Below are 72,089 nucleotides of genomic sequence, written 5' to 3' on the forward strand. Positions count from 1 at the left end.
AAGTAGTGTATAATGGAGTAAGAAGACTATCTTAAATAGAACATGAGCCACATTTTGGCGAGGATACTGTAAATATGATAGGCTATTACTGAGAACGTCTTGTGACACTTTAAGTGTGTTACAGCCTACTAGTGGTTTCAGCAAATTTAATAATAGTATCAAAAAAGTGACTTTAGATTAGGATATCCTGGTTATGGGTCTAAGGGGCACAGTGGTGCACAGGTGTTGATTGTATGGAATCTGCATTTTCTCAAATGAATGGGTTTTCCTACCACCTCCAGAAGGTTTGCATGAAACATTTATTTGTGATTCAAAATTTGTACCCATGTGGTGTGTGTGTGAGTGGGCATTGCATTGGCCTGGAGACCCATTCATGGCTTGCTCATAAATTTTGAACAATAATGCCAAGAAAGGCTTTTTCTAGATCAAGCAGTTTAGGGATGTTATAGTTATGAGTCCATTTAATTTCTCATATACTATACAAATTAAAATCAATTGAACAGAAGAACAAAAATAAGAAATATTGATAATTGAACTTGGCATCTCAAAGTATTTGCAAGGAGCAACACAATAACTTATTTGGTGTATTAAGCTTAATGATCCATTTGGAACCAGTGCATCACAATTTAATCATCATCATAGTCTTGTGACAATGCATGTTGGAAAAACAAGATTATCTGATTTCCCCATATGCTCTAAAACAATTAACAAGGCAGGGGCAGGGGTATTCTATATCAAAAGTATGATGTTCTACAATAATTAACGGATTGCTGAAATAGATAAATAATAAGAAAACACATATAAACAAAATGGAAGTTTTAGAAAGTCCATAATAAAAATAACACCAGCATTAACCAAACCACATATGAAAAAATGGACACAATATTTAAATAAAAAGGTTAAAAATTCCAAATGTAGTTCTTTAAAATGGTTGGTAATTTATGAAAAAGTTAGTCCTTTCTATGTTTTAACAAAAAAGGAAATGTCAATGAGATGGTGAAGTGTATTTACATTAGTATGAAAAGTCAACCACAATTTTTTTTTGAATTAAAGAAAGGTCATGTGCAATAGTGATTAAATACTTTTTTAAGTATGCAGGCAATGTTTTCTATGCTCGTGATCTCTATTATCACAGCATTTATAGTTGCATAACATTTGTTGCCAATAGAAACATAAACCAAGAGTTTTCTAATGGATGCAGTAATTTTTCAAGTGATAGAGCAAGTACTTATACTTCACCAAAGAAGACTGTTCACTTTTAGACAATGCATTATAATAGTTTGACTGAAGTCAGTTGAATAGGAAATGAGCGGCTGTGTTGAGCAAATGGCTTATTCTCATTAAAACATTTTCTATATTCATATCATCTTATAATTAATGGGTTACTCATACAATATGAAAACCCATTTGGGACATGGAGATAAATGCAGTGATCAGGGTTTATGATAGCAATTGTACTGGCTTCTGGTGTTTTCTTTATTGTTTCTTGTTTGTTTTTTTTAATTACAAAAAACATGCCATTTAACAATTCCTACAGTAAGAGTCATCCCAATTTGCTTTAAAAGTAGAGATATGCTACAATTTTTTACTTTTTTACAGTTTGGTGCAATGGCAGGTTAAGTGACTTGCTGAAGAACATTCAGTGGGTCATAGGTATGGGCTGAATTGGCAGCCTTGGGGTTAAAGTCCAATCTTAGCCACAAGATTATATTGCAAAGCTCTGCAGTGGTCAACCTTTCCTCTTTCCTATGTCTAATGTATTTTGGAAGGATTATTTGGTGTTTCTTTTTTCTACTTTGTTCCCCTGTCATTCATTCAGGTAATTAAATATTTAATATTTATTGAAAAAGGCTAACAAAAATCTGTTACAATAGTTAGCATACTGTATATCAATAATCAATATACATATACTCTATAGTTGTATGTCTAGCTCAGAGGCATAATGAAATATAAACCTTAATGCTTGTTTTTATATTTCAAAGCAGGCCCAGATTGAGACTGCTTAGGTTTTTGGGGTGGTGGTGGCATTAAGATGAGTAGGCACCTTTTCATTTAACTATACAACAGCACACTAACATCTAAATCATTACTTGTTCTAGACTGGGTGGATTTTGTTCTTCCACGAAAAGAAAGCTCATTCACACAGAGAACTGTACTATTTCCCCAATGCTTTTAATGCAGTATAATTTTTTTTGACCTGTGTTTCTCCCTATAAACACAATATAGTTTCACCAGTTTTTTCTCTGTATTTAATTTCTGCCTTTTCTTTGCTACATTTAAATGTAGATGCATGCTTTTGGAATCCCCTTTCCTTTTCCATTGGGCTTTCCAATTCATATATCCTGTGTTATTGAACACCACACCTTTGTCAGTCATGCCAGAAACAAGTTCCTACAGAGAAAACAAAAGCATTCATCTAGTTTGACCGAGTATTCCAACCATGGCCGTGACTGGTACCAGCTCGGATCAAAAGCACAAGACGCTTGACTAAACATTTGTTTTGGAAAGGCTTTTTGTATTGGTTGTGATGGTTCACTGTTATTCAGAACACTTAGATCATTTTGAGCCATAAAAACTACACCGCAACCTGCACTGTGTTGGTGTGAAATGGGCAGGGATGGTGTGGCATTACTACTTGAACTGCCCACTTGATCTGTAGGCATCAGTCCTGAAGCCTGGATATTAGAGCTAACAGCACCAGTGCCCAATTTGCTGGTAACAATCTTTAATTTGGAAACTCAAAAAATTGCCGCATGGTGTTTATGGCTTCTTTAAGGGAGGCCTAGCACTGACTCTAACCTGGTAATTTTGTATAAACTGAGTGCTAATATCAACTTTGGTAAATGTGTAATTTTAAATACTTAAATATTAAATAGTGTCCCAGTGAACTAGCAAGCTAGCAATAACATTAAAACTTAAAGTAAATATTCTTATTCAACCCAACACATTAAAATGAACTACAGCAACAATAACAGAAGTTTTAACAAAAAATAACTATTAAGAATGCACAGATATCCTCCTCCAAATAACAGGAGCCCACAAATGCTCTGCAAAATGATGTTGGAGGGTCAAGGCAGCAGTGTTATTTATTCTCTTCAGTCAGCAAAGCAGAAATTAGGAAACTGTGACAAGAACAGAGGAAATAAATGTGATTGGCATTTTCAAATGGTGCACAATACAGTTAACCAATTGGGTGAGGAGACCAAAAATTTGTGTGGACATTGCTCAGCCCTGCCTCTTTCTAGATCAGGCCATGTTTCAAAGGAAACAAATGATAAATAATCCAAACACTCTACAGGTTTACCAACTGACACTGTTTTTGAATATTTGCTGTTTTTGCCCCCAAAAAAGCTGAGCTGTGTTCTGTGGTATTCCTTCATTACTAAATACCCTTCATTTCTTTCACATTAATCTATGGTAGAGGTTTACATACTGTATAATTTAAAGTGTTATCCTTGACAATTACAATGTTTAACTTCCATTATATATTTTTTCCTTAACTCTTAACCTAACCCAAAGGATTTTACTGTATTTCTTCAATTTCTTTCTGTCTGATGACTCATTAAAACTAATTCTAAATATCTCTCAAATCATCTAGACAAATTCTTTGATTTTTAAACCTATTATGTAAATGCAGTATCTGTTACTATTTGATTAAATATTTGAACATGCAATATAAGTACACACAGCAATAAAGAACAATTTGTTCCAAGAAGTATTTGAACTAATATTAAGTTGTGTGTTGCTCCAGTAAATGTTGTGGACAGATTATCAACATATAATTTGCTTCATTATGTCTCTCAGTGCATGTTACATTTATCTGTGTGTTACCCTTCCTTATATGTATTTATTATTTTGAACACAAGGTGTCAGTAAAAGTGAAAGTGAAAGCATTTTTCATAAGAAACACAAGAGGGAACTGTCACAGCAGTAACACTGATATCAAAGGAATACCATGCTGTACCTGCGATTTAGTTTAAGCATAAAATAAAACTTTTTATTCCATCTGTTCGTTTTATAGAACTAATTTTGTCAACCTTTTACAAACTGACTTTATCAGTAAGCGAGGGTTGAATATAACCTAGTCTCACGGAGTCAGACAGTTTTCTCAAACAAGAATACATGTCTGGGGACAACCCATTAAAAAGTTTGTAGTGAATACCAGCAAAATCAGCTGCAAAGGCTACACCAATGGAGCTTCTTCCTAAAACAACCTCACCCATTTCTTCCAATCCGTGCACATTAAATCGTCAGTGTTTCCAGGAAAGACCAAAAGAAACTGAGCAAAAGACTTGATGCTTAGAGAAAATAAAAGGCTAAAATGTATGTTATCGATCCAGGCTCTTAGTAGCAGAAGGTAACTGAAGCATAATGATTAATTTGTATATTATAATGAGCACTGCAACTGAAGAGACAGACACATACATACATACACACACCCACACACACACACACACTCCACACATCACCCACTGCATGATGGCATTGAGAGTGATTCCCAGCATTGACATTGGTGCATTCATGGAGCTAATGCTCTTTGCTGGACACACCTTATTATTTTTTTTTTGTTTTTTGTTTATACATAGATATCTGGTCAGTCAAAATTAGTGTAAACAGGAGCTTTGGCCCATCTCAGCAGCTCAAAATGGGAGTGATGCATCAGTTAAGAAAAACAAATGAAACAATGAAAAAAAGGGAAACATTATGTTCTTAGAATTATCAAAGAATTATGGAGCTTCAGCAGTCACAGAAGATAAGTCAGACACTTAAAGAAGTTACTACAGGAAATGCAGAAAAAGCTGTTTGCCAAAATCAGCTATGCTAGCCATAGTATGTGAGTCACAGATCTGAGGATGTTGCTGCAGCACGGAAACAATTAGCCATTTACCGGAGTCCTAGCTATTCATTAAAACCTCAAAACATTTATATAATATTTTCTTTTATTTCCTGACAGGTACCTGGTAGTTTACACATTAATCTGATTAAGGTAAAAAAAAAAAAAAACTTATGTGAGCAAACAGTTTAAATGTTTAAACTGGGAAGAAAAACAACAATAGATTTAGTCTACCAAGTTGCATACTAATAACTCCCTGGAAAATACTCATTATAACTCGAAACAGCTTGTTAGTGTATAATCTGCTTTTTCACAATTGTTGCCTACAGTCATTATTTCAATGAAAATAACTTTGAATATTTATTCCATTTTTTCTTACAGGGTAAAGAGGCTGTCCCACATGTGAAGGGTGAAAGACAAAAGCCAGCCCTAGACATGATGCCATTAGGAAGTACTCATTAGCACAAAGCTCACCCATACCGAGACAATTTTAGGTTTGCCAGTTTACCTAACTGCATCTTTGAAAGAGTATGCAGAATCTATGTATATTTCTTGAGTAGAAGTGTAATAACAAGTTCTTTTAGACAAAACACCACCTCACCCTTTTTGTCTTTCATGTTGGAGATTTTCAAATTGTTTTTCTCTCGAGATGTTTCAAAATTAGAAAACTGTAATGTGTTCTTTTGAGTGTTTTCAGTCTAGGTATTACTAAAGCTTTTTGACCTTATTGCCAGCATCTTCACTATTTTATCCATAGCATTACAACTAAAATGACACTCAATATGATATGTATTGTATAGTCAAAAAAATCTACTAATTTGGCAAGATATTAAATCTTTTGTTATTATTGAATATTTGGAAGATGCCTTTACCAAATGCAACTTACTAGACCAGGATACATTACAATTCTTTATATACTTATACTATATTATTATTATTACAGTTGTAACATTTTGAGTAGGTGAGAAGGATTGACCTGAAACACTTGTAGTTTGAAGACCAGTAGTCTAGTCAGACTTATATGCTTTCTATAGTGTTTCTCTGTAAATTTCCTTGTAAACAAGAGAAGAGAACAATTATAAAGGTTTGGGGAATCCACCCCATATATTGTCTCTACCAACACAATATGGTCACGAGTCATCATAAAAGACTGAGTAATATGAGACTGATCTGATGAGTGGTGGATTCATTCTTTTACTTTCTTGGCAAGAAGAGGTGAGATAGGAAGGGAAGTGAGGTCAGTAGAGTGGGCGTGGTCTGAAGCCTGAAGTGGGTGTTTTTTTTTTAAGTGGTCTTACCTTCTGAGGGTCTGTGGAAAAGGGAGAAAAGGCATTAGTGCTTTTCATCAACCCCAGTCTTTATTGCTTACCCTCAGCTAAGCCCTTAGACTGCCTGTCATGGACACATGTGTGACACCCTGAATAGCCATAAGATGTGACCTGCTTTATGTTGACCTACTGTTGGGCTTAAAACACTTGCAAACGGAGTTATGTGAGGGATGAGAAACTAGAATGCTTAGTCATATTGCATGTTGAATTTACTCTTTAACTCTCTACTGTGACAAATGTATAAAAGTTGTGGTTGTACACCATTTTTTAACATGAAACTTTCATCAAGAAAGTGTGTATATCTTTTTAACTTTTTTAAAGTTCTGCCTTTTCCATTCGCTGCCCCCTGTCTTCAGTCCACAATCTTAGGGCATCTGCAGCAGTTATTAGGTATTATTTTACTTTATACTAATTAGGTATGCATTGAAAAGAGTGTGGGGCAAAATACAATATTTTAAAAAAGTGATGGGACAAATCTCGTATACTTCTTGTTATGTCTTTTCTGTAAAACATTTCAGTATGTTGCTAATGTCCATTTGTTTTACTGTTCTAAAATTATAAATTTTTGCTGTTAAAATCTTTTACATGAGGCTTCATCCCTTAAATCCCTTTAAATGGAAGTTACCAATAGGTTATATTACTAAAATGCATTTTATTTAATCATTGGTTTACTGTTTTAAACATGAACAATACATTTGTCTGTAGAAATGTAATGGAAATAGAACCTAATCAGTTTTTTTTATATTTTGAGCATACCAGTTCCTTTGCTTGTGAATGACAACTTTAATATGAACCCTTCAATCAATTAATGGTCAATTTGTCAAGCAGTGAAGACATGAGTGCTTGCCAATTATTGATCTACTTTTACAGTTAGCCTGAAATAGTGTTCATATCAACACTTCGTATGCAGAACACAACAGCCTTAAATCTTAAAATGGCTGTTACTGGGTCAGTATCACCTTCCCTTGATAAAAATATACAAAAATTACATGAGATAGTGCCAATGCTTAACTGTACCAGGACTGAAAAATACTGCAATTGGAGAAGTGAAACATAAATAATAAAGATGCTTGGCTATGGGGTTGAGAAACTCCTAATGCTAGCCCCCCATTTCCATTTCCATTATTGTAATACTTAAACAAGGTACAGAACATTGCCTTTTGTACCAGTAGGGCAATGTTTGCCTGTTTCTCTACATTCACTGAGTCCTAATAATATGCATAAAAAGAATTAGAATTAGTTGCTGAGAGGTGCAGGGCAGAGGCAAATAGCACCTCAAATGCTGTAAAACCCAAATACACACCATTCATCAAGCCAGGTGGGAACATACATGACACCAGCTTTCCTCCTTACCCTGGACATAGCATGGAAAATCTGCTCAGACCTTGTCAGGCAGTTGATTTTTTCAAGAGAGATCACAACAATCACTCTCATGCCAAACACTGTGATGTGCTAACCAGCTGCAAAGACAGTTCTCATCATCAAATTAACCATACCCTGGGTAGAAGGCATGTCAGTGATGCATAAATGGAAAAGGCTGAAGTACTTAGTTATGGCAGAAGAGTGCCAAGAGGAAGGATGAAATGCAGCCATTCACTCTATGAAAGTTGGGTGCAAGGATTTGTCAGTACAGAAAACATCCAACTTCTTTTAAAGGCTAGCTAGCTAGCCACAGTTACAAAGGGTTGCATGAGAATAACAGAGGCAGAGAAAGCAATCTACTGGTTGACATTACAGAAGAAGGAGTTTATTTGTCAACACCCAATCAATGGCAACTACAGGGAGTGGTGTGGTGTCATACATCCCCACTGAGCCATTGACTCCCTACCAGGAAATGTACTAAACAGGAGGGCAAAACAGTGGATCCTACCCAAGGATGCTGTTGCTGATCCATGGGCACTAGCAGAGGTGTGGCAGGCAGGAATGGCAACACAGGAACAAGAGCTACCTGTATAATGAGCTGAAGAGTAAGGTGACAATGAAAACAATCAAAGTGCAACATTGAAAATTATCAACATAAATTCCAGCCATTTATTTATTTTTAAAATAGATGTTTTGAATTAAAGATTCAGTAAGAAACCAATCCAAGATGAATATGCGCCACAGAATCCAAACACTAGACAGGACCTCAGTTCTTCCTAACAAACTGAGACTCACTCACACTTAGTAACTTATTGCTAGACCAGTTTAGAGTTGACAATGAACCTAGCATCCACATGTTTGCATTCTGGAAAGTAACACCAGTGTACAAAAGAAAGTCATGTATACATGGGGAAAATGTGAAAAGTCACCGCAGATGAACATTGAACTAGGATTTAGATCTGCATCTGTGAGACAGTATAAATTAATATCACATTATTTGACTTTTTGTGGTGAAGTACTGTATGTCATATTCGCCAGCCACAGTTGCTGATCTCAATGCTGATTTCATTGCTTCACCATGTCAAATTACACGACTGAAAATCATAACGCAGTTCCGCTTACCCTGTTTTGTGACGACCAATTATATGCTGCTTCATGGAGCTGGTGCTATACAAAGGGTTAGCAGCTATGCTGAGTTCTGCAGCAATCTATGCCCTTTATTTCTTTTTTTCATTCAGTCATTGTATGTAAAATAAAAGGCATCAGACATGTGCCTATTTTCTGTCTGTGAGTTAGTCCGCAGTATTAGCTCTTTTATTTTCATTTTTCATTCTGTTCTATTAGTCTAATAAAACTCATTACTCATTGTTGCATTCTATGCATTGTACTTCCAGAGGAGCATTCTTTGGTTGTCAGTTCTCCTTCACACAAAACATGCCCCTCAAATCAACAACAAAATCAAACCTGTTTGATTTTATCATAGCGAATCACAGACTAGTTGATCTCAGTTGCAGGCTATGCAGCCAACTGCTTCTGACTCACTAATATTATATAAATAATGTGACATAGGCTATATTTAATCACTGCACCACTATGATGCACCTGGAGATGTGTGTGCTATGTTTTCTGCTATGTTGATATGCATTTTTAAAAGTTTGTGGACATTTGTTTATTTTTTTTTTACTTTGCTTATGTATTGTGTGACAGTGAGGCTCTTGTCCACCTCTTCAACCCTCAGGTACCACTCCAGACACCGGATAAAAGTCCAAGACTTTTTTATTAATTAACAATAACATGCACAAAGCACCCTCCACACTACTCATAAACTCAATAAACAACAATACTGCTCTCTCCTCCTCGCCCAGACACTTCACCCCTCTACCTCCCAGCTCAGCTCAGTCTCAGGGCTTCCCCACAATCCTTTTATACACCCTGACCCGGAGGTGTTCCTGCCCAATCAGTCCACAGTTCCTTATCCCTTCCGGGTCAGGGTAAGCAGTCCTTTTCTTCAACCCGGGAGCATGTCGTTCCTTCCTGTCACGTGAACGTGACGTACTCCCGGCTTATAGGGCACATAAGAGCCCACGAGCCCCCTTACAGCGACTCCCGGTGCCCCCAAGGTATCCAGCAGGGCTGGTGTATAAACACTACATAGTCCATGAGGCCCTGCTGGAACTCGGGGCACGATCCTGCTGTCGGGAGAGCTCCTCCTGGGGGTGAGGGCCGGAGCACGAAGCCGGCAATCCTCCACAATTGTTAGAGCTTCAATATATTTTACTATTTTTTAAGTATGTATATACTGTATGTATGTATGCATGCACAGTATATATGCATGTGTATTTGATCTTTGCATAAGATGAGCAAAAGCAAAACAATTTAGTAGGAAAAATAATTATCTAGGTGAACCCAGAGGCTTCAACATGAGTACTCTAAAGTTAATGTAACTGCAGACAGATTTGTGCACCTTCTCTTCTTTTCTGTGCTTCAGTATAGTCAGTTACTGTGGAAGAACTGAAGAACACACTCACACAATATATCTATTTTATTTAAAGGAAGATTATGCTCTAGCTTTGATGAAAAATATTCAGTATTCCCTGAAACCTCAACTTGCCTCTATTTACATATGAAAAAGTTTGGGAACCCATCTCAGCCTGCATAATAATTTAGTCTACTTTCAACAAAAAAGATAACAGAGGTATGTCTTTCATTTCCTAGGAACATCTGAGTACTGGGGTGTTTTCTGAACAAAGATTTTTAGGGAAGCAGTGAAATTAAATCAAATGTAAAAAACTGGCTGTGCAAAAATTAGGTACGTTTGTAATTTGGCTGATTTGAATGCATGTAACTGCTCAATACTGATTACTTGCAACACCAAATTGGTTGGATTAGCTCGTTAAGCCTTGAACGTCATAGACAGGTGTGTCCAATCATGAGAAAAGGTATTTAAGGTGGTCAATTGTAAGTTGTGCTTCCCTTTGACTCTCCTTTGAAGAGTGGCAGCATTGGATTCTCAAAGCAACTCTCAAAAGATCTGAATACAAAGATTGTTCAGTATCATGGCTTAGGGGAAGGCTACAAAAAGCTATTTTAGAGGTTTAAACTGTCAGTTTCAATTGTAAGGAATGTAATCAGGAAATGGAAGGCCACAGGCACAGTTGCTGTTAAACCCAGGTCTGGCAGGCCAAGAAAAATACAAGAGCGGCATATGCGCAGGATTGTGAGAATGGTTACAGACAACCCACAGATCACCTCCAAAGACCTGCAAGAACATCTTGCTGCAGATGGTGTATCTGTACATCATTCTAAGCCTCAGCACAATTTGCACAAAGAACATCTGTATGGCAGGGTGATGAGAAAAAGCCCTTTCTGCACTTACGACACAAACAGTCGCTTGTTGTATGCAAATGCTCATTTAGACAAACCAGATTCATTTTGGAACAAAGTGCTTTGGACTGATGAGACAAAAATTGAGTTATTTGATCATAACAAAAAGCATTTTGCATGGCGGAAGAAGAACACTGCTTTCCAAGAAAAACACCTGTTACCTACTGTCAAATTTGGTGGAGGTTCCATCATACTGTGGGGCTGTGTGGCTAGTTCAGGGACTGGGGCCCTTGTTAAAGTCGAGGATCAGATGAATTCAACCCAATATCAACAAATTCTTCAGGATAATTTTCAAGCATCAGTCACAAAGTTGAAGTTACGCAGGGGTTGGATATTCCAACAAAACAATGCCCCAAAACACAGTTCCAAATCTACAAAGGCATTCATTCAGAGGGAGAAGTACAATGTTCTGGAATGGCTGTCACAGTCTCCTGACTTGAATATCATCGAAAATCTATGGGATGATTTGAAGCAGGCTGTCCATGCTCGGCAGCCATCAAATTTAACTGAACTGAAGAGATTTTGTATGGAAGAATAGTCAAAAATACCTCCATTCAGAATTCAGATACTCATCAAAGGCTATAGGAGGCGTCTAGAGGCTGTTATATTTGCAAAAGGAGGCTCAACCTAGTATTGATGTAATATCTCTGTCGGGGTGCCAAAATTTATGTACCTGTCTAATTTTGTTATGATGAATATTGCATATTTTCTGTTAATCCAATAAACTTAATGTCACTGCAGAAATACTACTGTTTCCATAAGGTATGTCATAAACTAAAAGGAAGTTGCAGCTTTGAAAGTTTAGCCAATGATAGGCAAAATTCCAAAGAATTAAGAGGGGTTCCCAAACGTTTTCATATGACTGTAGATACATCACATGAACCTGTGTTTTCTTTCTATAAGCCATACGCCATTTTCCCAGAGTGTGAAATCAAATTATAACCATTATATATTTAATCCTTTTTTGTCATTCCTCTATTTCCTACTTTTCCGTAGGGGTATCACTATCATTCAGTTCACATTTCTGTGCATATGTACATGGTGGCTGCAAGCCTAGAGGGAGATAAGGAGAAAAAGGGAATGAATAACAACAACATTTATTTTTATAGAACGCTTTCATACAAATGATGTAGCTCAAAGTGCTTTACAAGATGAAGAAAGAAAAAAGAAAAACATATAAAAATTAGGCAGTACTAATTAACAAAGAATAAAGTAAGGTCCGATGGCCTGGGAGGACAGAAAAAACAAAAAACAAAACTCCAGAGGGCTGGAGAAAAAAGCACAATCTGCAAGGGTCCCAAGGTCATGAGACCACCCATCCTCCACTAGGCATTCAACCTAACATAAATGATCTAAATCAGTCCTTATGTTTTTCAGGCTTCACGTGGAAAAATTAGATGATGATGGTCATGTGGACCGTTGGCCTTCAATCCATCAATGTAGGGACTGCATGGTGCTTTGATGGGGTGTTGGTGGCACAGATCGCCACGACAGAAAACCAGAAAGAGAACAGTAGAGAAAGTAGCGGTAAGTACGGATTTTGGAGCCATTAAAAAAATGATAACTAAATGAATATACAGAATATCAGGGTTACACTAAAATAAAGCTATGAGAAAGCCTATTTTAGTTTAGAACATAAACAAAACCAGAAAGGGGTATGCAGGTGCAAACAGCCATAGCAAGCTGTAAACAAAATGGTTAAAGGCATGCAAAAATGCCAGAAAATTATATATCATGATAGTGGACAGTCATATCCTGTCTGCTCTTCTGTTTTTTGTTGCTTTTCAGAAGGATACGCTTGCATTGAAACACTGCACTCTCATACCTTAATGCAAAAAACAGTTTGACTTATTTACCAGTCCTTTGAGAGATTTGGAAGAACTGGTAAATAACCCATATAAAAAACAAAAACAAGCCAAATGAAAATTTATCAAGGACAAAATTTAAAAAAGAAAAATATAATTAATCACCACGCACAATAACACATTTCTTGTGCTCCAGAACATATTCATACCATGGTACTGTACTTTCAGTTCCTGACATGTCCTTTAAATTCAGAGGTCTGAAATTTCCTATAAATACTACACTTGCCTTTGTGATGTTCAACAGTATACCACTGGGATGGTCACTTAAGGTAGAAAATATCCTCTTTAATAAAACCCCTGTGTGCATCAAGGTGTCCGTGTGTGTGTGTCTTCTGGTGAAGTGCGCATGCGCGGGGCCACACGGCACGTGTTCAGTCTCTTCCTGTGCATTCCCTGTGTGTGCAGAGAGAGAGAGAGACATGCAGGCCCGCCCGAGAGACAGACACGCACGCATGCAGGCAGGCAGGCCCGCGCGAGAGACAGACAGACACGCACGTACGCACGCACGCACCCACGCACGCATGCACGAGAGACAGACACGCACGCATGCAGGCAGGCCCGTGCGAGATACACTCACACACACACACACAGGCAGGCCCGCATGGGGACAGACACGCACTCACACACACGCACGCAGGCCTGCGACAGCGATAGACACGCACACACACACATGCACGCAGGCCCGCCACAGAGACAGACACGCACGCACGCACTCACACACGCCCATGACAGAGACAGACACGCACGCCCGCACGCACGCACACACACACACACACACAAACATGCAGGCCCGCGACAGAGACAGACACACATACACAGGCGCACGCGTGCATTGTTGCAATGTTACTTTTCTTGGTTGTTTATTAGATTACGGATTTTTCAAATGTTCATTTTTTTCCCTGTACTTAAAACTCATTAAAAAAGGTGTTTTTAGCGAGTGGGTCGTAAGGCTATAGCCCGAACTCTTGCAGTGTTAGTTTTCTCTGTTGTTCAAGTTTTTCTTAGTGTTAGTCAATGTTTTTACATTTAGTTTACTATTACGCTGTGCATTCAATGGTATAATTAACTATATTTGTGCTTAAAATTAAAAAAAAATATATATCTACATACAGTTCATACGGTCTGGAACGGATTAATTGTATTTACATACAGTCCTATGGGGGAAATTACTTCGGTTCCACCAAGGTTCCACTGTATTACTGTCCGCCAAAATTACAGGCATGTTATGGAAATACAAACCAGTATTACTGAGAGAGAAAATTAAAGGCACACAATACAGTGACGTATATTACAGCTACATACAAGGTCCCTTGCAATTTAATATAGACTGTTCCTACTAATGTTTATGCACTACTGTTCTAGCGCCCGTTATTGTAACGGGCTTAATGTCTAGTTAAACAATAAAGTTCTTGCTGCTCTAATGTGGTACCGTATGAATTTCAATAGTTTGAAATGAAACAAAAATCATTGAATAGCACTCTGCTTTTCAAAATGTTCTGTCCACAGATGCAGTATATTGATATACATGTATGTATGTATGCGTGTATATTTATATTTGTGTCTGTATGAGTGTGTGTGTTTAAATATTGTAACATGTCAGGTATTTGAAATCCCAGGATGCTCTGTTCAAATCTTTTGAGATTCAGTTGAAACTGCTCCTATTACTTGTTTTATGGTTTCTGATAATAAAGATGTCCCATGGAAGTATTGGATGGAGTCAGGCTTGCTTTCTGATGTATGTGTCCTGATGATTAGGGATAAAGAAGGCAGTGATAGATTGAATATTGCATGTTTTTCAAAGTACCCGGCATGCTAATTAATACTGTTCTTGACATAGTAAATTCATCATTAGATATGGGACCAGACTGCCTTAAGACTGCTGTTGTTAAACCCCTGCTCAAGAAATATAATCTATTTCTAGCCTACCTTTCTTAAGTAAAATCCTAGAAAAGGCAGTGATTATGCAGCTAAATGATCACTTGAATAAACATTCTGTTCTTGACAAGTTTCAGTCAGGTTTTAGAACAAATCACAGTTTAGAAACTGCACTCGTTAAATGCAGGTAAATGCAGACAGAGGCCATTTATCTGTTCTCATCTTTCTAGATTTGAGTGCCTCATTTGATACCATTGATCACAATATTCTTAAATTACCTTAGTCAGTGGGTGGGCCCCTCTGATAATGTCTTAAATTGGTTTGAGACTTAAGTGGAGAATTCTTTGTTAGCTGTGGTATAATACTTCAAAGATACATGATATTCTATATGGTGTTCCACAAGGATCTATCCTGGGTCCACTGCTTTTTTCAAACTACATTTTTCCATTAGGTCAGATTATCTCAAGGCATAACATGAGCTACCACAGCTATGCTGACGACACCCAACTGTATTTATCAACAGCGCCTGATGACCAAGACACTCTTGATTCACTGACACAATGTCTTACTTGTGTTTCTGAGTGGATGAGTTGTATAATAAGGAGAAAACAGAAATCTTACTGATTGGCAAAAATGGATATAATGAGGATATTAGAAATAAACTTGATCCATTAGGCTTAAAAGTCAAGACAGAGGTAAAGAATTTAGGGGTAATTATTGACTATATACTATATAATATATACTCCGGTCCTCTTCAATCTATATACATCAGACTTCCAATACGACTTGGAGTCCTGCCACATGCAAAAGTTCGCTGATGACACTGCTATTGTGGGCTGCAACAGGAGTGGGCAGGAGGAGGAGTACAGGAAGCTAATCAAAAACTTTGTTAAATGGTGCGACTCAAACCACACACCTTAACACCAGCAAGACCAAGGAGCTGATGGTGGATTTTAGGAGGCCTAGGCCCCTCATGGACCCTGTGATCATCAGAGGTGACTGTGTGCAGAGGGTGCAGATCTATAAATATCTGGGAGTGCAGCTAGATGACAAATTGGACTGGACTGCCAATACTGATGCTCTGTGTAAGAAAGGTCAGAGCAGACTATACTTTCTTAGAAGGTTGGCGTCCTTCAACATCTGCAATAAAATGCTGCAGATGTTCTACCAGACGGTTGTGGCGAGTGCCCTCTTCTACACGTTGGTGTGCTGGGGAGGCAGCATAAAGATGAAAGACGCCTCACGCCTGGACAAACTTGTTAAGAAGGCAGGCTCTATTGTAGGAGTAACGTTGGACAGTTTAACATCTGTGGCAGAGCGACGGGCACTAAGCAAACTCCTGTCAATCATGAAGAATCCACTGCATCCACTTAACAGTGTCATTTCCAGGCAGAGGAGTAGTTTCAGTGACAGACTTTTGTCACTGTCCTGCTCCACTGACAGACTGAGGAGATCGTTCCTCGAACACACTATTCGACTCTTGAATTCCACCCTTGGGAGTAAATGCTAACATTACTCAAAGTTATTGTCTGCTTTTTTATTTTTTTTTTCATTTTTCAATTTTATTACTTTTTAATTTAACATTGTTTTTGTATCAGTATACTGCTGCTGGATTATGTGAACTTCCCCTTGGGATTAATAAAGTATCTATCTATCTATCTATATCTATCTATCTATCTATCTATCTATCTATCTATCTATCTATCTATCTATCTATCTATCTAAATTTTAAATGACATATTAATCAGATCACAAGGACAGCATTTTTCAAGATGTTGAAAAATTAGTTTGTGCTTTTGTTTTTAGTCGACTAGTATTACTGTAACATATTCCTCTCAGGACTACTCAAAAAAGATATCAATCGATTGCAACTAGTGCGGAATGAAGCTGTCAGAATCCTAACTAGGAAAAGAAAATCCTAACACATCGCTCCAGTTTTGTTGTCACTACACTGGTTATTTTTGCCATTTAGAATTGACTTTAAAATACTGCTTATGGATTACAAAGCCTTAAATAATCTCGCTCCATCCTATATCTTGGAATGCCTTTCATCTTACACTCCAAGTCATAACCTTACATCTTCAAATTAGTGTGTGCTTATAATTCATAGAGCTAAACTTAAAAGACATGGTGAGACAGCCTTCTGCTGTTATGCACCTAAAATCTGGAATAGTTTACCAATAGAAATTCGCCAGGCTCATACAGTGGAGCACTTTAAAAAACTGCTAAAAACCCATTATTTTAATATGGCTTTCTTATAGTTTCATTTTAGTGTAACCCTGATATTCTGTATATGCATTTAATTATCATTTTTTTAATGGTTCCACAATCCATACTAACCCCTACTTTTTCTGCTGTTCTTTTTCTGGTGTTTCTGTGGTGAAGATCTGCGCCACCACCACCTGATCAAGGCACCATGCAGTTCCTACATTGATGGATTGAAGGCCAGATGTCCATATGGCCATTATCATCTAATTCATGAGGACTGATTTAGATAATTTATGTTAGGTAGAATGCCCAGTGGGAACAGGGTGGTCTTGTGGCCATTGAACCCTGCAGATTTTGTTTTTTTTTTTTCTCCAGCCGCTGGAGATTTTTTTTTTTTTTTGCTGTTTTTTCTGTCCTCCTGGCCATGGGACCATACTTTATTCTTTGTTACTTAGTATTGCCTAATCTTATTTTTATATTTTTCTTTTTTCTTCCTTCATCTTGTAACACACTTTGAGATACAACATTTGTTAAAAACATGCTATATAAATACATGTTATTGTTGTAATATTTGTTATACTAGCTGTGATTCAGTGCTACCAAAATAAGAAAACAAATTCTTTAGTAACTGAGTTTGTCTATTTGCCACAATATGATGATTTGACTGGAAAGAAAGAACTGGACAGGTGACAATATACTGGAACAATTCCTTACATATAAGGGAATTCTTCTAAAAGTTAATTCTCAATTTTGACATTGGAAATATTGGAAGTTTTTCATGTGTACCGCTAGTTTTTGTATGGAGCCAATACTTATATGATGCAATAACAGTACTTCTCACAACCTCAGGTAACTGAATGAATCAATGAATCAAGGATGATAAATGGACACTGCTTCTGTTACTCTGAGGTACCAAAAGCAAACATGTTAACAAACAAACATCCCTGTTTATCAAATTAGTCTTGATAACTGTTATGTTCAGGCTTTTCACAGCTTGTAAACAAACCATTTTATGAAGTTAGTGTACTGATCTTGACTGACTTTCACTATTTACCAGAGAGAAATCAAATGAATAAACAAGCAAGGTAAGACAACTTAAAAAAATCTTGATGTTTCTGTCTGTAAAACTAGAGTGAATCCATGGTGGAGAGGTAGCAACTAACAATCTTAAAATAGTGAATACTGCTCTTTGTGGCCACTTGTTCTTGGTGTCAATGCAACAGGTCTGTAGTCAATGAGCCTTTGTCAAAGGTATTATATAATAAGGGTATTATTGTTAGGGTGGATGACCTGGCCTGTGTGGGGTCAAAAACATGCATTTATGGTATCAGTGGTTCCACTTTACTTTAACGTATTTTAATATTTCCCTAACATGAACCAAACCTGGTGTCCAAAATAACACTATTAAGCAATTGTAAACAAAATATATAATAATGAATCAAAATATCAAGATTTAGAAAAAAACAAATGCATGAAAATAAAGTGAGAAAAGAAAGGGAAAAGAGAAGCTGAAGATAAATAAATAGGCTACTTTAGAAAAGCTAAACTAGAAAAATAAAATTAAAAAAAACTCTAATACTGAAACAGTAAGTAAAGAAATAATTAGGAAGAATGCTAAAATAAAAATAAAAGAACAAAGGCCTGACAGTTAATTAAAAACTTTAACAAACTTAAATATTAAGCAAAAAATTACAATCCTTCATCCATCCATTTTCAAACCCGCTGAATCCAAATACAGGGTCACGGGGGTCTGCTGGAGCCAATCCCAGCCAACACAGGGCACAAGGCAGGAACCAATCCTGGGCAGGGTGCCAACCCACCGCAGGACACACACACACAAACACACACTAGGGCCAATTTAGAATCGCCAATCCACCTAACCTGCATGTGTTTGGATTGTGGGAGGAAACCCACGCAGACACAGGGAGAACATGCAAACTCCATGCAGGGAGGACCCGGGAAGCGAACCCGGGTCTCCTAACTGCGAGGCAGCAGCGCTACCACTGCGCCACTGTGCCGCCCTAAATTTACAATCCTCAATTCCAAAACTAAATTCAATACCCAGAAAATAATACTAAATTGAAAAAAGACTGCAAACACGTAGAGATGTTCAAAGGAAGCCAAAGTGCACATTTGTAAAAGCAAACTAATGCAATATGAAAGTGGTATGGCTTGCAGAAGGCTTATTTTGGACTCTCCAGTGACTTCTGATTCAATTAGCATAATGCCTGTGAGCCTTAATCAACAATGGCAAGGGTGAGTAAGAAGAGATAACAAAATTTAGATGAATCTAAACTAATACATTATAAAAGATTCGCTTTGATGGTATAATAATTAAATGTAAAAATGTGTTACGGCATGGGTCCTAGCAGTCTTATTTTTTACCATATGATCAACAAAGGAGGAATTTAACAAACACTTTTACTTGTGTACATTTTTGGGTATAAAAAAACAATTACAGTATATTCTCAGAGACATTCTACTTTTCAGACCTAAAGTAAATGCATTGTAAAGTGTACCATGCTCATCTACTATTACTACTAAATCCAAAGAAACAAAGCGAAAATCTTACTACAAGATATAGAACACTGTGACCTAAATATGTACCTGCTATAATTTATTATCTGTTTATATTCTTTTTCATTTTTCAAAATGCATTTGTACCAGTTTGGTTGTTGTCAATGCATGATGGCATATCTTTTCAATGAGTAATTAAACCTGACAGCTTCATCATCAGATCTACCGTATACTAAAACAGTAAGGTTCTATTGTGGTCTATCAGAGCAGTCCAATTGGTTCATTTGACTTTGGTGTGATTGGTCAATTTGGCTTTAGTAACGCGACAAAAAAGGCAGTGAGAGTGTGAGACACATGAGGTGAAGTAAAATAGGCAGCTGAGAGAGTCACCTTCAAAGATGGAAAGTATCCAACCAGACAGGGGGCAAGAAAGGTACCTCAACAATAATAACAGTCAAAAAAGCAGGCTTGAGAATGGGAGCGCAGGTGAAGAGATGTTCACACACATGTGAATAAAGAGAAAAGGAGCTGAAAAGTATTTGAATGGGAAAGAGATAGTAAATATATTTATTTGATCTGTCTTTGATGGGTACCGTGGGTAGTACAATAATAATTTGTCATGTTTATTTGGCACAATCTGTAAGGAGAATATCATGGTGCAATATTATATATACAGTATTAGGTTTGTTTAACATTTTGCTGTGTATGGTAATAAATATTGCTGGAACATTAATGTGAATAATGTTTCCATTTTATAAATTAAAAAAAAAATAGTACTTATTCCTGTAAAATTCTTTGCTTCAGAAGTTTGACCACCTTTTCTTTAATTATAAACTAACATTAGTCAGCAACTTACAAGTTGTACCTTACATTACTACTGATACAGTATAATCCTATACACATAGCAACTGTACATAATTTTTCTTAAATGGGATAATAATTATGTGGTTTCCCTTAAGGTGATACAATCAACTATCATTGATACTTGATCCTAAAATGTACAATGCTCAGCCTTTCAAACATTCAGCTACTCCTTGCTAAGTTTATCTGTTGCACAGTCTCAATTTTCCTTATTAATATAATTACACTTGAAGAAAATATCCAATTCAGTATAATGAAACTGGCATTTGATGCCAAACTTTGTTGTTCAGTTCACAATTATGAAGCACCTAATGCATTTCCAAAAGAAGCATATTGAGGTGTTCCTAGATAGGAATGTTACAAATTTAATATGATGACATGTACTTTATGTGTGATGTAAGAATATATTTTTCACATAAAGTGAATGGAATAAAATGTAAAGATTCCATTTGAAGTTTTCATTCAAAAAAGAGCAACGAGTAGTATTGGACATTATAGTTTTTATTCATTCCATATGGAGGTGCACTAATACCATAAGAATAGAAGAGGTTGCATTCGATACTGAGAGGAATTCACATGCAGCAGGTTTACACTCCACAATTGTTAAAACATTGATACAGGTGAAGTTTTTTTGTAAAACATTACCTCAATTTGCTGGGGGGGATTCAGATCATTGGTTTTCTTTTAGGAAATTAAGATCAGATTAAAACTGGGAGGTGGATTATTTAAAAAAAATGAAACAACAGGTGTGTTAACCTGTGTAATTTTCTGCAAATTTTAATAAGAGAGCAGACACGCAGACACTCTGGATGATTTTAAGAAGATGAACTTGTAGCTGATAATACATATATAATACTAATACATATAAGGGTGGTTTGTTAAGAGTAATTTGTTTTTTAACTTGATGTCATTATTTTGTATATATAGCAACAGCCTCCACAATCCTGAACAGGGTTTTCATTATTGATAATGGATGAATAAGAACGAGTTGTTCAGGACTTCACCCTTACAACAGTGAGCAAAGTTCCATAGGCTGAAAAGTCTGTTTGGTATGCCTGTGCCAAACAGAATGACCTGTAAATAACCAAGGAGCAGGTGGATATTTAAAACATCCGAGTTTAAATATATGCATTTAGGAAAAAAAAATTATTGGTTGCAACACCAAATTTGAAGAACTAGAAATCCATATCCACTTCAGGATCATGTATCATCTTCTTTTAAATGGATTGTAATTTTTAGCAGTAGTTGATAACTTCAAGTTACTCTGTACTTATAGTTATTTAAAATTATTTTTTATAACCTTCTATATGCAGGCTTAAGTATATACTTTAATTACACATGCAGATTAATTCAGATATATCAGTTAATTAGCAACGTGTTAACATGATGTAATTAGCACTAATTATTGCTCATACGACATCACTAATGAGCTGATCTACTTTTAGAAATGAAGATGTAGCAGTGTCATGTGCCCTGTTCTTGTGGTAAGACCATCACTTGTATCTAATTTTGACTGTAGTTACTCTCAAGCAGACAGACGCAAAGCTCTTGATCCTGATGATTTTCTTTGACTGGCTGCAGTATTTCTCCAAAGTTGTATAAATATGTTGGAAACTACTTATGATGTATATACATAAAGTTAGAATGTTGATATTTGGAGGTCAGGAGCAGCAGTACCAAGTGTGTGCTACCAAGCATGGCCAGCACAGAAAATGAATCTGCTGCCTTGACAGTGTGCAAAAGAGAGAAACATGACACTTAATGTTGTTGCCTTTTTAGTATGCAAATATGACATGTCCATGACATACACATTTTTCTATTTGTTGTTTACGTGCAGACAATGAATAAATTAGCCTTTTAGTATCTGTATTCTTCCGGCATTCATGGTAGAGGATTGACAATTCTTAAAGGAAAGAAGGCCCAAGAAAAACAAGAAAAAACACTCAGAAACATTTTTGGAAAACAAATATGAAAAGAAAATATTCATTCTAGTGCAGAGTTTAAAGTGCTGCTGAACTGAAAATGAAACAATGATAACTTTGGCTTTCTTTACTATTTATAACTTTTTTTTCTTTAAATCATTGGATAAAATAGATTTCACATTTGTATAACCTAGTCATTTTTGTGTATGGCTGAATTTGTTCCTTTATTTTAAATTTGAATGAACTTTTAAGGGTCATATAGTGAGGTGGTATTGGAGATTCATTCTTAGCTACCACCTCACACAGCCTTGTTATTCATATCTAACTGCATGCTAATTAAAATTCCTTAAACATTTTTGCAATACCAATCACTAACAGAGCAAAAAGTCAAAATTTCTTTATCCTGCATATGCTTATGCATTTCTAAGGTGATTAAAATTCTATATTAAATGTACGTAATATACAGTAAAGTATATGTGAGTCTTTCATTAATTATGGCATGCAATTAAAAGATGTATTTTCTGTATCTTTTGTAATTCTTGCTGGATTCCTATTAATAGTATTGTTGTTTTTATTGTTATTAGTATCCATGCATCCAGCATCAAATTTATTTATTATATCTAGTTCAAGGTCGCAGAAATGAGAGTTTATCCCAGCACCAAAAGCATCTACAGTCTCCAGTTGGCCTAACACACATCTTTGAGATGGAAAACTAGAATAGGTGGAAAAAAGCAATCTATGCTAACAATGACCAGTGGAGCTGCGAACCAACAACTGTATAATTGTGTCACATCTCCTATTATCAATTACATTAATAATAATCATATTATTTTTTCTTTCAGAGCATTTTATTCAGAGCAGAAAATTCCAATAAATCCACAGCAGTTATGCTACTTTGTAAAATTTTAATCCGTTTGATGTTTTCTGTGACAGTTGTTGTATATCACATTATTTAGTAGTAATATTATATGAGCATGGAACACTTTGCAGAAAACAGAAAAGTATACATTTAAAGAGCAAAGACAGCAGGCTTTAGTGGAAAAGGCTCCCAAAATGACAGGTTATTTTAACAAGTCAACTTCATATAGAAGATGTCTTGACAGTCTGATACCTACAGAAGACACAACCGATGAATTAGCAACAAAAGCAGCTTCTCTCAAAGTTTCACTTTAAATGCAAATTAACTAGGGGCAAAAGTGTAAGATCTGTTCTCCTTGAAGATATCTCTTTTCTGCAAGCTGTTCTTCATCTATTGAGTGTCATGAAATCACATGACTATATGTAGTTTGCAAGGTGGAATATAGTTTGTTTTGATTAGGCATGGGCTCAACAATGTCTGTGTTTCAATTTCATTTGTGATATCATTCTTATTCACATGATTTTGTAACCATCTAATTATATAATTTTCACCCACTTTTGTATTGTTTTATTAAATGGGATACGGGCAGGGAGCACAGAGATATTATAGAACCCAGTCACCTGGTTGGGTTAATCCAGCCCTGTTGCAAGTATGTCTGAACAAATAAATTTCTCTTCTTGGTTGTTTTTTAGGATCAGTTATTTAATAAATATTTTAAACAAAAAATGCAAATTAACATCTCTATATATAATCTTCATTTGGATCTTGATCTTTGTTTATCCGTGAATGAATTACAAGAAGAAGCACTAGATGGCAGTAGAGAGACAGCTAAAACATAGGCATTGCATTAAGAATCTCCTCCAGGCTTATACTACTGTAGACTGTAGTACGCCAGTAACACCTCAAAACAGACATTCAAACTAAACAAATTATTGTGCTTTAAATTAACTAAAGAGATCTTCATTAAATCTTGATCTTTGTTTGTCCGCGAATTCCACGTATGCGTAGACCACCTTCCAGTTTAGTACGTTGTTGTTACTCACGGATGTCAACACTGTGCCGGAGTAACGAAAGGGGCGGTTGACAGCGTTACGCTGGTTAGCTCCTGAGGCCTGGTTAGAGAATGAGATTGCCGAAGATAAAAGGTACGTGCCTACGTAACATACGCATGAAAGAAAGACAGTGGTTAAAATGAATGACAACGTAACAGCACGTTCCGGAAATTATTACTGTTGCGTAGTGCTGCGTGTCTCACAGTTGTACCATGGCTTGCTCACATGTCAGTGAAGTGATCCCTATTTATACTTTGAAGAGCCTGGATACCTATGTGTCCCCCTTTTATAACCATTGCTCCGTGTATATTGCCTTACTCTTTGGATTGCCACAAAGCAACCTGCGAGATTGGAGAAAGGTTGAGAAGACATCGTGAGAGGAAACAATAGCGTCGTGAAAACGAGATGGACTGTGAACGGACAGAAGCAGAAATGCTCCTACACCACCACATAATTACTATTCGGACAGTGATTCCGAGTAGGCCGTTCCTATCGAATCAATGTCCAAGGGTTTTATTTTGTAATTTTGTTTCCCTTATAAAAAATCATAATGCTGTGCGACGAAGGGCCCAGTTCACGACTGGCAGCCACGTTTAAACAGGGAGCCCTTCACAGACAACTTTAGCACGCGCAACATAGTTGGGCGCACATGGTTAGTTATACATAATATAGTTATATAATGAAATAACTACCCTCCCTTCGAGTCTACCTCCCAACCCTTATTCCCAACCCTTCACGCTAATACATTTAAGAGGAGTTCAAAAGCTGCTCATGAGTCCTGCAGATAAACCAATTGAATTGGTTTGAAAATGTCATGAGGAGGTCTCCTGGTTTTACAGAAGGTTTACCAGGCATGTGCCACTGGAAGACCCATTGCAGTTCCTGGACATGCTGGAAGAATTACATGTTTCATGGGAATGTTTGAAAATTCATAGGAAGTATCTATTAACTGTCTACCTTGTCAGTTTTTCTACCACTAACCTTACCATGATAAACAGCAAGAAATCAAAGTCAAATGACCATTGAAAGTATAATTACATATTGATACTGTACCTAAACTAGCAAGAAAACATTTTCATTTTCTGTCCAATCTGTAGCAATCAGGGTGAGCTGATTGGCTGTGAATTACTGAAAGTTACCATCAGTGAGGTCCTAAAGTATTAACGTAAGAAGCCGTGATGAGAGACCATACAACAAAGCAGAGAATCATCTCATCAACACCCCAATTCCACCAAAAATGATTAATATATATATACTGTATATATATATATATATGTATATATATATATACTGCATATATATATATATATATATATATATATGATGTAAACCGGCAGCTCATCCCGCCGACCCACATAGAATAGGCAGAGGCACGTGTTCACACTCACAAATATTTATTTTTCTTCAGCTGTGTGACACGTCTTCCCGATGCCACACAGCCCAAACACAGTCCAAAGCACAAACACAAAGAAGTCAAACACAAACCCACACTTTCCTGCTCCACCACTCCTCCCAGGCAACCTCGTCCTCTTCCTCCCGATTCTGGCCTCGATTGCTGGGAGGCAGGCCCTTTATGCCCCACCCGAAGTGATCCAGGTGCCTGACCAGCTGGTCTTAATTGCACCTCCGGGTGGGGCTGACCAGTGTGGTGGCTGGAACTCTGCAGCACCCTAGCGGCCACCCCATCTCCCAACCGGGCTGCTGTGGTGGACTCCATGTCCCATGGAGCCACGGGGAGATTGAGGAGGAATCCAGTGCCAGGAGACTGCCCCAAGCGCCCGGGAAGGTATTGCAAAGTCCATGATGGCTCCCCGGACGTATGCATCAGAGCGTCCCGGCGGGCATGGGACCCGGCTGTCCGTCACAATATATATATATATATATATATATATATATATAGTGATGCACAGCCGGCAGCTCATCCCGGCCGACACATTAAGGTCGATAGATGGCATCTTCCCTGCAGCATGAAGGTTCCCCAGATTCCTGCAGGGCATCATGGGGGATGGAGTTAGACTTCACAGCCCTGCTGGGTGCCATGGGTGCCATCGTGTGATGCTGCAGGGAGATGCAGGGATTTTTATTTTCCCTATAGCCCAGAAGTGCTCCCAAGTCATGGGGACGTAACAACAGAAGTACTTCTGGGATGAAGGAAAATATAAGTCTTCATCTGACTTGGAAGTGCTATGAAATCACATGGACAGAAGGACAGAAGCACTTCTGGGTCAAGGACTATATAAATGACTATGAGACAACCCAGCAAGCTGAGCTGGATTTGGGTGGTAGAGTGATGGAGCTGCTGGGAGGAGAGGAGTATTGATTTATTGTTATTTATTATTTGTATTGGATTATTGATTATTGTGGCGTGTGTGGTGTCTACTGTGGCACAATATCAAAAGAAAAGAAGAAATTAAAATTATTTGTAGCACTTTTACTTGGTGTCTTGGATGTTTGTCTGCAGGGTTTGAGGAGCAACAGCGCCCCCTAGTGTCACTAACTATATATATATATATATATATATATATATATATATATATATATATATATATATATATATATACTAAAATACCAGCCAGAGGCAAAGTACTGCATTAAAATTTTTATTAAGAAGAAAATTAAACCTTTTTAAACTGAGGGAAAATATGCCAATAATTATTTGTTAAGGATCTCTATGTATACCATGTTGTCAGTTCTGCACTTCGGTTGTAACATGACCAAGCTGTGCGCTGAGCTTACTCTTGAGCATGTAACTTACAGTTGGCCACGTGAACAGTAATCTTGTCTCAAATCTCACAGCTTGGATTGCTGCTGTCATAATCGGTTTGAGTCTCATGGTTTGTTTCAATTACGACAGTATTTGCAGGATTTGTTGTGTTGAAGTGACATTCGGCATCTGTCAAGCGTTGTAAGCACACAACCGGTTTCATTGATAAAATCACATCCAGCTTTTGAGAGTTTAAACATTCATAAACATCAAAGTGTCCACTACTGAAATCGTCACCTGTGAATCTAAGATGTTTAAGAGGCAATGGCGGTTGTCGAAAGGTGTAAAATATTTGGCCATTTCGGTACACTTGAAAGCGACAACTGAACAATTCAGCGGCAGCCATCAACTCACATGCAGAACCATAGGTGAAGGGCTTAAGCATTTCACTCTTCTAGTGCTCCTGTGTAGTATAATTATCTCCTGTACCGTCATCAGTCCACACCTTGAACCTGTCCCAGTCATTCAATACATAAGACAGAATGTTCCTCCGGATATCAAGAGTGAGCCTGATATGGTCGTGCAATATGTAACAAAGAGAATGGAAAAGGTAGGTGGTATCTCCGGGCATGGAAACCACTCAGTAAGTGACAGTTGTTTGATTGATAGTGATCATCTCGATAGACATGTTAATGGGGGTACGGTTGGAATGATAAAGGAAATGGGTACCTGAGCAATGTAAAGTAAGTGTAAAATACTTATACAATAGCTATAATTGTAATAAACAAACAATAAAACAGCGGAGAAGCCGTGGATTAAACAAAAAGGCTGTAGTTATCAGTAGGGAGACGTGAATCCCGTGGCAAAGTAAGGAAGGGGATGTAAAGACCGGAGCGATGGACGGCCTTATATAGGCAGGCAGCCAACATCGTGGGAGGCGTTGGGATGGGGGAACCAACGCCACCTCACATGTTGACCGAGGTGCAGGCTATGGACGTATATATGTACGTAAGTAGGATTCAGTTAGCGTTGGGAACCCGTGTACCAAATTTCTTGAAGATGGGCCCATAAGTAACAAAGACTGTTGAAAAGTTCAATATGGCGGCCGACAGTGGCATCATACCACCGAAATAAGTGCGTACATTGGTTTCAGTTAGTGCAGGGAAGCCGCCTACCAAATTTTGAGAAGATGGGGCCATAAATAAGAAAGTTCAACATGGCGGACGTTGTTGACCGTTACGACCATTACGCGTAGAATTTCTAAATGAAACCTGCTTAACTTTTGTAAGTAAGCTGTAAGGAATGAGCCTGCCAAATTTCAGCCTTCTATCTATACGGGAAGTTGGAGAATTAGTGATGTTGGAAAGTTCAATATGGCGGCTGACAGTGGCGTCATACCACCGAAATAAGTACGCACGTACATTGGTTTCGTTAGCTCAGGGAAGCCACCTACCAAATTTCGTGAAGATGGGGCCGTAAATAAGAAAGTTCAACATGGCGGACGTTGTTGACCGTTATGACCGTTACGCGTAGAACTTCGAAATGAAACCTGCTTAATTGTTGTAAGTAAGCTGTAAGGAATGAGCCTGCCAAATTTCAGCCTTCTACCTACACGGGAAGTTGGAGAATTAGTGACGTTGGAAAGTTCAATATGGCGGCCGACAGTGGTGTCATACCAACGAAATAAGTATGGACATCAGTTTCCGTTAAAAGTTCAATATGGCGGCTGAAAGTGGCATCATACCACCGAAATAAGTACCAAATTTTAGCCTTCTACCTACACGGGAAGTTGTAGAATTAGTGATGTTGGAAAGTTCAATATGGCGGCTGACAGTGGCATCATACCACCGAAATAAGTATGTACATTGGTTTCGGTTAGCGCAAGGAAGCTGACTGCCAAATTTCGTGAAGATGGGGCCATGAATAAGAAAGTTCAACATGGCAGATGTTGTTGACCGTTATGACCGTTACGCATAGAATTTCGAAATGAAACCTGCTTAACTTTTGTAAGTAAGCTGTAAGGAATGGGTCTGCCAAATTTCAGCCTTCTACCTACACGGGAAGTTGGAGAATTAGTGACGTTTGGAAAATTCAATATGGCGGCTGACAGTGGCATCATACCATCGAAATAAGTAAGTACATTGGTTTCGGTTAGTGCAGGGAAGCCGCCTGCCAAATTTCGTGAAGATGGGGCCATAAATAAGAAAGTTCAACATGGCGGACGTTGTCAACCGTTATCGACCGTTATGACCGTTACGTGTAGAATTTTGAAATGAAACCTGCTTAACTTTTGTAAGTAAGCTGTAAGGAATAAGCCTGCCAAATTTCAGCCTTCTATCTACACGGGAAGTTGGAGAATTAGTGATGAGTGAGTGAGTGAGTGAGTGAGTGAGTGAGTGAGTGAGGGCTTTGCCTTTTATTATTATTATTATTATATATATATATATATATATATATATATATATATATATATATATATATATATATGTCACATATATGTTCTATTATGCACAAAATAAGATATCAACTAATCCTCTATGTCAAAATGAAGCAAATAATGGCAAAAACAAAGACATATTGGGTTCTGGGGATACCATCTTTCACAACAATAAATTCTTCTAAATCAAAACCAAAACCTTGTGCTTTCTATACACAAAAAGTAGGCTGGATATTTGTTAAGGGAGGTAAAAACATTCTTGTCTTTGTTCATACTGTGATAAATAATATTACTGTATAAGTAATTTAAAACCAAATTCTCTGAGTTTGAAAATAAACTCAAAGAAAGAGAAGAAGCTACATCTTCAAAACTTAAGAAACAAACAAAATGCATGTATTACTTTCAGCTAAGCAGCTCTTCCATTTACGGAGGACCTTTACCATGCTGAAGGCATCAGGAGGTTCCACAGTATTATAAAGGAGAGTACCCACCCCCAACATAATCTATTCACATTCCTACTATCAGGTAGACATTATAGGAGTGTGAAATAAATCAGATAGACATTCGAAATCAAAGACTACAAGGCTATATCAGCAATAGTTTTTATCCACAATTAAATTTGTTAATGATTCGTGTCCATCATTGTATTTGCATGATATATGCTTACATTGCACTGCTTGATTTATTACTGACATTTGTTTTTCTTATGTGTTGTTTATTGATAATTAGCACATTAATTGTATTGTCTTGTGTTTATTTTGTGTGTATTGTTGACCAGATGGGTATGCACATTTAGATTTGCAATGTGCAATGTGACTGTTTACTGTTAATATAACAATGAATTCTCAATTCAACTCAGCTCAACTCAAGCAGCTTCCACTCTCATCTCTGTCTTTACTGGCAAGACTGAATGCAACTTCAAAAAAAAGAGAAAATATAATATTGCCTAGAAGAATGCCCAAACACTTAAATGAAGTCTCATTCATCAAACAACATAGAAGAGAGATAGATTCTCTAAAATGAAAGACAAATATATACTACAGAGTTAAAATGTAACTTGAGGGACACTAGAAACAAAACACCAATGCTATGGAAAACAATATTAATTGGAATGACCATGGAACAAAAATTATCCAAAGTTTTTTTTTCTCCAAGTATGCTGCTTACTGGAGTGTTTATTTTCCTTTTATACATTGCCAACTGGCAATAATTCAACAATTAATTAATGGACAAATATTGTTAGGTAACTTTTATATTAATCAGTTGTAAAATAATTTTTCTCTTTGTTTAAACAAATCTCTGTCGTTTTGTGTAATCACTATGTATTTGGTAATTTGAAACTTTAGGGTTCAGATCTTTTTCCTCTTCCAAGGGCTGCATACCCATACCCATATTTCAAAAGTGTGTCAAAGAGCTTGCACAACATAATGTCTCACTGCCTATAAATGGTCATATGTAAAATTTTGTGCCACTTCAATCCTGTCATTCTCCCTGTCTGTTTCATCCTGTGGGTTCATCTGATGTGTCGGGCTCTAGATGCTCTCACCTTCTGTGCTAACAACAGCCACACTTGGAAACAGTTGGTTGAATCCACAGGCACCATGCCATCAGAAATAAAGGGCAGATGACAATCCTGATTAAGATGATTTAAGCTAGTAACAAGGGGTAGCTGAAGACCAAAAGTTAAAGTAAACCTCTCAACTAACCCACCACGTTTTAGGTGCAAAAAACTTATTTGAGTCTTCCAGACCTACTGATAATGATATTAAATGAGCAGTCTCAGTGTACTGATTGGGCAATGCAATCGCCTTAGACCATCAACACAAAAGAGTAACTCTAGAAGAATTTAATACATTGGAGCATTACCTTTATTATATCCACTCCACCAAAGCCACAACTGCTTTTGCTGAAGTAACTCCGTGGTCTGATTCACAGGCCTTTTCTTGCCCATGCAAAGATCACAATGAGTGTAAAATTCTCACTGTTCTTGTAACACATTGGATCCAATAGATGATTTTCAAGGGCTCCCTTGTGCCTGTGATGCTATTTGTTGATCTGTACTTTTCTTGTAGTTTTCATATGTCTTTTTATTACATCCATTCTTCCGTTCTCTGGTCACACAAGGCCCCCACAAATGGCCAGCCTATCCCACTAGCATCAGAATGCCTAAAGAGTTGCCATCTTTTTTCTTTCAACCAGCTTTTTGACTCCACCAAGTATGAGTTTTTCTGCACCCAATGGGTCTAAATACTTTCTGAAGGCACTTTCCCTATTGTTGTGAGTGAAATGAGTGTCCAATCTGTTCAAATGCCTCACTCAAATGGTAACCTGAAAAAGCTCATCTATAGATTTAGATCAGGGGTGCCCAACTCCAGTCCAGGAGGGCCACAGTGGCTGCAGATTTTCATTCTAACCCTTTTCTTAATTAGTGACCTGTTTTTGCTGCTAATCAACTTCTTTTGAATTCATTTTATTTGACTTGCTTTTGAAGACTCAGATCCTTTGTTTCTTTTTCCTTAATTAGCAGCCAAACAATAACGACATACAAAATGAGCCAAAAAAGGACCAGCAAACTGTGACCATCATACAATATCTGAAAATAAAGAAAGGTGAAGGTCTCAGGAATGCTGATCTTCTCTTAGAAAAGAGAAAATCCACATTTTCAGAAATGTCTGCTATTAAACAATGAGAACAGCAACAAGCCATGGAATTAAAGACAGGGTTTAATTAACAACAAGAATCAGTGCCTCATTAAGCAACTGGTTGGAGTTTGAGGCTCTGACTTAATTGGTCTTCTTTTGGCTCACTCACTTCACATTTCACTTCTGTTTGGGTGCCATTTAAGGAAAGAAATGAAGCAAGTTAATGATCAACAAAAACAGATCACTAATTAAGAATAGGGTTAGAAAGAAAACCTGCAGCCACTGTGGCCCTCCAGGACTGGAGTTGGGCACCCCTGGTTTAGATGGGAGTGCAGTGAGGCTACACTGCAAAAAACAAAATCTAAGCAAGTGAAAAGTACTTATATCATGACGTTAAATCTTTTTCTCCTTATTGTAAGAATTGTTAACTTGTCAAAAAACTTGTATTTACAATTATTTAGCATGTTTTGAGAAAATCTTCTCAAATAAATTTTGCTTACCCCATTGGCAGAATTTTTTGCTAAATAAAAGCAAAACAACTCTCATTTAAAGTTTTTTTGTCTAGTTTATGCATATGCATTTTTTGCAGTGTATAACATGGTAAACTACAACTTCAAAAAGATTTTAGTTATACAGTGTTTTTGGAATTCAGTATCTTACCACTTACCACTTTCTGTGCATTTTTCAAGCATAGAGAATGAACCATTTAGAAGGATTTACACTTTAAACATGGCAGAAGAAAATATATTTTAAAAATACATATATAAAAACCCACTGTGATCACCACAGATATTCCATAACACTGAAATGCACAGCCCTTAAAAATGTGTTTCAGATTCAGTTATCACTCATATTTTCTTTTTAAAAGACGAGAGTTTTTGTGGAAGGTCAGTCATCGCTAGTAAGTCATAATTTCATCTACTATAAATATCATCAGTCATTTCTCATCTCAGCTCCTCTGATTTGCATCCACCAAAAATCATATCAATTTCAGCTTTCCTTGCTGTCAGTACATGAATATTATAGAGTCTGCTCAAAATGTCTTTCTTCCAACATAAGGCTGATCAGAATTAAACTTGTTTAAAATGTGCTAATAGACATTTAATGCAAAACGGTCAAGAATTCACAGATTGACAATCATATTACTAGTCCTATTTGAACAAGCAGCACTTTTGATGCCTGATGACTCCAGATAAATTACATGTTCTTTGGCATCTGCACTTTTTCTTAAAAACAGAAAATCTTTCTTGCAAATTGTTATTTCCCAGTTCAGACATGTACAATGTAATTTTAATGATACACAGAACTATCCCAATTTAAGTGAGTGTGAGTGTCTACATATTGTAAGTGTTTCCTGTGATATACTGCTATTTATCTGAGGCCAGTTCTTGTCTTGTACACATCAACACCAGCTCTCTGTGTACTTGCACCAGACAAACCAGACATAGATTTAATATTTTTTTCTGCTTATGCATCATATCAAGTTTTTTATTGTCATTGGGAAATACAGAATGTTTAATTTTTTTGCACAGAGAAATATGTATGAAATATCATAGAAGAACTGATTTTCTGTAATCCAGGTTAATTGGATTTACATAAAAAGTGTCATAACATGGTGTTAGGAAACGAGGGTATGAGGCCTCTAAAAGGCTCCAAAAGCCAGGTCAGGCTTTCATGGCCAGCCTAAAATACACCTCACCATAAATAGCTTAAACCCCAGTTCTACTTGCTTTGGATTATGCAGGCTAAAATGAGTTTTAGCTTCAGAAATACTTTTAAGTGTCAAAAAAAAATCTCAAAGTGCCTCTCAAGAGAAAGTGTTACATTAGGCATGCTAATGCAGAGTGCTTATGACAATCAAATAAATAAAATAAAATAAAAAGGGAGAATAAAAAGGGAGAAACCAAAATAAAAGTCTAAACCTGGAAGGCATTCAATACTATAACCAAAGCCAAAACAAGCAAAGAAAATTATGGCCAAACAACTAAGCACAGGTCAAAGCCAGAGACTATTGATGCAAAAGAGTTTTGAAATCGTCCAATGCTGGATGAGGAATTACCTTGAAAGATGACCTTTTAACCTGTTGCATCGTTATTGAGATTTAATAAACTATAACAACAAACTCCTAACTGCTGTCCTAATGATGGGAGACACAAATAAATGGCTGTAAATAAGCAACATAACAGCAAAATCAGCCTAAAAAATAAGTATCCATCCATCCATCCATTCTCTTCCGCTTATCCGAGGTCGGGTCGCGGGGGCAGCAGCTTAAGCAGAGAGGCCCAGACTTCCCTCTCCCGGCCACTTCTTCCAGCTCTTCGGGAGAATCCCAAAGGCGTTCCCAGGCCAGCCGGAGACATAGTCCCTCCAGCGTGTCCTGGGTCTTCCCCGGGGCCTCCTCCCGGTTGGACATGCCGGAACACCTCACCAGGGAGGCGTCCAGGAGGCATCCTGATCAGATGCCGAGCCACCTCATCTGACTCCTCTCGATGCGGAGGAGCAGCGGCTCTACTCTGAGCCCCTCCCGGATGACTGAGCTTCTCACTCTATCTTTAAGGGAAAGCCCAGACACCCTGCGGAGGAAACTCATTTCAGCCGCTTGTATTCGCGATCTTGTTCTTTCGGTCACTACCCATAGCTCATGACCATAGGTGAGGGTAGGAGCGTAGATCGACTGGTAAATTGAGAGCTTTGCCTTACGGCTCAGCTCCTTTTTCACCACGACAGACCGATGCAGAGCCCGCATCACTGCGGATGCCGCACCGATCCGCCTGTCGATCTCACGCTCCATTCTTCCCTCACTCGTGAACAAGACCCCGAGATACTTGAACTCCTCCACTTGGGGCAGGATCTCTCCCCAACCCTGAGAGGGCACTCCACCCTTTTCGGCTGAGGACCATGCTCGGATTTGGAGGTGCTGATTCTCATCCCAGCCGCTTCACACTCAGCTGCGAACCGATCCAGAGAGCTGAAGATCACGGCCTGATGAAGCAAACAGGACAACATCATCTGCAAAAGCAGTGACCCAATCCTGAGTCCACCAAACCGGACCCCTTCAACACCCTGGCTGCGCCTAGAAATTCTGTCCATAAAAGTTATGAACAGAATGGTGACAAAGGGCAGCCCTGGCGGAGTCCAACTCTCACTGGAAGCGGGCTCGACTTACTGCGGCAATGCGGACCAAGCTCTGACACGGTTGTACAGAGACCGAACAGCTCTTATCAGGGGTCCGGTACCCCATACTCCCGAGCACCCCCACAGGATTCCCGAGGGACACGGTCGAATGCCTTTTCCAAGTCCACAAAACACATGTAGACCGGTCGGGCAAACTCCCATGCACCCTCAGGACTCTGCTAAGGGTGAAGAGCTGGTCCACTGTTCAGCGACCAGGACGAAAACCACACTGTTCCTCCTGAATCCGAGGTTGACTATCCGACGGACCCTCCTCTCCAGAACCCCGAATAGACTTTTCCAGGGAGGCTGAGGAGTGTGATCCCTCTATAGTTGGAACACACCCTCCGGTCCCCTTTTAAAGAGGGGACCACCACCCCGGTCTGCCAATCCAGAGGCACTGTCCCGATGTCCATGCGATGTTGCAGAGGCGTGTCAACCAAGACAGTCCTACAACATCCAGAGCCTTAAGGAACTCGGGTATCTCATCCACCCGGGGCCCTGCCACCAAGGAGTTTTTGACCACCTCGGTGACTTCAGTCCCAGAGATGGGAGAGCCCACCTCAGAGTCCCCAGGCTCTGCTTCCTCGTGGAAGGCATGTTAGTGGGATTGAGGAGGTCTTGAAGTACTCCTCCCACCGACCCTAGCGTCAGTGAGGTCAGCAGCGCACCATCCCCACCATATACGGTGTTGACACTGCACTGCTTCCCCTCCTGAGGCGCGGACGGTGGACCAGAATCTCCTCGAAGCCGTCCGAAAGTCGTTCTCCATGGCCTCTCCAAACTCCTCCCATGCCCGAGTTTTGCCTCAGCAACAACGAAGCCGCGTTCGCTTGGCCTGCGGTACCTATCAGCTGCCTCCAGAGACCCACAGGACAAAAAGTCCTATAGGACTCCTTCTTCAGCTTGACGGCATCCCTCACGCGGTGTCCACCAACGGGTTGGGGATTGCCGCCACGACAGGCACCGACCACCTTGCGGCCACAGCTCCGGTCAGCCGCCTCAACAATAGAGGCACGGAACATGGCCCATTGGACTCAATGTCCCCACCTCCCTCGGGGCGTGGTTGAAGTTCTGCGGAGGTGGGAGTTGAAGCTACTTCTGACAGGGGACTCTGCCAGCCGTTCCCAGCAGACCCTCACAACACGTTTGGGCCTACCAGGTCTGACCGGCATCTTCCCCACCATCGAAGCCAACTCACCACCAGGTGGTGATCAGTTGACAGCTCGCCCCTCTCTTCACCCGAGTGTCCAAGACATATGGCCGCAAGTCCGGCGACACGACCACAAAGTCAATCATCAACCTGAGGCCTAGGGTGTCCTGGTGCCAAGTGCACATATGAACACCCTTATGCTTGAACATGGTGTTCGTTATGGACAATCCATGACGAGCACAGAAGTCCAATAACAAAACACCGCTCGGGTTCAGATCAGGGGGGCCATTCCTCCCAATCACGCCCTTCCAGGTCTCACTGTCATTGCCCGTGAGCATTGAAGTCTCCCAGCAAAACGAGGGAATCCCCAGAAGGTATGCCCTCTAGCAACCCCTCCAGAGACTCCAAAAAGGGTGGATACTCCAAACTGCTGTTGGCATACGCACAAACAACAGTCAGGACCCTTCCCCCCACCCGAAGGCGGAGGGAGGCCACCCTCTCGTCCACCGGGGTAAACCCCAATGCACAGGCTCCAGTGGGGGCAATAAGTATGCCCACACCTGCTCGGCGCTCTCACGGGGCAACTCCAGAGTGGTAGAGAGTCCAGCCCCTCTCGAGAAGATTGGTTCCAGAGTCCAAGCTGTGCGTTGAGGTGAGTCCGACTATATCTAGCCGGAACCTCTCGACCTCGCGCACTAGCTCAGGCTCCTTCCCCTTCAGAGAGGTGACATTCCACGTCCCAAGAGCCAGTTTCTGTAGCCGAGGATCAGACCGCCAAGGTCCCGCCTCGCCACCACCCAACTCACACTGCACCCAACCTCCTTGGCCCCTCCCATAGGTGGTAAGCCCATGGGGAGAAAAAAAAAAAATAAGTACATTAGTAAAATAAATTATCAAAGGTCAAACACAAATATAATTAGGAAACAAAATATATTTGAAATCTCAAAATAAAAAATTAATCAGACGTCAAGAATAATTTACAAAAATAACAGCTGTTGTAACGTTTAAGCCAATTTAAATTCATCTACATACTATGTCTTGAACTCCCACTCATACAGTACTCATATCTTAACAAAGGCTTTCTAAAATTAAGATAATGTCATATGCATACCACAAATCAAATGTTTTTGTTGCTTTCATATAGAATTCCATTATATTAGTAAAATCTGTCGTCTAAACTCACGTTCAGTGTTCACAATATGCAATTCTTCATGTGGCATTGCCTTATTGTTTCCTTAATAATTTCTTCCAATAACTTACTCATGATACATGTTAAGCTTATCAGCCTTTAATTATTAGTCCTATTTTTACTTTCTCCATTTTGCACAAATAGAGGAATTATAATTTTTTTCAAAAATATGGGTTATCAGTACAAGAACATATTTTGATATCCTTAGAACATGCTGTGGGGAATTTTTTGAAACAAGTTTTTGTGTTTCTGTAGTGAAGGCTTTTTGAACAGTAACCCATGAAAACGTGAGCTATTTTTTATGAATTTAGGTGGACAATCTTGCACTGACAAGTCTTAATGGCTTATTAGGACTTGGGGGAATTCCAACTATGGAGCTTTTAAAATTCAAAATTCTTAAAGTCAGTTTCAGCAATAGTCCTTGCTCTGAAGTTCACAAAATCTGGCACCCACATTTAGCTTTGAAAGGAAGACTTTAAAGAATTTACAGTTTAACCCTAACCTTGAACCTTAAGCATTTAAAGTTTAAAAATTTGATATGGAGTAGTTACAACAGCTAAACTAGGATGAAATTTTGGTAACAAACTGTGGCTACATTGAAAATAATGTCTAATCATCTGGGGCCTCATTTATAAAGCTTACATATGCACAAAAAGTGGCTTGAAATGTACATTTATATCTTTCCACACTAAAGTATTAAAAAAGAAAACTTAATAGGGGAACATGCATATATTCACGGCAACTCTGACCCATGAACATGCACAACATGTCATTGAGAAGTCATGACACCCTTGATCAAGTAGGGACATACAGCTAGACCAGCTAAATGATGCCTTGCATACATAACAATTTATATCACCAAGCCTTTGTTAATATGTGCATTGATTTGACAAAGATATTACATCTCAGAATTAATGAATATGATGTACAGACTGTATTTTAGTTCCCTTTTAAATGGGCCAATGTTATATTTTTGTACTGAAGAACTTTTTTTTTTGCCAATTTATATATTGGCTACCTGTTGTCATTTCTTAGAGAACTGTCCAACATGTCAGGAATATCTCAGTCAAGCTTCAGCTCCATCATGCCTGGTGAGGCATGACATCCAGTTTATGTACATAAAACATAATACACTTTTGCCAACATAAAAAGTGAATTTGCATCATTGGCCAGTTCTATTAATGTAGTTAGATCACTTTACTGGACTTATATTACAATAAGGACACCTAGTGAGAATGAAGTTGCTTTTGTTAACTGTGAGCAGTGACATTCCATTAATGCACAAGTCATCTGTGATTCCATTATGTAGCTGAGAAATAGTATGTCTCTGTAGCCTGTATCAGCCCGTGATTCATTTATTTGGAGGCAAAGTAGCTTTGACAGATGTGATGGAGCTGTACGTGGTGAATGGCTTGCTGGCTGCACCCTCAATATTTAGCCTATACTATTTATTGCAAAAGCAATCATATCATTATGTATGCTAGGTAATAATGCCTATCCACTCAGACACTGGCGCCTTACCCACAGAACACAGAGGAGAAGCTCTATAATGCTATACATGATCTTGCACTCTCAGTTGCAGAGCACAGCCTGATACTCTTGAATGTAGGTGGCAGTATTTCTGTGAATCTGGAGAAAGGCTGCTCTAAAATCCAATTAGGTTCTCCAGCTTTCTGATTGCATATGTATGAGGCTAGTTGGCATGCTCTATATAAAGATGTTTGAGGGAGGTGTTCAGCATGCATTCCCACAAATCTTTTTAAACATGATTGTGAATTATAAAGGGTAAATTGTGTAAAAAACATGTGTGCTCCTGGATTTATAAATCTGACTTAATTTTATGCATTCTGCTATTTTTTTGCTATGCACATATTTTAATACTCAAATCCACACAGTTTTATAAATGAGAAACCTCCTCCTTCTGCCTTCTTCCACTGATGCAGAATATTTAGGAGCTCAAGTAGAAAAGAATATCTACAGTTCTTGAGAAGTAGTATGTTCCAAAGCAGACTTTTTCTGTAAAAGGTAGAAGCTGGTCCAAGTCCAAAAATATGCCATGGAATTCAGTTCTACATCAATACATTCAACCATCTTTAGAAATGTGAGAGTTTGCATGGACCACTAGGTAACTGCCTAAACTATGGGTAGATTGTTAATAATAATGGGGCTTAATTCATGGTGTTTATTGTGATATATAAGAATAACTCTTTAACATTGCTGAGTACTTCTGGGCTAGGAAGAGCAGACTGAAAAGCCGTAAACTGTTCAAAAGTGAGCTACACTAGTGACTACTTTTCACTCAATTTACGCAGTACAGTAAAGAAAGTGAAATGAATCTTTTTCAAAAGTGCATTTCCAGAAACGTGAATCTTCTGGTGTGGGTTTCCAGTGTCTATAACAGCCTATTGACTCTGCTGAACACTAGGCGATAATTTAAATGTGTCACTTTATAGGCCTGTATGGTGCTATTCTCCAATAGGACAATGGCCAAAAACACACAATTGTCGTCTTCCATAAATTCCTCATCTATTTTAATCCAGGGTGTTTTTCCAGTATACAGCACATGTGTGAAACATTATCAGAATCAGATCCTCAAATGAGTGTCTTCTTAGAATTCCAAGAACAAAACTTAAAAGAAGTGGTGAGCTTCATGATGCTCCAACAATGATGGACGGATTAAAAGGCAGAAGTCTACGTGACCATCATCATCATCAAGTCCTTCCGTGAGAATCCTAAATCCAAAGAGGACTGTTTGACTTATGTTAGGTAGATTGCCCAGAGGGGGGACGGTCTCATGGTCTGGAATCCCTACAGATTTTATTTTTTCTCCAGCCGTCTGGAGTTTTTTTGTTTTTTCTGTCCCCCCTGGCCATTGAACCTTACTCTTATTCGATGTTAATTAATGTTGATTTATTTTGTTTTATAATTGTGTCTTTCATTTTTCTATTCTTTAATATGTAAAGCACTTTGAGCTACTGTTTGTATGAAAATGTGCTATATAAATAAATGTTGTTGTTGTTGTTGTAGTTAACATGTAAGTAAGCTTCATAACCTATGCCGAACATTGTGTCCATTGAAACACATTTCCACAATTCTTGATTAGATGTACCACATGAAATTATTTATAATCTACAATACTGAAGGTTTTTGCCGTTCAAGAAGGTTTAACCTGATACTAACAACTTGCATGGGTACCAAGGTGGACTAGAATATTGCAGGCAGTAAAAGGTGGCACTGAATAGAGAAAGTGCCCTATGAAAACTGAAAAAAGAAAAAATAACCAATGGTGTGACACTGTATGTCATTATGCCAAAGCAGAAAAGGGGGCAATATGGGGGAGTGCATCCTGTATTAGGACCGGGGATCTAGTAGTTACTTTAGTTGCATTACCCAGTGCAACAAGAGAAGGTACAATTATTAAGAGTTGGCAGTGGCCACAACACCTCCTGACCAATTAAGGACAGTACACATTGCCCTCTTAAAGTTGAACTGCTGGAGGACTAACCAGGAGTGAGTTGTTTTATTTCAGTATATTACGTAGCAGCCCACAGTCTTGGATCAAAAGAAGAACTTGCTGCTCTTTTTATTTAAGACAACTACAAGACCTGCTCCTTTAAAAACTCAGCAGTGCGGTCTCATGTGTAGTGTTAGAGAAAACATTCAGTTAATAAAAGAAGTCATGAGTCTTCACTGAAAATAAAATACAAAATGAATGTTCTTTATCTACTTCAGTGATGAAGCCTCGTGTAAGCAGATGTATCCTATCAGAATAGCTTCTATTAATAGGTTTATTCACATACTGTTTAATAGCTGCAAATCATTTCAATTACACCAATCAGCACACTGATAAATGATGCATTTCCTAAAACATCCCTACATTATTAAGTACCTTCTAAAGGATCACAACTAGTTAATCATTAAAAGTCTTGGGTAAATGTTTGGTTCCTAGAATAAGACTTCATATATGCTGGGAACAAAATAAAAAGTTAAAACATTATATGAACTCATCTTCAATTTAAACATAGGATGTCCTTGTTTAACAGGTAGGCAGTATCAACCGCATTTTCCCTTACAGGTGACTAAAATGCACTAGCCCCAAAGCTGGAAGGAATTTCAGGACTTGCCCTGAAGTAATACAAAAATGGGGTTTAAAACCTCCCGGGCAAGGAACTAATACTTATAAAGGCAAGAGAGAGGTGAAGTCGTCCAAGATTAAGAAAACCAGAGAGAGATAGGGAATAAGGCTTTGTTTTTAGAATCACACTGAGCCGTCATCCCTGCAGGCCCACCGCCGCGTTTGGTGTTGGACAAATGGGACTCTGGGAAGGGTGCCCCTTCACGCTTGATTTTTTTTGTATAAGTATTTAAAGGTTTTGGCATGGGGGGACCCGGGGGAAGGCAGAGGGGCCCACATGTACCCAGTTGTCTGGGGCCCAAATATTTCTGGCAGTGGGCCTAATCCCTGAGTTCTGTTTTATTTTAATTACGGTGCCTGTTCTCTTTTTATACATTAATTGTTTGTATTTCAGATTATTGCTGTTTTGGAATTTAATTATTTTTTAGTAATTTTTTTTCTTTTACTGTAGTAAATTGTGTTATAATAATTATTCTCTTGTCTTTTATTTGGGTTAATATTGCTTAATTGTTTTCTCTTTGTATGTTTAGATGTAGAGCTTGCAGGGGCTGGGCCCTCTAATCCTGAAGGAGCAACATCCTTAAATAACACAGTCTCATATGAATGCTGCCTTATTTAAGTATTCTTTCTGTCCCGATCTGATTGCTGGGGCATTACGTGTCAACTCTTTGTCTCTGGCTCCCCTTCTCTGAGGCTTTATGTAAATTAAGGTGTCTCTATTTAAGAGTAGTATTTTTCAAGCTTAGTATTTTGGATTTTTGGGGTTATTCATTACTTTTTCGTTAAAACCTTTTTGATTGAAAGATTTATATTTCAGATTTGAATCAATTTTGAGATCTATTTGCATTGGTTGTTTTCTCTTATTGACTAAGTGTGAACATAGTCAGTAAATAAGTACCGTATTTACTCATGTACCATGCACCCTAATTTTTACAAAGAAAATCGCGAAAATCATTTTGCCCCGTGTACGATGCGCGTTGTGATTGTATAATAAGCGTTTAGAGAGAGAGTGCGAGCGAGAGAGAGAGCACGAGTGCACGAGCAAGCGAGTAAGCAAGATAGAGAGAGCGCGAGTGTGCGAGCAAGCGAGCGAGAGAGAGAGAGCATGAGTGCGCGAGCAAGAGAGCGAGCCCAAGCAGAAGAAGTAAACATTACACATTTCCTCGTGTATGATGTGCACCGGATTTTCTAATGCTAATTTTTGGGAAAAAATGTGCGTGTGCTATACGCGTAAATATGGTATTCTCATTGCATATTTCTTAATTTCTGCTATGATAATTACTAGTTTTTGTTAAGGATAATTTACTCAGTTCCTACTTCCTTGTTTACTGAAAGTGTAGATTTATTTTTGTCAATTAGTAATTTAATTAACCATGTGTAAAAAAATGTAAAAAAAAAAAAGAGTAACATCTGCATTAAAGCTTTGCAGAGCTCACACATGTTCCTAACATTTGGAATTCCTTGATAGATTTTGGTGTAGCGACAAAACAAAATATAAAAAGGCATAAGAAGAGTTGAGAAACCAATATCCTCCTCCCATATATTGGCATCTGTCAAAACAAACAAAATGCTGTGGGTGGCTGCTCTGTGGTGCCTTCTCAAGGTGCTAGTTGTAACTAATGGCCATTTGTCCTTTATTTGTGCTATATCCCCAGACACTAAAGATGTGAAGTAGGTAATGTGATGCAGTTAGGTTGAGAAAGGTTCATCTGGATCATTGTTCTCCCTTGTGTAAAAAAAGAAAAAGAAAGATGAACATGTGAACTGTGGTGCAACTTCCTAATCCTTCCTTAGTGTTCCCAATAAATCGATCACCACAAGAATCAATCTCACTGATTGTTTATGGAGGCCCATTGACGCTACAGGATTTGTAAAAATTAATTAAACTAATGCTGGAAAAATCAATAGGCTGTTCTGTTGAGAATTCTTGATGTACTGATAGTACTGAACAGTGGTACTCCACTAAATTCATGTCAGAGTTCACTTGAAAAAAGTCACAAGTTGAAAAGGTACATTGCATATCTGGTAATTTCTTTACAAGAGATTTTCTCGTTATATTTCAGATATTTCAGGATAAAGAAGACATGCTCCTCAGCTCCAGAGAGAAAAGTGATCTTGTTTGATAGCAAACAGATTAGCATTTTTCCTGACATCAGGAAACTGTGGACCTAAAAGCAGCATATAATAGCACCAAGCAGTACCTGTATTGTTCACAAATTTGCCTCTGCATATCTATCTTGTCAGAAGGATGGTAGCATTAGAAGTCAAACATATATGTTTATTCACATGAGAATGCAAAGAATGCCCTGAAAGTACAGTATGTCTTCCATAATGAATAAGGCATTAATGGCTATATAAAAGCAATACATTCTGTCTCACTAAAAAAGGGTGAGACATCTTTAAGATAAATTGCACTTGAAAGGTATTAATATTATAGTCAGAGGCTACTATTACTAATATACTATTATTACTGTTTTGATGTGCACCGGATTTTACCGGATATACATTGTAATATAGATTATACTTATATCTTTACCATTGTGCATTGCCAAATACTTCTAAGTTGTTATTTTTAACAGAACACTATGATAATTATATAGAGTTACTATATACAGTAATCCCTCGCTATATCGCGCTTCGACTTTCGCGGCTTCACTCTATCGCGGATTTTATATGAAAGCATAACTAAATATATAACGCAGATTTTTCGCTGCTTCGCGGGTTCTGCGGACAATGTGTCTTTTTACTTCCTGTACATGCTTCCTCAGTTGGTTTGCCCAGTTGATTTCATACAAGGGACGGTATTGGCAGATGACTGAGAAGCTAACCAATCAGAGCACGCAGTTAAGTTCTCCTGACTGAGAAGCTAACCAATCAGAACACGCAGTTAAGTTCCTGTGTGCTGAATGCAGTGTTAACCAGGAAGTCTCATCTCGCTCATTCAGCATCAACATGTTTCGCTGTGTAAAGAGTTGTGCTCTTTTGTGTTTATCTTTGTGCATAGTCAAGCCCTTCATTATGGCTCCAAAACGATCTGCTACTGCTTCAGGGGCCGTGCCCAAATGCCAATGGAACATGTTAACGATTACCAAAAAGGTAAACGTTTTGGATTTGTTGAAGGCTACGATTCTTTTTATTTAAAAAGTAGGAAAGGAATATAAGATCTACGGCCGCAGTGTCCTTTTAACCAGGGTGCAAAACGAGTTGTAAGTGGATGTAATAAGGCAGTAGTCCAGATGGAATTAGCTTTAGGGATTTGGATTGAAGACTGCCAGAAGAACAACAGCAATGCTACACAATCGCCTGAAGTGGCTCCTTTAGTAGAGCTGTAACGCACTCCTTTGTTGTGCAGTAAAATTAAACTCATTGTTATCGGACAAGTCATCGTGTCATTGTTGGTGAGTAACCATAATTAATTTTCTACTTACAGTACTTAGTACATGTACGTACGTTTAGTGTCACTGTACACACATTTACTGTATACTATTTTTCTTGCATTGTACGTATTTATTGCTGGTGGCCTGTCTATCGTACTCAATATCTTTAAAATAATATTTAGGTTTTACTGTATATAAACAGTGTGTTTATATACATAATTTCAATGAATCTTACCTAATATCTAAGAGAATACAAAGCAATTATGCTGTATAACTCTGCGGGGAATATTTATAAACAGTGTGGGAGAGTTTATAAGGGCTTAAAATATATAAAAATAACCATACAAACATATGGTTTCTACTTCGTGGATTTTCACCTATCGCAGGGAGGTCTGGAACGCAACCCCCACGATCGAGGAGGAATTACTGTACTACATACTGTATATAAAGTAGTTCATAATTTGCTATGAATGCCTACAATATAAGCAAATCTTGACATATTGTAACTGTATTAACTCATTACTAATTACAAGCAGCAGAGGAGATCAGAAACTAGTCGCATCGTTATTCAGATGAGCAGCCTCAATGTCATTACTGTACGATTTGCTAAAATGTGTTAATATTTTCTGCAGTTAATAACGATTTCTTAGAATTCTAATAATTTTCTATGGAGGTTTTACATGTTCAGTAATTCAAATTTATTATTGTTTCCTTGAATATTCAAGAATTCAAATGTATTATGTTTTAATGTATGTAATAAAGTATTATTATTTCCTTTGCATTTTGGGCTGAAACTTTATTTATTTATTTTGGTGGGTGCTGCCATTTTTTGGCATCCACGCTATGACACAGTGATCCGTTGCTATGGAATATGGTTTTGGAAATCACACTATGCAACGTCATTGGCACAATGATTTCGTAAGTTGACACTGTGTGCTCCACAGCTTCCAAGGTTTTGAATGCACACAGATTTCAGCAAGATTTATTTCTGTTTCATTTTGGTAAAAACCCTATATGTCATTTTGACTTACAATTTTGTATATATTTTTGGTTTTGATTGTTCAGAAATCTCACGGTTTTGATGCACCTCCCTGATGCGGCTTTATCAAATACATTGAAATTAACTGCATATTGTTTATTAGTTTAAGGCATCTGATTGTAATTAACGTGTAACAATATAATGGTTCACAGAATGGCCACACTATTCCAAATACCATAGCTTCTTTAGCGTTGTCAGTGTCAGTGTCAGTGCACTGTACCTGAGTGTGGAATCACAGCTCTACACCATCTGATTGGAAAGAGAATTATCGGGATACAGCATCAAGCACATGCTGCCCCAGCCAAGTGCACAGTTTATTGAACTGCCCTCATATGACAAACGCTTCAGAGCCTTTCCTGTATGAAACAGAAACAGTTTCATCCCAAGAACTATAAACACACTCAATCAGTCCATCAAGTGCTCCTTGTAGAACTGTTTGTACTTATAAGTACAATTACCTCACTGTAAACTTGCCATACAGTTATAATATTGCACAACCTGAGCCACTTTATAAAGCGCATATTTACATATGATGACGATATTATTTTTAAGATGAAATGCAGCAAAATATGTTTATTACATCACACAGATAAAATGTTAACATCATTTAAATAATATATGTTGTTAATAATTAAACATGTGAGGACACAGTGTTGCAGCGCTAGTGACGAGCTGGCGCCACGTTCAGGGATGTATTCTTGCTGGGACTGGCACGACACTAGATGTATAGATGGATAGAATAATTAAACATGTACTACAAAGATATTTCAATGTTTCTTAAAGGTTTTGAAAAATCTGCATTCTAAGCTTGCAGATGGCTTGACATCTATTACAGTTCTGATTGTGTAAAGGCAATTGGGTATTTGGAGAAAGAAAAGGAAGGACAGGAATTGGGTGTTAGTACGTTTGAAAGAGACAGTACTGCTGCAATAATTATTTCATTTAATCTCCGTGCATGGCTCAGCAAGCATCTTCCAGGCAGGCAGGAACAATCTCTCTGAGGTGCCATCTTTCTTCACTATGGAAACCACTGTATACAGTACACCAGATGAGACCTCACTAGTTATGTTATACAAAACCTAAGCTTGACTTGTACTCCACACATCATGATATATACCTAATATCCTTTTAGTCTCCCCTATGTTTAATGTCTGGATGTACATGCTGAGTCCACTATGACTCCTAGGTTCTTGTCAGTTTAATTTCTCAATTTTGTATTCAAATCAAGTATACATCTCTGTATTTAAATTATTCAGTATTCTGTGTCCTGGTCTTTGGGACACCCCTGAGAGGAGAATGGCAGTTTAAGAATCATGTAGTAATTCACACACATAGAGCACATAGAAGTTGTTGCCAAGGCATTAAAAATGTCTTCAATTGGTAAATAGATGGCATGTTCCTTTTAACATCACCATGGACCGGCTGTTTGAGGTTGTGTACTGGGTAAATTAGGATGTCAGGCCATGGTGGTGCACCACAATTGGACAGCCCCTTACCCTCATGCGATTTACAAAACCAACAAAACAAAACAAAAGCATTTACGTTGTGTTTTGGTTTCATGGTATTTGAGAAACTAGTAAATTATCGATTTAAAGTTTATGATGTTCTAATTCAATGAGCTCTTAAATAAATTACGTGATTAAAGTGGATGGTTCCAGCTTAAAGTTCCTTCATTTTTCCAACTGTGTGCCCTTTTTATTGACCTTTCCTTTAGCATTTGTCCCTAAATAGGACTTCATTTGTAACATTTACTTGGCAGGAGTATTCATCTACCTGGTATGCAGAACACTTCTCAGAGCAGACTATTTATTTGCCAGTAAGGCACAAACTCTCAGACAGACTATTTATTTGCCACTATGACAGACTGTGAAAAATGAAAACAGGTACCTAGTGCTCTGATGTGCGCTTTGTGAACTTGAACTTTCGAGTTTCTCTGACACTCTATGTCACTTCCTTTTGTTGTTTATACCACTGTTTAAACCAAGAAATACTACGTTTTCCTTGCCTCCACTTGGTATTGACAAAAAACAGACAGGCTAGCTGAAATTATTCTGTTTTCCCCCTGTGCTTTTGCCATTGTCTTTTCACAGAACGCTGAGCTTAAGGGCTATTTATATTGATTTGCATAATCAAAGAGGTGTAATTCTGCCAGGAGTTGGGAAATAGCAGAAGGCACGTGCATATGCGTTACTTTCATGCTGACTGGGATTTATGGAGCGGAAGAAGGTGGAAGCTGGCATATGCACAGATTTATAGTTAAGGCATATTTTGGAACTGCAAAATGGACTGCTCTTTAGTAGTTGAAAAGCCCAATTCAGGATGCCTTTGTCTGCAACAGCAGTTGGCTGTGGACATGTTTGTCACTTCCCAACTACTGCTGTAATGTCCTCTTGGCCAAAGATTATTTTGCAAAGTGGACCAACATTTACATAATATCAAAAACTAATGTTTGTTTACCTGAGCTAAGCTGCTTCCTGAACAAATGTTCTGCTGTTTGTGAGCACCAGAAGACTTAAACAGTGACCAGTGTCAAAACCTCGGAGCTAATGAAAGAGATATGTCAGCTCCTTTGAATCCACCACTATCTCACCACTATGCTACAGTCTTGGAATTATAGCCTTGGGGTGTGATTCAGTAGGACACTGGTCACCCAGGTGTTCATCTTAATGACAGAGAATCAGAAGGACTGGGACAAAGTCCTTCTGCTGTGATGTGGGATTACTCTACTAGGGTACACACCTTTCCTTAAAATATTGGAACACTAGAACTAGTGTCACAAGAAAAGGCCATTCTGCCTAACAAGCTTTTCCATTCTTTTCACCTAGGTTGTTTAAAATAGAATCAAGTCGATTGTAATATCCCTAAACTCCTGCCCTCCACCACACTACTTGGTAATGTATTCCATATGTGTACAGTTCTTTGTGTAAAGAAAATCTTTCCAAAATTTGTGCAAACTCTAACATTAACATTTTTTCAACCAAGTCAATATGTTCTTTTTGTAGAATGTATTTTAAAGTAACAGATGGGGTCCACTGTGCTCATTTCTTTCAGAATTTTGAACACATCAATTATGTCACCTCCTAATCTCCTTTTGCTTAAACTGAAAAGGTTCAACTCCTTCTGTCTTTCCAGAATCAGTCTAGTTGCTCTTCTCTGAACTTTCTCTGATGCTGCTAAATCTTTTTTTTGCACTATGGAAACCAAACCTGTATACAGTACACCAGATGAGACCTCACTAGTTATGTTATACAAAACCTAAGCTTGACTTGTACTCCACACATCATGATATATACCCTAATATCCTTTTAGTCTCCTTAATCGCTACTGTTTAATGTCTGGATGTAGATAGTAATGAGTCCACTATGACTCCTAGGTTCTTGTCAAGTTTAATTTCTCACATTTTGTATTCAAACCAAACACTTTTACTTCTCACACGTAATACTTTACATTAACTTAAATTTAATTCAATTTCTGTTTACTTACATTTTACAGGTTGTGTACTCGTGTAACTCTGGTCTTTGGGACACCCCCTGAGCCCAACATCAGCACTATTCTGGGGTCGCAGTCCAGGCAAAACTTCCAGAGGAATTTGGATATGGCTCACATGTTAGTGCCGAACAATCAGAAGGTTGGTAGTAATTGGCAGAATAGGGCATATGACAGTTGTTGCCAAGGTAACCAGGCAGCCTGGTGAGGTTGTGGAGCCCACATTAAAAAATGTCTTCAATTGGTAAATAGATGGCATGTTCCTTTTAACATCACCATGGACCGGCTGTTTGAGGTTGTGTACTGGGTAAATTAGGATGTCAGGCCATGGTGGTGCACCACAATTGGACAGCCCCTTACCCTCATGCGATTTACAAAACCAACAAAAATAAATTAAAAACAAAATCCTTTACTCTGTTTTTGGTTTCATTTTTGAAAACCGGAACTCTGTTACTGAGTGCAACATAGGAAAAGGAGCTCTTACAATGTGCTTTTTTTCTAAAGGAAAAACAGCTGCTTCAAAAGATCTATCATTTTTGCAAGCCCTTCAGTTATCCAGCATTGCCCTTTTTTATTGACCTTTCCTTCACCCTAGCATTTGTCCCAAAAATGTAAATAGGACTTACATTTGTAACATTTACTTGGCAGGAGTATTCATCTACCTGGTATGCAGAACACTTCTCAAGGCTACATCATACACAAACACAAGAGCACTAGCCATAATGTCAGTTAACAAAGACACAAACTCCTCAGAGCAGACTATTTATTTGCCAGTAAGGCACAAACTCCTCAGAGCAGACTATTTATTTGCCACTATGACAGACTGTGAAAAATGAAAACAGGTACCTAGTGCTCTGATGTGCGCTATTATAGCCATAATGTGCTGGGCTATTACCTAAGAGTTGTGCCAGTGTCTGAACTTCATGTGATTGCTTCCTATTTCCTTTTCAAAAGCTTTCACAACATCAAAAACATATATGTATCGTAATCCCATGAGATGAACTTATGCAGACTTTCATTTAATGGACATTATTTGCTTTCTTATTTTTCTAAAGCAGAGATTAAGAGGCTTAAAAAACAAACCCACAGACCCAGGCAAAAGAGGCTTGAGTGAAAGGGATTACTGACAAAAAAACAGACAGGCTAGCAAACTGGTAATTAAAAGGGAGTTTATTATTCTTGGAGTAAAGTCTGGCTAGCAGCACGGACCTTCAGATGGAACTGATTAATCTTGGCATGTTTCAAACAAAGTCAGAGTGCTCTGTTAGAATATTATCCATAAATTTTACCACCAGAGCATTCCTATAACAGAACGATATCAAGCCACATTTCCCTTTACAAGTGAAGTCATTTACACTTATTTCTGTGGAATAGGGTGTAAACTGAAGAAAGCAAACCCTACTCCTTATTCCATGTCCCTATGCTTCTAAGAGGTTCAAAAATCCATAAAGTAAAATGGGCCTAGAATCAAGAAGATGTAAATTTCACAGAGTAAAGTACTCTTTCCTCTTAAAAGGTCATTACTTAACATAGGTAAATTGTTAGGAAATGCATCTGAATTCATCAGTCATCATCAACAAGCAGTCTCAAGTAGCCTTTACTCTAGAAGGCAACATGAAAGCATAGAGCTCCACTTTACTTTCAAGGGAAAACTATTCTTAATCCTACAGTTTTTTTTTTATCCTAGCCTATTAACATGTATCGTTTTTTAGGAGGCAACACTCTTATCACATTCTGAGAAAGAAATGAAAACCCCCATTATTCAAAAATATGATTTTCATTTTTACCTTGCAACCCTAGTCTGGATTAAACAGGTTAGAAAATTATATGACATGATATTTTTTATTTTTAGTTTATTTTTTAATGTAAAAATTTTAAAATGCTTCATTTATTGGCAAGTGGTCTTTAAAAAGAGATATATAAGGCCTATAGTTCTTAAAAGAGCTGGTGCTTTGCATTGCACTGCTGTCTTACAAGTCTAGAATCATGGGTTCAAATCCTCCTGTTAGGGAACAACTTGTGAGTTTTCCCCAGTTACTTGGCTTTACCCCAGATTTCATGTTGTCTATAAACTGACCTGCTGTCCAGCGGTGTTAGACTGGTTCTTACCTTGCACCTCATGCTGCTGGAATGGATTCATTCTTGTATCTTAAGACCCTATGAAATAAGAAGGTTTAGAAAGCAGATGGATGAATTGACTGAAATCATAGGTTTGCATTAACCATGAAGCCCAGTAATCCTTTTGTTAATGAACAGCAATTTATTATTATAGATATCTGTATCCTTCATTCTTTAATTTTTTTTTCCGATTGAGCCCCTTCCCACTTAAAGTACAACAAAGAGAGGGGTAGTGAATTGATGCAGGAAAAACACACGCACACAATCATTGCACAAAGAGAAGAATGGAAATGCTAATCATGTTATTTAATTAAACATGGCCATTACAATGTCTACAACAAATAACAATATTAACAACAAAGATTCATGATGACTAGTATGGCTGCTGATTACATTATATGTCAGTTTTAGAAATACAAAAGGACAATATATGACTTTTTAGTTAGTGACCTTAAAATGGCATTGCATGTCCAAAAGCTTGTCTCATAATAGCTGTAACTAAAGGCTGCTTCAATTTAGCTTGCAGACAAATGTCTTTCTCTAGTGTGCCCACGTTGACCTGCACATACCCTATAGTTATCTCTTAGCACTTTGCATAATCAAACCCTGCAAACATGTGAATTACAAAGTCTTTTTACATTCATGCATGAGAAAGTAATATAAAATTATTTATAAAAAAACACTGAGAGAGTTTTTGGGTTATGTTTTTATACAGAGTGTACTGACGTTTAAAAAGAACTTCACGCCACTTTTTACTTGTTTATAGACAATCTAAGTCATTTTGTAGTATGTGTTTCTACAACTTAAAAATGTGTTTTTCAAATTCTGATCAAATTCAAAAGAAAACTACAGATTTCATTTCATTTAATTTTGAGTAAGATACTGTACTGGCAATTCAGTCAATATTTTTATGTGTTAGTCTTAAATTTACTTTTAAGAATATACAAGAACAACTCAATCTAACGTGGGCGGTTAAGTAAGTATTGAAGCACGACTTTCTGGTTTATTTTTTTTCCCTTGTCAGTTCTGAAATCTAAGCTGTTGTGATCACCATGTTAGCTGATTATTTTAACACTTGCACTTATTCAAAATGTCTTAAGAAAGTTGAGTGTGAGAAAGTTGCTTTATAAGTCAGTCAGTCATTTTCCAACCCGTTATATCCTAACACAAGGATTAAGGGGGTCTGCTGGAGCCAATCCCAGTCAGCACAGGGCGCAAGGCAGGAACAAATCCCAGGCAAGGCACCAGTCCACCGCAGGGCACACACACACACACCAGGGACAATTATAAGTAAAATGTATTATTATTATTATTATTATTATTATATTATTATTATTATTATTATTATTATTATTAAGAAAGTAGCAAGCGAAGGGGTGTGTTAATGTACATCCGTTAAAAGAATGAATAAGAAGAAAGTTCATTCCAATTGCAATGTATAATGTGTTTTTAACTTTTTTTTACATTTTTTTCAGCAAGCTAATCTCATTATCCTGTTCTTTCTAAGACTTTTTTAAGGCAACACTGTCTAAAATAGCAGAACATAGATGCCCAGTGCATCTCTAGGGGCTTCTTTAATTTCTTGCCTGACTGTCTCTCTGTGTGAAATCTTCCTGGATTTACACTTTCCACTGTCACGCATGTGCATTGGAGGACCTCTTCATGGGCTTGATTGAGGTATGTGATGACCCACTGGGACAAGAGGGGTTACTGTCATTAACATTGTCTTCTTCTTCTATCCCTGCAGCACTGAGAAAGCTTCCAATGAGGGCACTTAGCCTCACCCATTACAGTTGACGTGATATTAGAAGCCCGTCCGCCCATTTGCAAACAGAGTGAAGCACCAGATGGAGTTCCAGTGGCTGACCTTCATTTCCATGGCAAAGAACCTAATATCCTGCGGTGGGTTGGCACCCTGTCCAGGATTGGTTCCTGCCTTGTGCCCTGTGTTGGCTGGGATTGGCTCCAGCAGACCCCCGTGACCCTGTATTCGGCTTCAGCGGGTTAGAAAATGGATGGATGGATGGAGAACCTAATATCTTTTGTTGTTTATTTGCCCAAGTGGGCTGCTTTATAGAAGATTTCCGCTTATTAAATGGGAAAACCCAGTTGGCGTCCCAACTATTCATTCATTTTTTGACCTGTCATTCCTGCATTCACACCACGTATACACCTATTTAAGTCTGATAAGTCCCTCTTCACATCTCATCCCATTTGTAATAGTCTTTTTTTCCTCCCTCTTTCTATGTGTGCTCTTTTATAAAATAGCTGTTACACATGTACATTACACATGTGTGCCGAAGGCTCTTCACAAAAGGTAAAACAGGGGCTGGGTTTGGACAAGACGCCGTCACTAATTTGTCTTCCCTCATTCCAAATCAGAGAGGAGGATGAGCCCACACCTGGCTAATACCCGGACTTCCAGTGTGTTGCGAAAGGCTTGCCTCTTCTGGCCCAAATCAGATGAAAGAAAATACCACGCCAGAATTTGGTGTTCACTTTACACCCGCAACTGTAAGAGCCACTCTAGCCCACAGAAGTCATTCACTTGAAGCATTTTTTTGCTGAATGAACTTAGCACTCTTTACTTTGGTTTACATTTCATTTTACACCATTTACCCTTTTACGTTGCCTTCGTCTATTCTGTTTTCAAACTGTTTGTGGACTGTGGCTCTAACTACAGTATAATATTGTTCTTTATCACATTTTCTTTTAGAAGAGTACCACACAACAGGTTCTTTTCAGCATTTATAATTCTGCTGCAGGAAACGGTAGTAGGAAAATCAACAAATCGTCTGTTTTATACTCTTGTATTCTCAAACACATCTTTCTGATACCACCCACCTCATCAGCCTCTATTCTTGTGGTATTTAAATCTAATTTTTATCACAAGGCACTGCTTTTATGAATGCTAACAAATCTGACACTGCTTTGATAGATGGGAAGCTTTTTTATTTAGTTGACAGTCAATTTATAATCATATGGGAGTATTTTGGTCTCAGGTGTCACTAAACTTGACCTCACTGGCTCAGCTCCTACTCATTTCAGGTTCTTCATCTTTAAAGTTTAGTGCGTTAATCCATTGGACATTTCTTGGCTCCTTGCGATGAGAAAACTTTTTCATGTGTGACAGATTACGGGTTTTTCTCACACCCTTGTACCCTCGGACCACGCGTCAGACACCAGATTAAAGTCCAATCATAGGATATATAATAATAATAAAGTGCACAAAGCACGCTCCTCTCCACAATTCTCAATAAACAATCAAATACCAATAACAAATCCTCCACTCCCAGACGCTTAGCCACCCTGCCTTCCAACTCAGCTCATTGTCTGGGAGCTCCCACAGTCCTTTTATACTCCCTGACCCGGAGGTGTTCCTGCCCAACAGTCCACAAGTCCTTATTCCTTCCGGGTCAGGGTAAACAATGCTTTTTCTCACCCCGGAAGCCCGTCGCTCTTCCTAAGAACTCTTCGGTCCTCCCTGCAGCTCCCTCTCGTGGCCCTCATGGCATCCAGCAGGGCGGTGCATAAAAACTCCATTGTCCATGATGCCCTGCTGGTCTTCTGGGGACCTCCATGCTGCAAGGAGGGCTCCACCTGGCGGCTTGGGGGTATTGGCCGGGATAAACAGCCGGCCATCCTCCACACGTTAGCCTTCTGTCATTTTCTGTCAAGGTGCTGAACCTTCTTTTTTCATCTGAATCACCGCACTTTAAATCTGCTGTTTCTTTGGCTTTACATGTAGTATCACACTTTACTACCATGAGTTTCATTTTGAGCAAGCATTAACACTGGGAAGATTTGTGTTTCCAAAACATCAAGAGAAAACGTTCCATAGTCACAAGAAAACAAGTTACTGATACCAGTACCTTCCATATTTCAAAATGCACAAAAAGGGCTTCTTTGCCACTTTTCTCTGGCTGACTATTGCAAAGGGCAAAGAAAGTAATTGTAGAATTGGCCAGTTTTGCAGGACTTGTGAAGTATGCAATACATATGGAACAATGGAATACACTATTACAATTTAAAAAAAAAATTATACTCCTGATCAGGCCAGCTGGTTTGGGCCTTGGATGTTTCTGGTGTTGGAGAATCATTCAGTTTCCATTGTTTTAGTTGTTGTTTGGACTCTGCATTATAGTGATATATCAAGGTTTCATCCTCAGTTATGAAACACTTCTTAAAATGTTCCCAGTCTGAATTGATTAGCTAGAGATTCTCCTTGGTTACAGTGATGCTTCTTTTCAAGAGTCAACATTCTGGGAAGCCAATACACACAGAACTTTCTCATGTTTAATTGTTTATAATTAAATATATTTAATCCCCATAGTGTATATTCTGTCAAGCACTGCTAAAAATGTCTTTTGTCATCAGTATTAAACACTGGGAAAACATCTTTTCATCTTAAAGAGATGTCCTGTTACAACAGCATTTTACAGCCAATCTTTTGAATGTGGCATATGACGTACAAGTGACCTTGCTCTGTATTAACAAGAAATGAATGACTGTCCACAACTGTAATGTTCTCTAATGTTAGAAAGTTAATGATTCAAAGAAACATTTTTGAAGGTGCTACATCAACATCATCCAACAAGGTTCTCTGGTACAAGAAGAATATTGGCAGTTTCCTTGTTTGAAGCCAGCTCCAGCTTTGTCCAGTTGGGTTGTGTGACAGTCTGGTTTGGCTTCATGGTCCTTGGCAGCTCTCAGACCCAGAACTGTTGATAGTAATGAACCAAGATGAGCCACAGCAAATAAGGACATACACAGTCAAGAGGTGTTGAAAAGTACATTGTTTTTTATACAGGCAAAGTCTTCAGCAGTTAAGAAAGTGTACTGTAGTCAATTCATAAATAAATATATAATGCATATACTGTAAGTAAATGTCTTTGTGTAGTTTAAAGTAAACAAATAAATAATAAATAACCATAAACTCGAGGTTAAAAATCACAAATCGCTTAAAAACAAAAATGAGCCACGGAGCATCTTTCTAAAAGTGAACCCTCCTCTGCTAATCCCAGATAGGATCCTGCAGAAAGAGGAGCCATCCTTCTGACAGGCACAGCCAACCTTTAAAATCCAGAGCCTGGTCCTGGTTTTTAACTCAGGCTCCCAACAGGGTGCTGTGCCGAGCCTTACTCCTACATCTCCCTGGTGCCACTCCTTTGCCCTACATGGAAGCCAATGTTAAGCACCGGGTCACTCCTGTTGCCTCAAGGATGCTCGAACATAGCGACCCTCTTCAGCCCATTTGAGTGTTGGGCATACGCTCCTCCATAACACTGTTTTCTCAGATGTCTGCCTCCACTCTACCACATTGGCTCTTTGCTTTGCTTCTTTCCTTTAACATTTAACCGCTGACCCTTTCTCTTGCTTCCTGCCAAGGCTCCTCTCTTAACCCTCCTTGGCATGGTGTCACAATTACAAGCTCACAGAAAGTCAGTGAGACAATTGGAACTAATCACACACTCACATGCAATTGTGATCAGCCCCAATCACCCCATGTAAAATACTGGGGCTGAACAAGCATCGTTTTATTTACATAAAAATCTCACATTGCCACAAACCCTGGTATACAATATATACCACTGCATGGTTTGGAAAAAAGGTAAAGGCAGATGATTTGATGACTTCCAGCAAGAGGACACTCAAATGTTAAACCTTTAAATACTTGGCAGATAGTAGCAAATGGGTGTTGTAGCTCTCTCTTTCTTATCATCTGGCTTGAATGCTGTATTATCGTGGTATTTCCCTCTACTTGCCCTTTTACCTGTTTCCTCAAGGGTAAGTGTTCTCGTCAAGTTCGTTATCGGGTTGGTCTACTGTTGCACTTTAAGATGAATACACACACACATAGATAAACACACACACAGACCCTAACCACAACAGTGCCCCACACAAGTGCTTTAGGAATAAACAGCCTGTCATTCAGCACTTCAAGAGACTTACTTATTTTCGGCACGAACAACAATACAATGTTTTAGTGATATCTCAGACCTAAATATTACTTTTGGTCTACAAGAATACATTTAAACATACAAAGACTCAGCACTCTTGACTATAGGCCATTCATCAGCCAAGAATACCTTCTTTCTCGTATTTGTTCCTTCTGTTGAGTATAGCGCTCTCACTCTCAGCCTTATAAACCTCGCAGCACAGAAATAATGGCAAAAATCCGGCTGTCACCAGGTGCTCAAAGAAATCTAACTTATTACTTCAATCACTCTAGACATTAAGACAAAGCATTGAAAGTTAAAAGCAGCATGGTATTTATTACAAGAATAATAATAATACCACAAGAACAAAGAATACTAGAAAATAGGTACTGATAGGAAAGTCTGAATATATATAGTCTTTAGAAAAAGCTTACGAAAAAGTTACAGATGACAAGGATGAATGTCCCAGGGAGGCATTTGATTTAGCAATCGATGTTCATGATGACTTTCTGACGACCAGGGCCGTCTTCGTCCATTCCTCTTCTTCTCTTCTTCTTCTTTGCTTCTCTCTTCTTCTCCCTTTGCTTCTCTCTTCTTCTCCCTTTGCTTCTCTCTTCTTCTCCCTTTGCTTCTCTCTAACTTGCTTTCCAAACCAAGGCATATTTATTATGAAATGTCAAGCCTTGGTTTCACAACACATGCACCCGATTGGCTGGCTGTCCAAATGATTGATGAATTAATTCACTGTCCGTTTTCCCACACAACAAAACTTTTGATGTACTCTGAGGTATCAGTAGTTCTTCCTGTCCCAGGCTATAAAGCAAATTGTTGTTCCAGATGTCCATCCATAAAGTAATCAATAGCCTGAGGTATCAGCTCAGCATCCTTTCCCAGGCTATAAACCAAATTAGCACGAAGCTATGAACAAGTGTTATAAAAGTTAGGTGTAAGGGAAGAAAACCTGCTTTAATTTGTTAATTTCATCTGTTGTCTTGTCTTGAACAAAATATAATGGAAACCAAAATGTACAGATTTTATACACCATAACAAATGCTATTCACAACATTTGCCCAATAAGTGATACAACATGCATATACATACACCAGTGCATAGTGGATGCCCCCTCAGACTCCATGAGGCAGGAGAGCCTCCAGAACACACAGAGATCCTCATCGGCCCTCCACAAAGTCAGCCATAAAATCATATATTACATTTTTAAAAACACAGAAAATATTTGTGCATTTTTTGGTTAAACAAAACAGAAGCTGCTATGTCCTGTTGTATGAAATTACAGGCAAAGGAGGGGCAGGCATAGTACTACTTGAAATTTGTAGAATTTAGCAGTAAACAATGAAGAGTTGCATTATGATAAGAAAAAGAAAATAACTACACACTGCTTAAAGCAAGCAATCGGCACAACAAACCATTGCCAAACATTACGTACCATAACAGCTATGGTTAAATCATCAGTGGAAAATGGAATTATCATAACCTAAAATTACAGTATGTCAGGGGGCTCAAGCATCTCAGCGAGCTCCACACAAAAGGCTTCTTCTTCATCATCTTCATCTTTTTGTCATCCTTGCCCACCTCCCCCCATTGTTGTTGACAATGAGCCTATTAATAAATATGTGCCGAACAACCTGACCACCCCACACCTAGGTAGAAAAAACAATATATAGTAGTAAATAAATAACACTGAGGTCTCAAAATGATTCATTCATTAATTCCATATCAGTTCTCCTCCAAATTGCAACAATCTGGTCAGGCACAACACAAGTTTAATTTCATTTAATTTCTGAGAAAATATTAGTTTGAATAGTTGCTGACTTCAGCAAAGAAACAGATGAGTTTGAATTACGGTAGAATACCCTTGTAGCATTTTTTTAGAGACTGACAAAAAAACAAAAAAAATTTTAAATGGAGAAAATTGTCAGGGATTTCTCTGAATCCTATTAGTACAGGTCTAGGTTTACTGTATTTATTCATTTTTTAAATATACCTTACTGCAGTTTTCATTATGATTGATATTTATGATCAAATTTGATGAGTCCTAATTTGGTCTGTTTAATTTGTCCACTTATTATTGTGATTTTTGTCATTTCAGACCTTTTGTCATTTCCTTTTCATGAACACCATCACATTGTTGACAGCAACTGTGCCATTGTTAAACTGCCACATACAGTGGAGTTTTTAAAGCTAAAAAGGCAACATTCATACTGCAACTTACAGTGAATGTGATACAGATCTAATGCTTTTGGGGAAGTGTGATTGGCAAAAAAGATATGCAATCAGAACATTTCCGAAAACATTTCTACTGCTCTTGTAACAACTGCTTGGCATCCAAAGTTCTCCCATCGCACTCTTACTACTCCTGTGGGCCACTTGTTTCTATGTACAGGACACCGGCAGTAATACGTGCGCTCAACCCAACAGCTCTGATCTTTTCTTTCCTGTTTCTCTTCCTTGCTATCATGAGCTTACCAATGTACAGATGTCCTACAATGAAACAATTTAAAGTAGAGCAGCAGCCAGCATCTGTCTAAAAAATTATTTTTTTTAATTTTGTGCACATTCAGGATAGACATCTGTACTGATATCAGATTTGGATCAGTTGCAAAATTAATTTGTGCAGTGAAAAAGAAAATTGCAATACAGTTAGTCCCTCTTAGCTGGTTTGTGCATTTAAAGACGCTTCCTCAGATAATGTTCAGCATCAGCATCCAAAAAACATACAGATGCTAAAAATGGGAATGTTAAATTGGGGTTCCATTGTTAATGATTTTTTCTCAAGGAGAGGCCTCACACTTCTCCTATTAAGGGAGGAGCCAACAATTTTGCCCATTGCCAGTGGCATTCACCCCTTTTCCCCACTTTAACTAAAAAATCTAGGCAACAGTTGTAATCATATTTTCCACTTTCTCTCTGGACTTTACATTTCAATTAGACCATGTTCTGGCAATCAAATTGTATCTCATAATCTAAATACAATCTAAAATACCTGTACATGCATGTATTAATAATGCATGCTAAAACAATGTGTAAAATAATTGAGTACTTGTGACATACTAATTAACTATACGGCATTTACCACACGCTACAGATATGCTACAAGCCATCCTGCCTAAAGTTTTCTCTTTGGGAGGCAAAAGTTCCCAGTGTTTTCACATTCTTTAACAATATACGTTTCCCACAGGTATCATCCTGGAACTACATTCAAAGTTGAAAGAGTAAAATTGGGTTAAACCAACTGAACAACTGGAGCCTTGCAGAGAAAAAAAGAGAGGTTTCAGTTTTTTTGTTGTTCTGTACTCAATGTGGTATTTTTGTATTTGAATTTTTTTTTTATCTTTAGTACTTCTTCTACAAACAGGTGCTTGACTATGTATGTTTTAGTACATCCTGTATATCAGCTAGCCATATCAATATAACTGTGATAAGAATTTTCTCCGACGTGAGGCATGTACAAGATGCAGCCTTGCTCTCAAGATAAAAAGGGACAGATAAATGGCTACAACTGTGAATGCTTTCCACTTCTCTCTGTCCCTCACATGGATGATCAGTTAAATATATTTGCTTTTAGCTGATAGTGCATTGTAACACAGTTAACTTTATCATGGGTTAATTCCAATATGCAATTCTCCTATCTAGGGCACAACTCAGTGTCCTGCTTTTTTCCTGTCCCACAGCTGAATCCTTAAGTGTAGTGCTTTCTCACTGAAATAACAAGAAAAACTATGTCTATTAATCTGTTTTGTTATATTGCTTTTTGAGATTCCTATATCCTTAACCATGAATAAAATGCAATGACTAATGTTTTAAGTTTTAAAAATTTAAGACAATGGGTGTTAGTTATAGTGCTGTTATTTAGTTAAGTGTATCAGAAGTATTTTGATACTAACTAAGTAGTTTTCTGTATACAATGATTGTATTTCCAGGGCTAATTATTGGCAGGCAGTATGGTATAAAGGTTATGGCTTTGGACTTTAAACCCTGCTACTAGCACTGTGTGACCATGAGCAAGTCACCTCACCTGCCTATACTCTAATTTGAAAAACATTGCATTTCAAATGCTGTAAGTCACCTTGAATAGAAGCATCAGTCAAATAATAAGTAATAATAATATTATCTGGAGCTGCTTACTCTTTTACAAAAATAAATACTGTAAAACTACAGTAAGGGTTCTTTGTGGACTGAATGCTAAATTAGTACATGTCACAATTTCAAATTTTATAGTGTAAGTAGTATATGTTCTTCTGTATATTTGTCATACCCTTTCCCTATAGAACATGTTTTTCTTGCAAGATTATGACCACTTTCTTAGAAAAACTCACACATTAAACCTATATGGCATATATGTAACATATATAAATCTAAAACTAAATCTTACGAAATACTTTCCATATAACTACATAATGTACTATACCTTGTTTGTAAGATATTTATATGATTTTTAGTATGGAATTAACACGTCTCATATAAAAGGCCATATGAGCATTAAAGTAAGTTTTAATATTATTTCTATTAGAAAAAACTACAATGTTGTAAGGACGTGATTAATACATGTTTGGGTCTTAGCCTTCGATGTGGTCGTAGTGACCAGAGATATTTTAATTTGGGTTAACAGAGTTTGAATCTCAATGTCACAAGTGAAAATTAGATATAGATTAGATAGATTTGGAGGATATTAGATAGATTAGATAGAACATATTACTGTGACAGAAAACACATACAGATCAAGTCAGATTTTGATAATATTACCTAAATACACCAAATCAGACTCCTCATCCTTGCTAAATTCTGTTTGTAGGTAACTTAATCCAATCAAAGATCATAGGAAAACAAAATAGAAAAAAATACAAGAAAATATATAGATTAAACGATATACTGTATTTCAATAATGTGTCTCTGAAAGAGGCCCTAGACTTAGTAATTCCTTTCATCCAATAGGGAACAGAGAATAAAAAATTCAACATACGTTAATGATTTCAATCTCACCCTTCAATTGAAAAGCTAGAATGTACATTGAGAGCAACAAAATTATGGGTCTTCCAGAAAGCACTGACTGACAGTGTTATAAAGTTTAAAAACGGTTTTATTCTTGCTAGTTTTGAAAACTTATTAATAAAGAAAGAAGTACTAACATTCTTATGCTGTTTTAAACAGTTGCTAATTTGACAAATGGAAAACCTCAGGAAAATCCTTGAAACATTAACATCACAGGTTTTAAAAATTTCTTTAATGATAAATAGATAACTTAAGACTCCAGATCTTAAATGTCATTTCAGAAAATTAGTATATTAATACTAATAATATTGCAGTGTTAAAGCCTACATCACCGTATACAAAAGTCTATGTAATTTTGCTTAATTTACACTATCAAATATTTCAGTTCTAAAATGAAGCACACTCCCTGTTAATTAGGTCCAAACTCAACATGGCTACCAAAAGCTAAATTATAATATGGGCATAACCCAATATTAGCATTTTCAATAAATCTGTACTAACTTGGCACAGATCCTAAAGCATTGAATTGTTATCAGTTCATCATTATTGACAAAAATCAAATACAGATTCAAATGTGCTTTTTATAATTTAATTTAAAAGTTACGTGTTCTTTCAGCTTCCCAGTTTCTGTCTCATCTTACTCATTGTTGTGCCAAGAATGAAAATGACAAACTACAAGTGTTTGATAAAAGGGATCAGGAAATTAGAGGAGTTGTACACATTGATATGGTTTGGGATTTATTACTATTTTATGTATTTATTTTAAACATTTCAAGTGATTGGGGATTCGTTTTGGGAGATTTGGGGTCATTTCTGGTGTTCATTTTCCAATAATCCATTTACTTTATAAGTTGTGTAATATTTTGGGTTGCTTTGGCCACCATTTTCTATTTTAATAGTCATTGCCATTTTAAGCACATATCATCATTACAGTATCTTGTGTTATTAGAGGCATGTCCTCAAAGGCCTTGACCCACAGGAAATTGATACAATAGGCCAAAACATTTGCAGGAAGTTCACTTCCTCATCTGAGCTGCATATTCAAAACACCTTCTTGCAAAAATGTTTGTTTAATTAAAACTTTGTCTAATTCTTTTGGTTCAGACATTTTTGCAAACTTTGATTTTTGCCTTACATTTTGGCTTGTTGATAGTGTCTTTTGATCTCTCACTTTTGACCTTTTCTGTCCCTCATCAATCTTCTGGTTCTCACTAAAAATTCTTAGTTCCCTGACATGACACATATGTAGCCATTAGTCAAAATTATGAAGCATAAAAAACAAGAGCCAAAGTAAAATTAAATCCTAATTCAAAGCCAAAATGAACAGAAACTGGATGGGACATTTTCAGTACACACAAACACACTCCAAAATATTTGCAGTTTCTTTTTAGGAATATCCACTGTCTCAGACAAGTCTCAGCTGGCATCCTTTATACCTTTGACCTCAAATATCACGTGATAGGTAACCCTGGGCATCACCAAATAGCATCACCCAAGCTATCATCACAACAAAAAATAAGCTCATGATGGATGGCAGTGTCCAGGATTAAAAAGCATCACATTAAGACCCAAAATATACCTCTAAAAAAACAAAACATAAATACTTAGAAAATATACCATAAAGAAAAACTAATAAAAAATAACACACCTCATAGCATTCATTGCAAGTCACTTGATTTGTTTCTGTCTGCTTTTTGCACTGGTCACTTTTTAGATTTCAGTGCAGCTTTTGACATTTTTGACCACAATATTATGTTACACAGACTTAAAAGTTCCGTTGGACTTGTGGCCATTTTCCTTGTCTGGTTTATTTCATATTTATTAAATCAACTTTAGTACGTACATAAATATGATGATAGCGCTCTGTCATTATATTCTCAAGTTAGATGTGACATCCCCCATGCCTCAGTACTTGGAATGTTACTATTTTCACTTTACATTCTGCCTTTGGGAAATATAGCTAGCAAATAATATTCACTTTTACTTGTTTGCAGGTGATACTCAACTATATCTTTTCTTCAGTACAAATGACATTTCTTCCATTACATCTTTAAATAATTGTGTTATTAAAAGATTGGATGAGTGATAATTACTTGTCTTTCAATACAGAAGAAACACAAATATTATTAATTGGTGTGAATGACACACCAATGGACTGTCAGTTTTATTTTAGGTCAGTGGACCTAAATATCAGTTATCTCAGTTAATATCACTTTATATCTGATATAATCTTTGGTAGCAGTATATATGTTGGTATTAAGTAAGCTAGTACTCCTGCAACCAGAAATATTGGGGGCTTTGAGATTCAACAATAAAACGAAGTAATCTTTTTCCTACTTCACTGTCAAACACATACTTTGTTGGAGGGGAAGTGTGGCCATTTGGCCTATGTCAGCTCAGCTGTGAACTTGCCTAACTTTGACTATGGTTTTGTCTATTATAACCATCTGTGGACCCCCCCCCAAGAGATTTACCTTGTCCTGTGAATATCCATTGAATTGATAATAGTTTTGATGCTCTTTGTAATAACTAAGATAATAGTAGCAAGCCGTGTGTTACTCTCTTTTGTTTAGAGCTTTTCACTTGTGTTAACAATTTTTCTGTATCACTTTTTTCTAAACAGTCCCCAGGCTGATGTGAGTCAATTATATTTAACCTCTTTTGTAGGTTGCTTTAGATAAAAGTGCCTGCTAAGTGAATACTTGTAAATGTATTTGTTTATTGGTGACTATGTTGGCAGAGGTGGAATGGACCAGTGGCAGTGAGAAACAAAGAGGATGGCACAGGAGAGTGACAGTTGGCAACAACATAATGAGGAGGCAGGAGTAGAGTAGCTATCGGTAGGCTGGTGACATTTCTGGAATGGTTGAGTTGCTGTGCATACCTTTTTAAACTCTATTAAATAAATACACACACGTTTAGTAAATCTATGAAAAGACAGCCCCTACCCAAGTAGTACAACCCCGCGTCATGTGTAGGAATCCACTCTAGGCAATAGAGGATCTGTTGGTGACTAAAAATTGTCCTGGCTACAGCTGGAAACTTCTCATTCTAGGGGAAAAGGAGATAACCGCTACCCAAATAGTACAACCCCATGTGCATGAAATTTAATCTATCTGTCCATTCATTTTCTTATCCCACTCATGCAATTTATTTTAAGATGGATGCCAGAATTTAAAGAAAGTAGAAAGGTGGTGCTGAGAAAGCAAGGATTAAGCAAAAAAATTGCACTGGAGAAAGAGGCAGCATAATGTACAAACATTTCAACTTTATTTAGATGGTAAGAAAACTTATCATTTGTTAACTTACAACACTGCATTGGTGCACAGATTTAGTAGGACTACGTGGCAGCAAAGTAGCCAGCTGACTATGGTAGCAAATGTGGCAGTCCAATGAATGCTCAAAACACGCATAATGGCGCTAGATGCCTGCCCAATTAATTCTGTGATGCTTAAGAAGGAGTTGCCTAGGCAGGATACATTAAATTGACATATTCTTTGAATATTAACATAAATTAGCTATGGCCTTAAAAAAGTAAAATAGAAAAAGCCTATGGAGACAGGGGCAGGAGGTCATAAAGAAAGAAGAGCAACAGGTATGTGTAGCATTAGGGTGCTGTGGTGTGATGATAGGGTGGAGGTTTGAGAGTATTTTTCCATTTTACAAAGAATTATATGACCACAGTAAAATATTATTATGACTGCAAGATATAAAGACATTATCTGTGGAAAGATACACAATAATATATTATAGCTATAAAGGTATCATGTGTTATGTATTGCAAGGTTATAATTGTCCATGGTACATACAGTGGTGTGAAAAACTATTTGCCCCTTTCCTGATTTCTTATTCTTTTGCATGTTTGTCACACAACAAAATGTTTCTGATCATAAAACACATTTAACCATTAGTCAAATCTAACACAAGTAAACACAAAATGCAGTTTTTAAATGATGGTTTTTATTATTTGGGGAGAAAAAAAATCCAAACCTACATGGCCCTGTGTGAAAAAGTAATTGCCCCTTGTTAAAAAACAACCTAACTGTGGTGTATCACACCTGAGTTCAATTTCCGTAGCCACCCCCAGGCCTGATTACTGCCACACCTGTTTCAATCAAGAAATCACTTCAATAGCAGCTGCCTGACACAGAGAAGTAGACCAAAAGCACCTCAAAAGCTAGACATCATGCCAAGATCCAAAGAAATTCAGGAACAAATGAGAACAGAAGTAATTGAGATCTATCAGTCTGGTAAAGGTTATAAAGCCATTTCTAAAGCTTTGGGACTCCAGTGAACCACAGTGAGAGCCATTATCCACAAATGGCAAAAACATGGAACAGTGGTGAACCTTCCCAGGAGTGGCCGGCCGACCAAAATTACCCCAAGAGAGAGCGACTCATCCGAGAGGTCACAAAGTCCCCAGGACAACGTCTAAAGAACTGCAGGCCTCACTTGCCTCAATTAAGGTCAGTGTTCACGACTCCACCATAAGAAAGAGACTGGGCAAAAATGGCCTGCATGGCAGATTTCAAGACGCAAACCACTGTTAAGCAAAAGAACATTAGGGCTCGTCTCAATTTTGCTAAGAAACATCTCAATGATTGCCAAGACTTTTGGGAAAACACCTTGTGGACTGATGAGACAAAAGTTGAACTTTTTGGAAGGCAAATGTCCCGTTACATCTGACGTAAAAGGAACACAGCATTTCAGAAAAAGAACATCATACCAACAGTAAAATATGATGGTGGTAGTGTGATGGTCTGGTGTTGTTTTGCTGCTTCAGGACCTGGAAGGCTTGCTGTGATAGATGGAACCATGAATTCTACTGTTTACCAAAAAATCCTGAAGGAGAATGTACGGCCATCTGTTTGTCAACTCAAGCTGAAGCGATCTTGGGTGCTGCAGCAGGACAATGACCCAAAACACACCAGCAAATCCACCTCTGAATGGCTGAAGAAAAACAAAATGAAGACTTTGGAGTGGCCTAGTCATCAAAGTCCTGACCTGAATCCAATTAAGATGCTATGGCATGACCTTAAAAAGGCGGTTCATGCTAGAAAACCCTCAAATAAAGCTGAATTACAACAATTCTGCAAAGATGAGTGGGCCAAAATTCCTCCAGAGTGTTGTAAAAGACTCATTGCAAGTTATCGCAAACGCTTGATTGCAGTTATTGCTGCTAAGGGTGGCCCAACCAGTTATTAGGTTCAGGGGGCAATTACTTTTTCACACAGGGCTATGTAGGTTTGGATTTTTTCTCCTAAATAATAAAAACCATCATTTAAAAACTGCATTTTGTGTTTACTTGTGTTATATTTGACTAATGGTTAAATGTGTTTGATGATCAGAAACATTTTGTGTGACAAACATTCATTATTCTTATTATTTCATGAATAAGAAATCAGGAAGGGGGCAAATAGTTTTTCACACCACTGTAGTTGAACAATTATACAGTAGTAGTCCTGTTAATGATTTATTGTCTTTGTTATTAAAGGTGAGGATGTTGGAAGTTAGTTCAAGTGCAGAATCTATGCCAGAGACATCAAACAGTTGTACTTCTGGGTACATGACAGAGACAACAACAGATGATAAAGAATAGGATAAAGAAACAGATACTCCAGCAGATTATAGGAATGTAGAGAAGGCTGCTACACACATTGATTACTTTACACATCACCAGTCCAAAGATCTTGATCTGTTTTTCTGCTATCAGCTCCAATAATGCCCAAAACAGAGCATGTTGCAGATGTGGTATAAGGGATTGGAAATAATTTAAAATAAATAAATAATTGCCACAGAGTTTTAAAAATAAGGTTGTGTTTAGTTATTAAAACACTTATCTAACATTACACATACACTATGTTATATAGGCCACAATTATTTGAACTTGACAGATTCCATCCATCCATCCATCCTCTTCCGCTTATCCGAGGTCGGGTCGCGGGGGCAGCAGCTTAAGCAGAGAGGCCCAGACTTCCCTCTCCCCGGCCACTTCTTCCAGCTCTTCCGGAGAATCCCAAATGCGTTCCCAGGCCAGCCGGAGACATAGTCCCTCCAGCGTGTCCTGAGTCTTCCCCGGGGTCTCCTCCCGGTTGGACGTGCCCGGAACACCTCCTGATCAGATGCCCGAGCCACCTCATCTGACTCCTCTCGATGCGGAGGAGCAGCGGCTCTACTCTGAGCCCCTCCCGGATGACTGAGCTTCTCACCCTATCTTTAAGGGAAAGCTCAGACACCCTGCGGAGGAAACTCATTTGCGATTGTATTCGCGATCTCGTTCTTTCGGTCACTACCCATAGCTCATGACCATAGGTGAGGGTAGGAGCGTAGATCGACTGGTAAATTGAGAGCTTTGCCTTACGGCTCAGCTCCTTTTTCACCACGACAGACCGATGCAGAGCCGCATCACTGCGGATGCCGCACCGATCCGCCTGTCGATCTCACGCCCATTCTTCCCTCACTCGTGAACAAGACCCCGAGATACTTGAACTCCTCCACTTGGGGCAGGATCTCTCCCCCAACCCTGAGAGGGCACTCCACCCTTTTCCGCTGAGGACCATGCTCGGATTTGGGAGGTGCTGATTCTCACCCCAGCCGCTTCACACTCAGCTGCAAACCGATCCAGAGAGAGCTGAAGATCACGGCCTAATGAAGCAAACAGGACAACATCATCTGCAAAAGCAGTGACCCAATCCTGAGTCCACCAAACCGACCCCTTCAACACCCTGGCTGCGCCTAGAAATTCTGTCCATAAAAGTTATGAACAGAATCGGTGACAAAGGGCAGCCCTGGCGGAGTCCAACTCTCACTGGAAACGGGCTCGACTTACTGCCGCAATGCGGACCAAGCTCTGACACCGTTGTACAGAGACCGAACAGCTCTTATCAGGGGTCCGTACCCCATACTCCCGAGCACCCCCACAGGATTCCCGAGGGACACGGTCGAATGCCTTTTCCAAGTCCACAAAACACATGTAGACCGGTCGGGCAAACTCCCATGCACCCTCCAGGACTCTGCTAAGGGTGAAGAGCTGGTCCACTGTTCGCGACCAGGACTAAAACCACACTGTTCCTCCTGAATCCGAGGTTCGACTATCCGACGGACCCTCCTCTCCAGAACCCCGAATAGACTTTTCCAGGGAGGCTGAGGAGTGTGATCCCTCTATAGTTGGAACACACCCTCCGTCCCCTTTTAAAGAGGGGACCACCACCCCGGTCTGCCAATCCAGAGGCACTGTCCCGATGTCCATGCGATGTTGCAGAGACGGTCAACCAAGACAGTCCTACAACATCCAGAGCCTTAAGGAACTCCGGCGATCTCATCCACCCCGGGCCCTGCCACCAAGGAGTTTTTGACCACCTCGGTGACTTCAGTCCCAGAGATGGGAGAGCCCACCTCAGAGTCCCCAGGCTCTGCTTCATAATTGGAAGGCATGTTAGTGGGATTGAAAAGGTCTTCGAAGTACTCCTCCCACCGACCCACAACGCCCGAAGTCGAGGTCAGCAGCGCACCATCCCCACCATATACGGTGTTGACACTGCACTGCTTCTCCCTCCTGAGACGCCGGACGGTGGACCAGAATCTCCTCGGCCGTCCAAAGTCGCTCTCCATGGCTCTCCAAACTCCTCCCATGCCCGAAGTTTTGCCTCAGCAACAACGAAGCGCGTTCCGCTTGGCCTGCCGGTACCTATCAGCTGCCTCCAGAGACCCACAGGACAAAAAAGTCCTATAGGACTCCTTCTTCAGCTTGACGGCATCCCTCACGCCGGTGTCCACCAACGGGTTCGGGATTGCCGCCACGACAGGCACCGACCACCTTGCGGCCACAGCTCCGTCAGCCGCCTCAACAATAGAGGCACGGAACATGGCCCATTCGACTCAATGTCCCCACCTCCCTCGGGACGTGGTTGAAGTTCTGCCGGAGGTGGGAGTTGAAGCTACTTCTGACAGGGGACTCTGCCAGCCGTTCCCAGCAGACCCTCACAACACGCTTGGGCCTACCAGGTCTGACCGGCCAACTCACCACCAGGTGGTGATCAGTTGACAGCTCGCCCCTCTCTTCACCCGAAAGTGTCCAAGACATATGGCCGCAAGTCCACGACACACCACAAAGTCGATCATCACCTGAGGCCTAGGGTGTCCTGGTGCCAAGTGCACATATGAACACCCTTATGCTTGAACATGGTGTTAGTTATGGACAATCCATGACGAGCACAGAAGTCCAATAACAAAACACCGCTCGGGTTCAGATCGGGGGGGCCATTCCTCCCAATCACGCCCTTCCAGGTCTCACTGTCATTGCCCACGTGAGCATTGAAGTCTCCCAGCAAAACGAGGGAATCCCCAGAAGGTATGCCCTCTAGCAACCCCCCAGAGACTCCAAAAGGGTGGATACTCCAAACTGCTGTTGGCGATACGCACAAACAACAGTCAGGACCCTTCCCCACCCGGCGGAGGGAGGCCACCCTCTCGTCCACCGGGTAAACCCCAATGCACAGGCTCCAGTGGGGGCAATAAGTATGCCCACACCTGCTCGGCACCTCTCACCGGGGGCAACTCCAGAGTGGTAGAGAGTCCAGCCCCTCTCAAGGAGATTGGTTCCAGAGTCCAAGCTGTGCGCCGAGGTGAGTCCGACTATATCTAGCCGGAACCTCTCGACCTCGCGCACTAGCTCAGGCTCCTTCCCCTTCAGAGAGGTGACATTCCACGTCCCAAGAGCCAGTTTCTGTAGCCGAGGATCAGACCGCCAAGGTCCCGCCGCCACCACCCAACTCACACTGCACCCAACCTCCTTGGCCCCTCCAATAGGTGGTGAGCCAATGGGGAGGAGGACCCACGTTACCTCTTCGGGCTGTGCCCGGCCGAGCCCCATGGGTGCAAGCCCGGCCACCAGGCACTCGCCATCGAGCCCCACCTCCAGGCCTGGCTCCAGAGGGGGCCCGGTGACCAGCGTCCGGCAAGGGAAAACGTCGTCCAAGGTTTTATTCTTCATGGAGGTTTATTGAACCGCTCTTTGTCTCATCCCTCACCTAGGACCAGTTTGCCTTGGGTGGTTCTACCAGGCATAAAGCCCCGGACAACATAGCTCCTAGGATCATTGAGACACGCAAACCCCTCCACCACGATAAGGTGACGGTTCAAGGACAGATTACTTTGTATTAATGCCAGGTCTTGAACTGGATTACAGTTGGGTAGAAAAATGTAGAAATACTGTATAATTTACAAAGGAGGATACATGATGTGGAGGACCATGCTATTTGTGTGGCAGAACAATTTTATAAGATACTAGGGGGTTCCCCCTTGCTCACTTTGCTTGCTAATCACCCTGGCCTGCGCTAGGTGCCAGCCAGTTTGCGTCTCTGCCAAACGTGTTGTGAAGAGGGGGGCTGAACGGACCCCAAGGAGATGTGGTCGCTCCTCCAAAGCCCTCTCTTAAACAGTGATACATTGGGAAATAAATACAGTTTTTTTTTACCTCCTCTTTTCTTGATCAGCTGCTGGCTTGCTGCTGCTGCCGTGCTGCATGATCTGCATTTTGCGCAGTGCTTTGAACATTTAAAAGCCTGTACAGCAGCAGTCCTACTCCTTGTCTTTTATTTCCGGCCCCGGTGGCGTGGTTAACTCC

The sequence above is a fragment of the Polypterus senegalus genome, chromosome 8, assembly GCF_016835505.1.
Source record: "Polypterus senegalus isolate Bchr_013 chromosome 8, ASM1683550v1, whole genome shotgun sequence".
NCBI classification, from domain to species: domain Eukaryota; kingdom Metazoa; phylum Chordata; class Cladistia; order Polypteriformes; family Polypteridae; genus Polypterus; species Polypterus senegalus.